This window comes from Lucilia sericata, unplaced genomic scaffold (assembly GCF_015586225.1).
Source record: "Lucilia sericata isolate MDLA Ls3-8-SP2 unplaced genomic scaffold, ASM1558622v1 Contig000824F_arrow, whole genome shotgun sequence".
Classification (NCBI taxonomy): Eukaryota; Metazoa; Arthropoda; class Insecta; order Diptera; family Calliphoridae; genus Lucilia; species Lucilia sericata.
Genome location: NW_023994816.1, coordinates 1 through 70,030, shown reverse-complemented (window position 1 = coordinate 70,030; position 70,030 = coordinate 1). Strand labels below are relative to the sequence as shown.

General features: G+C 31.3%; 1 protein-coding gene across 6 annotated transcripts; it reads right to left on the bottom strand.

Annotated features, from left to right (window-relative positions):
* Positions 1–25,687: 25,687 nt before the first annotated feature.
* On the bottom strand, positions 25,688–61,079 carry LOC119608374 (Ca(2+)/calmodulin-responsive adenylate cyclase). 6 transcript variants are annotated; one of them, XM_037962769.1, is made up of 24 exons: positions 60,685–60,885; positions 60,409–60,588; positions 57,675–57,686; positions 57,049–57,222; positions 54,057–54,325; positions 48,758–48,869; positions 48,550–48,677; positions 48,176–48,479; positions 47,877–48,107; positions 47,334–47,339; positions 43,596–43,730; positions 40,749–41,213; positions 40,514–40,689; positions 40,332–40,442; positions 39,958–40,198; positions 36,697–36,843; positions 36,538–36,622; positions 36,343–36,477; positions 36,104–36,278; positions 35,209–36,037; positions 34,543–35,010; positions 29,739–30,964; positions 28,868–29,673; positions 25,688–26,711 (listed from the first exon to the last, which is right to left on the bottom strand). In XM_037962769.1, exons 1-24 carry the CDS (start codon positions 60,883–60,885, stop codon positions 26,353–26,355), a joined length of 6,975 nt encoding a protein of 2,324 aa, XP_037818697.1. In that variant the 3' UTR covers positions 25,688–26,352. The 6 variants fall into 6 exon arrangements, with proteins under 6 accessions (XP_037818697.1, XP_037818698.1, XP_037818699.1 ...); XM_037962770.1 differs by having other exon boundaries at positions 43,668–43,730; XM_037962771.1 differs by lacking the exon at positions 43,596–43,730 and having other exon boundaries at positions 60,685–61,079.
* Positions 61,080–70,030: the final 8,951 nt, after the last annotated feature.

The window sequence follows — 70,030 nt, the reverse complement described above, 5'->3', positions numbered from 1 at the left end:
TTTAGAAATTAAGATCTAATTAATTTTATATTTAGATCTCTTTCAGCTGTTAAAATATTAACACACAACTTTATGTGATTTCTGTCATGAGATGTTCATACGAAACATTTTTCTCACTTATAGAAATTTGAAGAACTATTTAGAGTTCTAGTAAAAAAGTAGAGTTCTCTAGACACCACTACCACTGAAATCCTTGCCTTGATAATATTAAAAAATATTTGTATATTTCTGTAATTGGGAACATGGCGAAAAAACTTTTTCATCTACTTAATCCACTATTTGACACTAAAACATTAGATTTGAACAACCATAAATCTGAAATGATTCAAAGGATATCCATGGTGATTTGTATATATAAAAAATGTCTGAACGATCACAACTCGGAGAACATCCAACGAATTTCCATATTGATGGTACTCATCTGTCAGAATATGTCACATATTTTTGAAATTAAAAGGGAGTTTTTTAGGTTTTATGATTAAACTCTTTTGAATACAAGTTTTGAAATTTTATCCACAATAGAGAAAACTAGAATTCACAAGCTTTCTAACAACATCAATATCACTAAAATCGCTCCATATTCCATATCGTTTAGGCACTTAAGCTGCCAAATTTGAATGATCATAACTTTGAGAAGATTCGACGGATGTTCATAATGATGGTACTCATATGAAGCGTGTGGAACTCGCCTATCTGAAAAACAAGCTTTCATCGAAATAAGTTCTATAGTTTTATAACTACATGTGCCCACCATGGAGAAAAGTAGAATTCAAAAACATTCAATAGATATCAATATCACTGAAATCGCTTTAGTCGTTTAGGAGTTATAAGCGTTTCAATTTTCTTGTTGAACGATTTCAACCTACTACATGATTCTGTTTACATTTTATGATTAAACTTCTTTGAAGGTAAGTTCTTATAATTCATTCACATTGCGGAAAAGTAGAATTCACAAGCTTTCTATGGACACCAATATCACTAAAATCGCTTCAGCTTTAGTTTGGAAGTTTTTCAGCGTTTTAGTAATTGAACTGTCAACTTTGAACGATCAGATGGTACTGATAAAAAAGGTTTTATCGAAATATATCTCATAGTTTTTTAATTATAAGCATTTTTCTATATTTCAAGCTTAAACATCCTTTGGTGGCAAGCGTTGAAAAGTCTTCCACAATGAAGAAAAGCTGAGTACCCAAGCTTTCCATTGGCACCAATATCACTAAAATCGCTACAGACATTTAGAATTTATAAGCCATTTTTAAAAGTAGCTTGACCCACATTTTGAGCGTTTTGGCAGTTCGGTAAGTATTTGTTATCCAAATAATAGCTTAATTTCTAAGCTATTGGTTGGCGAAAATAGAGTTCAGTTATCGTCTTTAATTTTCGAGTTAAAGCATTCCAAAGAAAATTTCGACGTGAAATCAACCAACTTTTCGACTTTGTTTCCCTAGTACTTCATATACATACATATAGGGTAGAAGGGGGACCATACGCCACTTTTTTTTTTGAGGCGGCCTCAAATTAAAACCACAATACATATTCTTAATTTTTGTCTTGGTTCAGATACTTAGATATGTTGGCTTTAGTTTTATCCCTTTCAATCTTTCCTAAGTCATCCTCATGCACATATTTTTTTTAACTTTTCCGCACTGACCAAAAACGGCGATATCGCCCCATCCATGGGGTAAATACGCCAAGGGGATAGGGCAGATTTGTCATTAGTAAAATAAGCCAAAAAAATTAAAAAATAAAAACTTATTTTGCTGTTTTATATTTTAATTCACTAAACAAAGTATAATAAACTAGATATTTATTGTTTATTTCACATAAATTAACAAAAAAATTAAACAAATTATTACTGATTTTTTTTTTCTATATTTTAACCAAATTTTGTTCTACATCAAAAGCATTACCTATATTTGGCGAATGTGCCCCACGGGCAGTTCTGTGGTTTAGTTTCAATTTTTTTCGGGCTTCAAATTATATTATCGAAAATATTATTATGTCTTATTATTCACTATTATTGACGTTCTATCACTGACCAATATATTTTTTCTATCACAAAAACTAAAAAAGTTAGCACAAAAAATTCACACAGTGAAATATTTTCACAGCCCTTTGAAAAACAATTAATCACGTCTGCCTCCCATCATATGTAAAGTTAATCTTTCAAACTTTCAGGGATGATAGATAATCGATAAACGCAAACAAAATTTGATAATGCGATAAAATCGATTACTCGGTTTTCAAGTAATTCGCTTTGGCAGATGTGCCAAAGCGGGATGTATAGGGGCTAGGGCAAAAATTTTGCCGATCCTTATAAAATTTATTTGTGGGATTTATGTAAAAATTATTTGTACCGATTTTCATCGTGATACTAATGTTTATTAGTGAATTGTGGACATTCAAGTCATTTTCTGAAGGATTCTTTGTATGGAGGCTAGGGTGAAATAATGCCCGATCTTTACGAAAATCAGCAGTATTATTTAGACTTATATAAAACTAAGTGTTGGCATTTTTTTTTTTTGTAGAGATACTAGAGCATTTAATGGGCCGATTTCAAACATTTTCAATAACGTTTGTCCTTGGACCAAAAGAGGTGTCATGCCAAATAGCATCAAATTATGTTAAAAATTGCGACCCGTAGTGTGCGCTCAAGGTTTATATGGACACACAGAAGGGCAGACAGACACACATTTTTGGATGTTACAAACATCAGCACAAACCCATAATCCCCACTATAGTGGTGTGGGGTATATTTAGTTCATAATTTAGTTTCATAATTAAATTTATGTTTAAAAATGTAATGTTATTGTTAACATTAATTTCTAATGTACTAGTATTACGTTTAAATATTAAATAAAGAAAAATGATTTAATAATTTTATTAAATGTCAAAATGAAAAGAGCTTAATTCTTGGAAAATATAAACATTCAGAGGATAGTTGATAGGTATGTTTTCACAGGTTTCTAAGCTTTATTAGATACCAAAACCGCCACTTTCTAGACACTTTCGGTCACGAAATCCGAAATGTTGATTAAATTATAGGTCTTAGGTTTATTCTGAGTTATTCCTATACATTTAGGGGTTCTTGTCTTGACGTTTGAAAAAATCGTTAACCACGACAAAAACCTCACATATTAGAAACATCTTGTAATTTCGTGGGATATTTGGTTCAAAATATGTCTACTGAAATTGTTATGAAATATTGGACCTAACTCAATTCTGAAACCATTTTCGGCTGCAGCATACATCTTAGCCTTAAATTAATTGTTCAAAATAAAAAAATTTCGGAAATTTTGGTGAAACAATGAACCTAGGTCCATTCTGAGTCCATTTTCGGATTCAGCATGCGAATTTACCAGAAAGGTGAGTTTCCAGCCAGATTCGGCCAGTAGTTTTCGAAATTAAAGCAAACAAAAAATAAAATTGAAATTTTGTTGTAGTATGGGTCCTAGGTCCAACATTGATCAAAATTTCGGATTTTTTTTTTGCTTCAAACTCCGGAACTACTAGCCGAATCAGGCTGCAAACCCACCTGTCGGGTAAAATCCCATACTGAATCCAAAAATGGACTCAGAATGGACCTGGGACCAATATTTCATTAAAATTCCCGAAATTTTTTTATTTTAAGCAATTTGTGGTATTATATCGAGGTCTTCAGGCCTAGAGCTACAAAAATTTTACATTCAAGACTAGTACTGAAGCTGAATCCGAAAATGAACTCATAGTGGACTTGAAACCAATAATTCATCAAAATTTCCAAATAAAATTTCGGACCGATTTAACTACAAAATTGTATATTATCTCAAAATTTTCCAAAATTTCCTCTACATTTCTGGATTCTTGTCTTGACTATTGAAAAAGTCGCTAACCAAGTCAAGAACCTTACATTTTAGAAAAATCTTGATATTAAATAAAATAACGTGGGATATTTGGTTCAAAATATAGGTGCTGAATTTTTTATGAAATATTTTACCTAGCTCAATTCTGAAACCATTTTCGGATTCAGCATAGATTTTAGTCTTAAATGACAATGTTCAGATTCCCTCGGCCTTAAGATCCCGAAAAAATAGTACAAATTGTTCAAAATTAAAAAAAAAATTTATTTTAAGCTATTTGTGATATTATATCGAGGTCTTGAGGCCTAGAGCGGCAAAAATTTTACATTTAAGACTAGTACTTTAGCTGAATCCCAAAATGTACTCATAGTTGACCTGAGAGCAATATTTCATCAAAATTTCCAAACAAAATTTCAGACCGATTTTACTACAAAATTTTATATTATCTCAAAATTTTCGAAGATTCCTCTACATTTTTGGATTCTTGTCTTGACTTTTGAAAAATTTGTTAACCATGACAAGAACCTCACATTTTAGAAACATCGTGATGTGAAATGAAATTTCATGGGATATTTGCTACAAAATGTAGGTGCTGATTTTTTTATGAAATATTGGACCTAGCTCAATTCTGAAACCATTTTCGGATTCAGCATAGATTTTAGTCTTAAATGACAAAGTTCAGTTTCCCTAGGCCTTAACATCCCGAAAAAATAGTACAAATTGTTTAAAATAAAAAAAATCGGGAATTTTGGTGAAGCAATGGACCTAGTAGCTCCATTCTGAGTCCATTTTCGGATTCAGCATGCGAATTTACCAGAAAGGTGAGTTTCCAGCCAGATTCGGCCAGTAGTTTTCGAGATTAAAGCAAACAAAAAAATAAATTTGAAATTTTGTTGTATTATGGGTCCAAGGACCAACATTCATCAAAATTTCGGATTTTTTTATTTTTGCTTCAAACTCCGGAACTACTGGTGGAATCTGTCTGCAAACTCGCCTTTCTGGTAAAATCCCATGCTGAATCCAAAAATGGACTCAGAATGGACCTAGGATCAATATCTCATCAAAATTCCCGAAATTTTTTTGTTTTAAACAATTTGTGGTATTATATCGTGGTCTTGAGGGCTAGAGCTGCAAAAATTTTACATTTTTTCCAGTCAGATTCGGCCAGTAGTTTTCGAGATTAAAGCAAACAAAAAAATTAATTTGAAATTTTGTTGTAGTATGGGTCCAAGGTCCAAAATTCATCAAAATTTTGGATTTTTTTATTTTTGCTTCAAACTCCGGAACTACTGGTCGAATCTGTCTGAAAAATTTGCTATCCAAGACAAGAACCTCACATTTTAGAAAAATCTTGACATGAAATAAAATTTCGTAGGATATTTGGTTCAAAATATAGGTGCTGAATTTTTTATGAAATATTGGACCTAGGTCAATTCTGAAACCATTTTCGGATTCAGCATAAATTTTAGTCTTAAATGACAAAGTTCAGTTTCCCTCGGCCTTAAGATCCCGAAATAATAATACAAATTGTTCAAAATAAAAAAATTTCGGGAATTTTGGTGAAGCACTGGACCTAGGTCCATTCTGAGTCCATTTTCGGATTCAGCATGCGAATTTACCAGAAAGGTGAGTTTCTAGCCATATTCGGCCAGTAGTTTTCGAGATTAAAGCAAATAAAAAAATAAATTTGAAATTTTGTTGTAATATGGGTCCCAGGTCAAACATTCATCAAAATTTCGGATTTTTTTTTTTTTGCTTCAAACTCCGGAACTACAAGGCGAATCTGGCTGCAAACTCACTTTTCTGGTAAAATCCCATGATGAATCTAAAAATGGACTCAGAATGGACCTGGGATCAATATTTCATCAAAATTCCCGAAATTTTTTTTTTTAAGCAATTTGTGGTATTATATCGAGGTCTTGAGGCCTAGAGCGGCAAAAATTTTACATTTAAGACTAGTACTTAAGCTGAATCCGAAAATGTACTCATAGTGGACCTGAGACCAATATTTCATCAAAATTTCTGAACAAAATTTCAGACCAATTTTACTGCAAAATTGTATATTATCTCAAAATTGTCCGAAATTTCCTCTACATTTCTTGGTTCTTGTCTTGACTATTGAAAAATTTGCTATCCAAGACAAGAACCTCACATTTTAGAAAAATCTTGATATGAAATAAAATTTCGTGGGATATTTGGTTCAAAATGTAGATGATGAATTTTTTATGAAATATTGGACCTAGCTCAATTCTGAAACCATTTTCGGATTCAGCATAAATTTTAGTCTTAAATGACAAAGTTCAGTTTCCCTCGGCCTTAGGATCCCGAAATAATAATACAAATTGTTCAAAATAAAAAAATTTCGGGAATTTTGGTGAAGCAATGGACCTAGGTCCATTCTGAGTCCATTTTCGGATTCAGCATGCGAATTTATTAGAAAGGTGAGTTTCCAGCCAGATTCGGCCAGTAGTTTTCGAGATTAAAGCAAACAAAAAAATAAATTTGAAATTTTGTTAAGGTATTGGTCCCAGGTCCAACATCCATCAAAATTTCGGATTTTTTTTTTATTTTTGCTTCAAACTCCGGAACTACTAGGCGAATCTGGCTGCAAACTCACCTTCCTGGTAAAATCCCATGCTGAATCTAAAAATGGACTCAGAATGGACCTGGTATCAATATTTCATCAAAATTCGCGAAATTTGTTAATTTTAAGCTATTTTTGGTATTATATCGAGGTCTAGAGACCTAGAGCTACAAAAATTTTACATTCAGGACTAGTACTTAAGCTAAATCCGAAAATGTACTCATAGTGGACCTGAGACCAATATTTCATCAAAATTTCTGAACAAAATTTCAGACCAATTTTACTGCAAAATTGTATATTATCTCAAAATTGTCCGAAATTTCCTCTACATTTCTTGGTTCTTGTCTTGACTATTGAAAAATTTGCTATCCAAGACAAGAACCTCACATTTTAGAAAAATCTTGATATGAAATAAAATTTCGTGGGATATTTGGTTCAAAATGTAGATGCTGAATTTTTTATGAAATATTGGACCTAGGTCAATTCTGAAACCATTTTCGGATTCAGCATAAATTTTAGTCTTAAATGACAAAGTTCAGTTTCCCTCGGCCTTAAGATCCCGAAATAATAATACAAATTGTTCAAAATAAAAAAATTTCGGGAATTTTGGTGAAGCAATGGACCTAGGTCCATTCTGAGTCCATTTTCGGATTCAGCATGCGAATTTACCAGAAAGGTGAGTTTCCAGCCAGATTCGGCCAGTAGTTTTCGAGATTAAAGCAATCAAAAAAATAAATTTGAAATTTTGTTAAGGTATTGGTCCCAGGTCCAACATCCATCAAAATTTCGGATTTTTTTTATTTTTGCTTCAAACTCTGGAATTACTGGTCGAATCTGGCTGCAAACCCACCTTCCTGGTAAAATCTCATGCTGAATTGAAAAATGGACACAGAATGGACCTAGGATCAATATTTCGTCAAAATTCCCGAAATTTTTTTGTTTTAAGCAATTTGTGGTATTATATCGAGGTCTTGAGACCTAGAGCTACAAAATCTGGCTGCAAACCCACCTTCCTGGTAAAATCCCATGCTGAATTCAAAAATGGACTCAGAATGGTCCTGGGATCAATATTTCATCAAAATTCCCGAAATTTTTTTGTTTTAAACAATTTGTGGTATTATATCGAGGTCTTGAGACCTAGAGCTACAAAAATTTTACATTCAGGACTAGTACTTAAGCTGAATCCGAAAATGTACTCATAGTGGACCTGAGACCAATATTTCATCAAAATTTCTGAACAAAATTTCAGACCAATTTTATTGCAAAATTGTATATTATTCCAAAATTTCCTCTACATTTCTTGGTTCTGGTCTTGACTATTGAAAAATTTGCTATCCAAGACAAGAACCTCACATTTTAGAAAAATCTTGATATGAAATAAAATTTCGTGGGATATTTGGTTCAAAATGTAGGTGCTAAATTTTTTATGAAATATTGGACCTAGGTAAATTCTGAAACCATTTTCGGATTCAGCATAAATTTTAGTCTTAAATGACAAAGTTCAGTTTCCCTCGGCCTTAGGATCCCGAAATAATAATACAAATTGTTCAAAATAAAAAAATTTCGGGAATTTTGGTGAAGCAATGGACCTAGGTCCATTCTGAGTCCATTTTCGGATTCAGCATGCGAATTTACCAGAAAGGTGAGTTTCCAGCCAGATTCGGCCAGTAGTTTTCGAGATTAAAGCAAACAAAAAAATAAATTTGAAATTTTGTTGTAATATGGGTCCCAGGTCCAACATTCATCAAAATTTCGGATTTTTTTTTTATTTTTGCTTCAGACACTGGAATTACTGGTCGAATCTGGCTGCAAACCCACCTTCCTTTTAAAATCCCATGCTGAATTCAAAAATGGACACAGAATGGACCAAGGATCAATATTTCGTCAAAATTCCCGAAATTTTTTTGTTTTAAGCAATTTGTGGTATTATATCGAGGTCTTGAGACCTAGAGCTACAAAATCTGGCTGCAAACCCACCTTAATGGTAAAATCCCATGCTGAATTCAAAAATGGACTCAGAATGGACCTGGGATCAATATTTCATCAAAATTCCCGAAATTTTTTTGTTTTAAACAATTTGTGGTATTATATCGAAGTCTTGAGACCTAGAGCTACAAAAATTTTACATTCAGGACTAGTACTTAAGCTGAATCCGAAAATGTACTCATAGTGGACCTGAGACTAATATTTCATCAAAATTTCTGAACAAAATTTCAGACCAATTTCACTGCAAAATTGTATATTATTCCAAAATTTCCTCTACATTTCTTGGTTCTGGTCTTGACTATTGAAAAATTTGCTATCCAAGACAAGAACCTCACATTTTAGAAAAATCTTGATATGAAATAAAATTTCGTGGGATATTTGGTTCAAAATGTAGGTGCTAAATTTTTTATGAAATATTGGACCTAGGTAAATTCTGAAACCATTTTCGGATTCAGCATAAATTTTAGTCTTAAATGACAAAGTTCAGTTTCCCTCGGCCTTAAGACCCCGAAATAATAATACAAATTGTTCAAAATAAAAAAATTTCGAGAATTTTGGTGAAGCAATGGACCTAGGTCCATTCTGAGTCCATTTTCGGATTCAGCATGCGAATTTACCAGAAAGGTGAGTTTCCAGCCAGATTCGGCCAGTAGTTTTCGAGATTAAAGCAATCAAAAAAATAAATTTGAAATTTTGTTAAGGTATTGGTCCCAGGTCCAACATCCATCAAAATTTCGGATTTTTTTTATTTTTGCTTCAAACTCTGGAATTACTGGTCGAATCTGGCTGCAAACCCACCTTCCTGGTAAAATCCCATGCTGAATTGAAAAATGGACACAGAATGGTCCTGGGATCAATATTTCATCAAAATTCCCGAAATTTTTTTGTTTTAAACAATTTGTGGTTTTATATCGAGGTCTTGAGACCTAGAGCTACAAAAATTTTACATTCAGGACTAGTACTTAAGCTGAATCCGAAAATGTACTCATAGTGGACCTGAGACTAATATTTCATCAAAATTTCTGAACAAAATTTCAGACCAATTTCACTGCAAAATTGTATATTAATCCAAAATTTCCTCTACATTTCTTGGTTCTTGTCTTGACTATTGAAAAATTTGCTATCCAAGACAAGAACCTCACATTTTAGAAAAATCTTGAAATGAAATAAAATTTCGTGGGATATTTGGTTCAAAATGTAGGTGCTGAATTTTTTATGAAATATTGGACCTAGGTCAATTCTGAAACCATTTTCGGATTCAGCATAAATTTTAGTCTTAAATGACAAAGTTCAGTTTCCCTCGGCCTTAAGATCCCGAAATAATAATACAAATTGTTCAAAATAAAAAAATTTCGGGAATTTTGGTGAAGCACTGGACCTAGGTCCATTCTGAGTCCATTTTCGGATTCAGCATGCGAATTTACCAGAAAGGTGAGTTTCTAGCCATATTCGGCCAGTAGTTTTCGAGATTAAAGCAAATAAAAAAATAAATTTGAAATTTTGTTGTAATATGGGTCCCAGGTCAAACATTCATCAAAATTTCGGATTTTTTTTTTTTGCTTCAAACTCCGGAACTACAAGGCGAATCTGGCTGCAAACTCACCTTTCTGGTAAAATCCCATGATGAATCTAAAAATGGACTCAGAATGGACCTGGGATCAATATTTCATCAAAATTCCCGAAATTTTTTTTTTTAAGCAATTTGTGGTATTATATCGAGGTCTTGAGGCCTAGAGCGGCAAAAATTTTACATTTAAGACTAGTACTTAAGCTGAATCCGAAAATGTACTCATAGTGGACCTGAGACCAATATTTCATCAAAATTTCTGAACAAAATTTCAGACCAATTTTACTGCAAAATTGTATATTATCTCAAAATTGTCCGAAATTTCCTCTACATTTCTTGGTTCTTGTCTTGACTATTGAAAAATTTGCTATCCAAGACAAGAACCTCACATTTTAGAAAAATCTTGATATGAAATAAAATTTCGTGGGATATTTGGTTCAAAATGTAGATGATGAATTTTTTATGAAATATTGGACCTAGCTCAATTCTGAAACCATTTTCGGATTCAGCATAAATTTTAGTCTTAAATGACAAAGTTCAGTTTCCCTCGGCCTTAGGATCCCGAAATAATAATACAAATTGTTCAAAATAAAAAAATTTCGGGAATTTTGGTGAAGCAATGGACCTAGGTCCATTCTGAGTCCATTTTCGGATTCAGCATGCGAATTTATTAGAAAGGTGAGTTTCCAGCCAGATTCGGCCAGTAGTTTTCGAGATTAAAGCAAACAAAAAAATAAATTTGAAATTTTGTTAAGGTATTGGTCCCAGGTCCAACATCCATCAAAATTTCGGATTTTTTTTTTATTTTTGCTTCAAACTCCGGAACTACTAGGCGAATCTGGCTGCAAACTCACCTTCCTGGTAAAATCCCATGCTGAATCTAAAAATGGACTCAGAATGGACCTGGTATCAATATTTCATCAAAATTCGCGAAATTTGTTAATTTTAAGCTATTTTTGGTATTATATCGAGGTCTAGAGACCTAGAGCTACAAAAATTTTACATTCAGGACTAGTACTTAAGCTAAATCCGAAAATGTACTCATAGTGGACCTGAGACCAATATTTCATCAAAATTTCTGAACAAAATTTCAGACCAATTTTACTGCAAAATTGTATATTATCTCAAAATTGTCCGAAATTTCCTCTACATTTCTTGGTTCTTGTCTTGACTATTGAAAAATTTGCTATCCAAGACAAGAACCTCACATTTTAGAAAAATCTTGATATGAAATAAAATTTCGTGGGATATTTGGTTCAAAATGTAGATGCTGAATTTTTTATGAAATATTGGACCTAGGTCAATTCTGAAACCATTTTCGGATTCAGCATAAATTTTAGTCTTAAATGACAAAGTTCAGTTTCCCTCGGCCTTAAGATCCCGAAATAATAATACAAATTGTTCAAAATAAAAAAATTTCGGGAATTTTGGTGAAGCAATGGACCTAGGTCCATTCTGAGTCCATTTTCGGATTCAGCATGCGAATTTACCAGAAAGGTGAGTTTCCAGCCAGATTCGGCCAGTAGTTTTCGAGATTAAAGCAATCAAAAAAATAAATTTGAAATTTTGTTAAGGTATTGGTCCCAGGTCCAACATCCATCAAAATTTCGGATTTTTTTTATTTTTGCTTCAAACTCTGGAATTACTGGTCGAATCTGGCTGCAAACCCACCTTCCTGGTAAAATCCCATGCTGAATTCAAAAATGGACTCAGAATGGTCCTGGGATCAATATTTCATCAAAATTCCCGAAATTTTTTTGTTTTAAACAATTTGTGGTATTATATCGAGGTCTTGAGACCTAGAGCTACAAAAATTTTACATTCAGGACTAGTACTTAAGCTGAATCCGAAAATGTACTCATAGTGGACCTGAGACTAATATTTCATCAAAATTTCTGAACAAAATTTCAGACCAATTTCACTGCAAAATTGTATATTAATCCAAAATTTCCTCTACATTTCTTGGTTCTTGTCTTGACTATTGAAAAATTTGCTATCCAAGACAAGAACCTCACATTTTAGAAAAATCTTGATATGAAATAAAATTTCGTGGGATATTTGGTTCAAAATGTAGGTGCTGAATTTTTATGAAATATTGGACCTAGGTCAATTCTGAAACCATTTTCGGATTCAGCATAAATTTTAGTCTTAAATGACAAAGTTCAGTTTCCCTCGGCCTTAAGATCCCGAAATAATAATACAAATTGTTCAAAATAAAAAAATTTCGGGAATTTTTGTGAAGCACTGGACCTAGGTCCATTCTGAGTCCATTTTCGGATTCAGCATGCGAATTTACCAGAAAGGTGAGTTTCCAGCCAGATTCGGCCAGTAGTTTTCGAGATTAAAGCAAACAAAAAAATAAATTTGAAATTTTGTTGTAATATGGGTCCCAGGTCCAACATTCATCAAAATTTCGGATTTTTTTTTTATTTTTGCTTCAAACTCTGGAATTACTGGTCGAATCTGGCTGCAAACCCACCTTCCTGGTAAAATCCCATGCTGAATTCAAAAATGGACACAGAAAGGACCTACGATCAATATTTCGTCGAAATTCCCGAAATTTTTTTGTTTTAAGCAATTTGTGGTATTATATCGAGGTCTTGAGACCTAGAGCTACAAAATCTGGCTGCAAACCCACCTTCCTGGTAAAATCCCATGCTGAATTCAAAAATGGACTCAGAATGGACCTGGGATCAATATTTCATCAAAATTCGCGAAATTTTTTTGTTTTAAACAATTTGTGGTATTATATCGAGGTCTTGAGACCTAGAGCTACAAAAATTTTACATTCAGGACTAGTACTTAAGCTGAATCCGAAAATGTACTCATAGTGGATCTGAGACCAATATTTCATCAAAATTTCTGAACAAAATTTCAGACCAATTTTATTGCAAAATTGTATATTATTCCAAAATTTCCTCTACATTTCTTGGTTCTTGTCTTGACTATTGAAAAATTTGCTATCCAAGACAAGAACCTCATATTTTAGAAAAATCTTGATATGAAATAAAATTTCGTGGGATATTTGGTTCAAAATGTAGGTGCTGAATTTTTTATGAAATATTGGACCTAGGTCAATTCTGAAACCATTTTCGGATTCAGCATAAATTTTAGTCTTAAATGACAAAGTTCAGTTTCCCTCGGCCTTAAGATCCCGAAATAATAATACAAATTGTTCAAAATAAAAAAATTTCGGGAATTTTTGTGAAGCACTGGACCTAGGTCCATTCTGAGTCCATTTTCGGATTCAGCATGCGAATTTATCAGAAAGGTGAGTTTCCAGCCAGATTCGGCCAGTAGTTTTCGAGATTAAAGCAAACAAAAAAATAAATTTGAAATTTTGTTGTAATATGGGTCCCAGGTCCAACATTCATCAAAATTTCGGATTTTTTTTTATTTTTGCTTCAGACTCTGGAATTACTGGTCGAATCTGGCTGCAAACCCACCTTCCTGGTAAAATCCCATGCTGAATTCAAAAATGGACACAGAATGGACCAAGGATCAATATTTCGTCAAAATTCCCGAAATTTTTTTGTTTTAAGCAATTTGTGGTCTTATATCGAGGTCTTGAGACCTAGAGCTACAAAATCTGGCTGCAAACCCACCTTCCTGGTAAAATCCCATGCTGAATTCAAAAATGGACTCAGAATGGACCTGGGATCAATATTTCATCAAAATTCCCGAAATTTTTTTGTTTTAAACAATTTGTGGTATTATATCGAGGTCTTGAGACATAGAGCTACAAAAATTTTACATTCAGGACTAGTACTTAAGCTGAATCCGAAAATGTACTCATAGTGGACCTGAGACCAATATTTCATCAAAATTTCTGAACAAAATTTCAGACCAATTTTACTGCAAAATTGTATATTATTCCAAAATTTCCTCTACATTTCTTGGTTCTTGTCTTGACTATTGAAAAATTTGCTATCCAAGACAAGAACCTCACATTTTAGAAAAATCTTGATATGAAATAAAATTTCGTGGGATATTTGGTTCAAAATGTAGGTGCTGAATTTTTTATGAAATATTGGACCTAGGTCAATTCTGAAACCATTTTCGGATTCAGCATAAATTTTAGTCTTAAATGACAAAGTTCAGTTTCCCTCGGCCTTAAGATCCCGAAATAATAATACAAATTGTTCAAAATAAAAAAATTTCGGGAATTTTGGTGAAGCAATGGACCTAGGTCCATTCTGAGTCCATTTTCGGATTCAGCATGCGAATTTACCAGAAAGGTGAGTTTCCAGCCAGATTCGGCCAGTAGTTTTCGAGATTAAAGCAATCAAAAAAATAAATTTGAAATTTTGTTAAGGTATTGGTCCCAGGTCCAACATCCATCAAAATTTCGGATTTTTTTTATTTTTGCTTCAAACTCTGGAATTACTGGTCGAATCTGGCTGCAAACCCACCTTCCTGGTAAAATCCCATGCTGAATTGAAAAATGGACACAGAATGGACCTAGGATCAATATTTCGTCAAAATTCCCGAAATTTTTTTGTTTTAAGCAATTTGTGGTATTATATCGAGGTCTTGAGACCTAGAGCTACAAAAATTTTACATTCAGGACTAGTACTTAAGCTGAATCCGAAAATGTACTCATAGTGGACCTGAGACCAATATTTCATCAAAATTTCTGAACAAAATTTCAGACCAATTTTACTGCAAAATTGTATATTATTCCAAAATTTCCTCTACATTTCTTGGTTCTTGTCTTGACTATTGAAAAATTTGCTATCCAAGACAAGAACCTCACATTTTAGAAAAATCTTGATATGAAATAAAATTTCGTGGGATATTTGGTTCAAAATGTAGGTGCTGAATTTTTTATGAAATATTGGACCTAGGTCAATTCTAAAACCATTTTCGGATTCAGCATAAATTTTAGTCTTAAATGACAAAGTTCAGTTTCCCTCGGCCTTAAGGTCCCGAAATAATAATACAAATTGTTCAAAATAAAAAAATTTCGGGAATTTTGGTGAAGCAATGGACCTAGGTTCATTCTGAGTCCATTTTCGGATTCAGCATGCGAATTTACCAGAAAGGTGAGTTTCCAGCCAGATTCGGCCAGTAGTTTTCAAGATTAAAGCAAACAAAAAAATAAATTTGAAATTTTGTTGTAATATGCGTCCCAGGTCCAACATTCATCAAAATTTCGGATTTTTTTTTTTATTTTTGCTTCAAACTCTGGAATTACTGGTCGAATCTGGCTGCAAACCCACCTTCCTGGTAAAATCCCATGCTGAATTCAAAAAGGACACAGAATGGACCTAGGATCAATATTTCGTCAAAATTCCCGAAATTTTTTTGTTTTAAGCAATTTGTGGTATTATATCGAGGTCTTGAGACCTAGAGCTACAAAAATTTTACATTCAGGACTAGTACTTAAGCTGAATCCGAAAATGTACTCATAGTGGACCTGAGACCAATATTTCATCAAAATTTCAGACCAATTTTACTGCAAAATTGTATATTATCTCAAAATTGTCCAAAATTTCCTCTACATTTCTTAGTTCTTGTCTTGACTATTGAAAATTTTGCTATCCAAGACAAGAACCTCACATTTTAGAAAAATCTTGATATGAAATAAAATTTCGTGGGATATTTGGTTAAAAATGTAGGTGCTGAATTTTTTATGAAATATTGGACCTAGGTCAATTCTGAAACCATTTTCGGATTCAGCATAAATTTTAGTCTTAAATGACAAAGTTCAGTTTCCCTCGGCCTTAAGATCCCGAAATAATAATACAAATTGTTCAAAATAAAAAAATTTCGGGAATTTTGGTGAAGCAATGGACCTAGGTCCATTCTGAGTCCATTTTTGGATTCAGCATGCGAATTTACCAGAAAGGTGAGTTTCCAGCCAGATTCAGCCAGTAGTTTTCGAGATTAAAGCAAACAAAAAAATAAATTTGAAATTTTGTTAAGGTATTGGTCCCAGGTCCAACATCCATCAAAATTTCGGATTTTTTTTTATTTTTGCTTCAAACTCGGGAATTACTGGTCGAATCTGGCTGCAAACTCACCTTCCTGGTAAAATCCCATGCTGAATTCAAAAATGGACTCAGAATGGACCTGGGATCAATATTTCATCAAAATTCCCGAAATTTTTTGGTTTTAAACAATTTGTGGTATTATATCGAGGACTTGAGACCTAGAGCTACAAATCCCTACCTAGAGCCTAGACCTAGAGCTATAAAATCCCATGCTGAATTCAAAAATGTACTCATAGTGGACCTGAGACCAATATTTCATCAAAATTTCTGAACAAAATTTCAGACCAATTTTATTGCAAAATTGTATATTATTCCAAAATTTCCTCTACATTTCTTGGTTCTTGTCTTGACTATTGAAAAATTTGCTATCCAAGACAAGAACCTCACATTTTAGAAAAATCTTGATATGAAATAAAATTTCGTGGGATATTTGGTTCAAAATGTAGGTGCTGAATTTTTTATGAAATATTGGACCTTGGTCAATTCTGAAACCATTTTCGGATTCAGCATAAATTTTAGTCTTAAATGACAAAGTTCAGTTTCCCTCGGCCTTAAGATCCCGAAATAATAATACAAATTGTTCAAAATAAAAAAATTTTGAGAATTTTGGTGAAGCAATGGACCTAGGTCCATTCTGAGTCCATTTTCGAATTCAGCATGCGAATTTACCAGAAAGGTGAGTTTCCAGCCAGATTCGGCCAGTAGTTTTCGAGATTAAAGCAAACAAAAAAATAAATTAGAGATTTTGTTGTAGTATGGGTCTTAGGACCAACATTCATCAAAATTTCGAATTTTTTTTTTTGCTACTGGCCGAATCTGACTCGGAAATTTCCAAAAAAAATTCTGGACTACATATTTTCCTATGGCATTTGTTTTTATCTCATAAGTTTCTAAAATTTCCTCAAAATTTAAGGGTTCTTGTCTATAGTAAATTATTAGTACAGAACCATGACAGAACTATATCTGAACTAGAACTGAGGAGAATTGATCTAGAACTGAAGTGGACAGATCTTGAACTGAATAAAAGACTAAAAAGTTTCGTTTATTTGTATCTTTATTTCAGATTGTTATTATGATCTTAAGTATAGCTCTATTGATATTGGCTTTATAAAAAGTATGAAAAGGCTGTTAGTGATCCCACCATGATGATAGATGCTGCCTCACCATCATCAGCCACAACGATAAATAATCCAGGCTTTAAACAACCAAGAACTAAAAATGGTAAGAAAGAATGCAATTTTTCTTTAAAAAAAATAATTTTATATTATTTTACCTTTTCTCTTATAAAGGCATGGGCCGATGCCTCTGGCAAACCATATACTGGCAGACGCAATGGCTCGGGCAGGGTGGCCTCTATGGTCCCCAGTGTTTCTAATAGATCCACGGTAGAATCTGTTACACGCTCACCTTTAAAATCTATTTTAATAACTACCTCCAAAAAAGTGGTCCTGTGGACACCCTAATGGGTAGTATTTTATATTATACATATTTAAATTAGTTTATAACTTATTTTAATTTAATAGTTAAATTTATCTTTAATATAAAAACTTTCTTAAAATGTTATTAAAATTTACAAACGTATGTATGTAAGATTAGAATTTAATAATAAACCGAAATATTTTAACATTTTGCTGACAAAATTTGAATTTCTGAAAGAGGGGATAAACGGGGGGGCAAGGACAAAAATGGATCTTATAAGAGAATTTTGACCTTCAAGTCATTTTCTGAAGGGGACTTTATATTGGTGCAAGGGTGGTCAAATGAGGCCCGGTCATTACGAAAATAAACAACAATTTATGAAATAGCTTATAACCGCTAGAGATTTTAAGTTATATGAATGAAATTAGTCATGGATGTAGAAAAAGACACGACAAATCTGAACATATAAAAAATGTACAACGCTCCTCAATATGCTCTTTTTTAAGCGTTTAAACTTCAAAATGCTATAAAACGCAAAATGGGAGTGTCAGTTCTCAAAAATTGCATAACATATGAAAGTTAATTTTAAAATCCATGCTACGGCGAAGAAATTTCGGAAAAAGCTTCAATGGTTTAGAAGTTATTACATATTGAAAATACTACTAAGTTTCGGGAGCGTTTTAAAACGTAAATTTAATGTATTTCGGAGAAGGTGAATCTCCAGAATGAAATTTTTGTATGTATTGAAACTAGATTTCCAAATCTATCATATAAAGAAGAAATTGTTTAAAACGCTTCGATAGTTTCTGAGCTACAACGCTTGAAACTAATTAGTGATACAGCAATAAAAACAGCTTAATTGAGTTTAATCTAAAAATCACAGTTTTGTCCATAGTATGCCCAACATTGAAGCTATCACTTCCAAATTTGGCATGTTTATGTAACACGATATTGTCTACAATACTCTATCTTTAATTTTTAAAAACGCTTCTTCGTTATGTAATTATAAGCGTTTTCAAGTTAAACGCCTACTTTTTTCATAATGGGCGTTGCAGTTTAAAAAAAATTTGGGCTCCATGTAAAAGTCCAATTCCCAAGCATTTACATAAAAAAGAAATCTTGTGAATCGCGTTGGTAGTTTCCGAGCTATAACGTTTACAAAAGAAATACGATAAGGCCACAAAAAAGCTTTTTGTGGAAAAATCAAAAAATCACATGTTTGTTTAAAACTTAATCAATATTGGAGCTATGACCATAAAATTTAACATGTTTATACAAAAGAATATGGCCTAAAAGATGACATCATTATTTTTTCAAAACTCTTATAAATAACGTTTTTACAAGCGTTTTAAAGTAAAACGCCCACTTTTTTCATAATGGGCGTGGCATTTGGGAAAAAATTTTAGATCCAAATGATAGCACAATTCCTAAGCTATTAGATGTCAAAAACAAAGTTAATTTATCTTTCTTAGTTTCCGAGTTATAGCGTTTTTAAGAAAAATACGATGTGAAATCCACCTACTGTTCGATTATGTTTTCCTAGTACTTCACAAAAAAATAGGATTTTTGAAAAATCACATTTTGTGGAATAAACAAAATTCAGGAAATAGCTTATAACAGCTAGAGATTTTAAGCTATATGGATGAAATTTGGCATAGATGTAGAGAAAGATACGACAATTCAGAACATTTAAAAAAAAATTTACAACGCTCCTCAATCTTCTGTTTTATAAGCGTTTAAACTTTAAAATGCTATAAAAAGCAAAATGGGCGTGGCAATTCTCAAAACTTGCATAACATATGAAAATTGATTTAACAATCTATGTTACAGTGAAGAAATTTCGGAAAAAGCTTCACTGGTTTTGAAGTTATTACATGTTGAAAATACTACTAAGTTTCAGGAGCGTTTTGAAACGAAAATTTTAAATATTTCGGAGAATGTGAAACTGTAGGATGAAATTTTTGCATGTAACAAAACTAGATTTCCAAATCGATCATATAAAGAAGAAATTGTTTAAATCGCTTCTATAGTTTCTGAGGTACAACGCTAGAAACTAATTGATGATACAGCCATAAAAACAGATTGATTTGGTTGAATCTTTAAATCACAGTTCTGCCCATAGTATGCCTAATAATAAACCTATGACCTTGAAATTTGGCATGTTTATGAAAAAATATATTGTCTACAATATGCTATCATTAATTTTTTAAAACGCTTCTTCGTTATGTAATTATAAGCGTTTTAAAGTTAAACGCCCACTTTTTTCATAATGGGCGTGGCAGTTTAACAAAAGTTTGGGTTTCATGTAAAAGTCCATTTCCCAAGCTTTTACATAAAAAAGAAATCTTGTGAATCGCGTTGGTAGTTTCCGAGCTATAACGTTTACAAAAGAAATACGATAAGGCCACAAAACAGCTTTTTGTGGAAAAATCAAAAAATCACATGTTTGTTTAAAGCTTAATCAATATTCTAGCTATGACCATAAAATTTAACATGTTTATACAAAAGAATATGGCCTAAAAGATGTCATCATTATTTTTTTAAAACTCTTATAAATAACGTTTTTACAAGCGTTTTAAAGTAAAACGCCCACTTTTTTCATAATGGGCGTGGCATTTGGGAAAAAATTGTAGATTTAAATGATAGCTCAATTCCTAAGCTATTAGATGTCAAAAACAAAGTTCATTTATCTTTCTTAGTTTCCGAGTTATAGCGTTTCAAAGAAAAGTACGATGTGAAATCCACCTACTGTTCGATTATGTTTTCCTAGTACTTCACAAAAAAAAATGGATTTTTCAAAAATCACTTTTTGTGGAATAAACAAAAATTCAGGAAATAGCTTATAACAGCTAGAGATTTTAAGCTATATGGATGAAATTTGGCATGAATGTAGAGAAAGATACGACAATTCAGAACATTTAAGAAAAATTTACAACGCTCCTCAATCTCCTGTTTTATAAGCGTTTAAACTTAAAAATGCTATAAAAAGCAAAATGGGCGTGGCAATTCTCAAAACTTGCATAACATATGAAAGTTGATTTTACAAGCTATGCTACAGTGAAGAAATTTCGAAAAAAGCTTCACTGGTTTTGAAGTTATTACATATTGAAAATACTACTAAGTTTCGGGAGCGTTTTGAAACGAAAATTTAAAGCATTTCGGAGAATGTGAATCTGTAGGATGAAATTTATGCATGTAACAAAACTAGATTTCCAAATCTATCATTTAAGGAAGAAATTGTTTAAAACGCTCCAGTAGTTTCTGAGCTACAACGCTTGAAACTAATTGGTGACAAAGCCATAAAAACAGTTTGATTTCGTTGAATCTTAAAATCACAGTTTTGCCCATAGTATGCCCAATAATAAACCTATGACCTTGAAATTTGGCATGTTTATGAAAAAATATATTGTTTACAATATGCTATCATTAATTTTTTAAAACGCTTCTTCGTTATGTAATTATAAGCGTTTTAAAGTTAAACGCCCACTTTTTTCATAATGGGCGTGGCAGTTTTACAAAAATTTTGGTTTCATGTAAAAGTCCATTTCTCAAGCTTTTACATAAAAAGAAATTTTGTGAATCGCTTTGCTAGTTTCGGAGCTATAACGTTTACAAAAGAAATACGATAAGGCCACAAAACAGCTTTTTGTGGAAAAATCAAACAATCGCAGGTTTCTTCAAAGCGTAGCCAATATTAGAGCTATGACTGTAAAATTTAACATGTTTATACAAAAGAATATGGCCTAAAAGATGTCATCATTACTTTTTAAAAACTATTTCAAATGCCGTTTTTACAAGCGTTTTAAAGTAAAACGCCCACTTTTTTCATAATGGGCGTGGCATTTGGGAAAAAATTGTAGATCCAAATAATAGCTCAATTCCTAAGCTATTAGATGTCAAAAACAAAGTTCATTTATCTTTCTTAGTTTCCGAGTTATAGCGTTTCAAAGAAAAGTACGATGTGAAATCCACCTACTGTTCGATTATGTTTTCCTAGTACTTCACAAAAAAAATAGGATTTTTCAAAAATCACTTTTTATGGAATAAACAAAAATTCAGGAAATAGCTTATAACAGCTAGAGATTGTAAGCTATATGGATGAAATTTGGCATGGATGTAGAGAAAGATACGACAATTCAGAACATTTAAGAAAAATTTACAACGCTCCTCAATCTCCTGTTTTATAAGCGTTTAAACTTAAAAATGCTATAAAAAGCAAAATGGGCGTGGCAATTCTCAAAACTTGCATAACATATGAAAATTGATTTTACAATCTATGTTACAGTGAAGAAATTTCGGAAAAAGCTTCACTGGTTTTGAAGTTATTACATATTGAAAATACTACTAAGTTTCAGGAGCGTTTTGAAACGAAAATTTTAAATATTTCGGAGAATGTGAAACTGTAGGATGAAATTTTTGCATGTAACAAAACTAGATTTCCAAATCGATCATATAAAGAAGAAATTGTTTAAATCGCTTCTATAGTTTCTGAGCTACAAAGCTTGAAACTAATTGGTGACAAAGCCATAAAAACAGCTTGATTTCGTTGAATGTTAAAATCACAGTTTTGCCCATAGTATGCCCAATAATAAACCTATGACCTTGAAATTTGGCATGTTTATGAAAAAATATATTGTCTACAATATGCTATCATTATCTTTTTAAAACGTTTCTTCGTTATGTAATTATAAGCGTTTTAAAGTTAAACGCCCACTTTTTCATAATGGGCGTGGCAGTTTTAAAAAATGTTGGTTTCATGTAAAAGTCCATTTCTCAAGCTTTTACATAAAAAAGAAATTTTGTGAATCGCTTTGGTAGTTTCGGAGCTATAACGTTTACAAAAGAAATACGATAAGGCCACAAAACAGCTTTTTGTGGAAAAATCAAACAATCACAGTTTTCTTCAAAGCGTAGCCAATATTAGAGCTATGACTGTAAAATTTAACATGTTTATACAAAAGAATATGGCCTAAAAGATGTCATCATTACTTTTTAAAAACTCTTATAAACAACGTTTTTACAAGCGTTTTAAAGTAAAACGCCCACTTTTTTCATAATGGGCGTGGCATTTGGGAAAAAATTGTAGATTTAAATGATAGCTCAATTCCTAAGCTATTAGATGTCAAAAACAAAGTTCATTTATCTTCCTTAGTTTCCGAGTTATAGCGTTTTTAAGAAAAGTACGATGTGAAATCCACCTACTGTTCGATTATGTTTTCCTAGTACTTTACAAAAAAAATAGGATTTTTGAAAAATCACTTTTTGTGGAATAAACAAAAATTCAGAAAATAGCTTATAACAGCTAGAGATTTTAAGATGTATGGATGAAATTTGGCATGGATGTAGAGAAAGATACGACAATTCAGAACATTTAAGAAAAATTTACAACGCTCCTCAATCTCCTGTTTTATAAGCGTTTAAACTTCAAAATGCTGTAAAAAGCAAAAGAGGCGTGGCAGTTTTTAAAAATTGTATAACATATGAAAGTTCATTTAAAAATCTACGCTACAGTGAAGAAATTTCGAAAAAAGCTTCACTGGTTTAGAAGTTATTACATATTGAAAATACCACTAAGTTTCGGGAGCGTTTTAAAACGAAAATTTAAAGTATTTCGAAAAAGGTGAGTCTGTAGGATGAAATTTTAACATGCAACAAAACTAGATTTCCAAATCTATTATATAAAGAAGAAATTGTTTAAAACGCTCCAGTAGTTTCTGAGCTACAACGCTTGAAACTAATAGGTGATACAGCCATAAAAACAGCTTGATTTGGTTGAATCTTAAAATCAAAGTTTTGTCCATAGTATGCCCAACAATAAACCTATGACCTTGAAATTTGGCATGTTTATGAAAGAATATATTGTCTACAATATCCTATCATTAATTATTTAAAGCGCTTCTTCGTTATGTAATTATAAGCGTTTTAAAGTTAAACGCCCACTTTTTTCATAATGGGCGTGGCAGTTTTACAAAAATGTTGGTTTCGTGTAAAAGTCCATTTCTCAAGCTTTTACATAAAAAAGAAATTTTGTGAATCGCTTTGGTAGTTTCGGAGCTATAACGTTTACAAAAGAAATACGATAAAGAAACAAAACAGCTTTTTGTGGAAAAATCAAACAATCACAGGTTTGTTCAAAGCGTAGCCAATATTAGAGCTATGACTGTAAAATTTAACATGTTTATACAAAATAATATGGCCTAAAAGATGTCATCATTACTTTTTAAAAACTCTTTTAAATGCCGTTTTTACAAGCGTTTTAAAGTAAAACGCCCACTTTTTTCATAATGGGCGTGGCATTTGGGAAAAAATTGTAGATTTAAATGATAGCTCAATTCCTAAGCTATTAGATGTCAAAAGCAAAGTTCATTTATCTTCCTTAGTTTCCGAGTTATAGCGTTTTTAAGAAAAGTACGATGTGAAATCCACCTACTGTTCGATTATGTTTTCCTAGTACTTTACAAAAAAAATAGGATTTTTGAAAAATCACTTTTTGTGGAATAAACAAAAATTCAGAAAATAGCTTATAACAGCTAGAGATTTTAAGCTATATGGATGAAATTTGGCATGGATGTAGAGAAAGATACGACAATTCAGAACAATTAAAAAAAAAATTACAACGCTCCTCAATCTCCTGTTTTATAAGCGTTTAAACTTCAAAATGCTGTAAAAAGCAAAATGGGCGTGGCAGTTTTCAAAAATTGTATAACATATGAAAGCTTATTTAAAAATCTGCGCTACAGTAAAGAAATTTCGAAAAAAGCTTCACTGGTTTAGAAGTTATTACATATTGAAAATACCACTAAGTTTCGGGAGCGTTTTAAAACGAAAATTTAAAGTATTTCGAAGAAGGTGAGTCTGTAGTATGAAATTTTTACATGTAACAAAACTAGATTTCCAAATCTATCATATAAAGAAGAAATTGTTTAAAACGCTTCTATAGTTTCTGAGCTACAACGCTTGAAACTAATTGGTGACAAAGCCATAAAAACAGCTTAATTTGGTTGAATCTTAAAATCACAGTTTTGTCCATAGTATACCTATTATTGAAGCTATCACATCCAAATTTGGCATGTTTATGAAAAACGATATTGTCTACAAGACGCTATTATTAATTTTTAAAAACGCTTCTTCGTTATGTTATTATAAGCTTATTAAAGTAAAACTCCCACTTTTTTCATGATAAGCGTGGCATAAGAGAAAAAACAATCTTATCCAAATGATAAATCATTTCCTAAGCTAAAAGATGTCAGATACAGATATCGTTTATTTTCCTTAGTTTTCGAGTTATAGAGTTTAAAAGAAAAGTACCATGTTAAATCCACCTAATGTTCGATTATGTTTAGCTAGCTCAAAGCTAAAAGGGGTGTTGTAAAGAACATGTGTTAACTTTTGCTAAAATTGTGTGAAGTTTTAAACCTCTATAACTCAGAAAACTACTGAAACTACTAGAGTGAGAATTAATAACTATATCATTATGTTACTTACAGTTAATAAATGTATCTAAAACATAATAAAACATAAGACAAATTATTTTGTATATTTATAGGTTCTAATCATTTTCTCTTGATTTTTTTAATGTATTTATTATATTGGTAAATAACTTAAATTCATGATTATGAATTACATTATAGTTTACATTCTTTTTTTTTCCATATGAATAGTGTTTTACTTAATATTTCTTTATAATAATATGCTTTAATATAATTTTTAATATTCTGTTTGAATTTGTTTTTTTAATTATACAAACTATAATAATGACTTTAGAACTAAAAACAAACAAAAGAAATTAAAACACATATAAAGTAGTTTAATTAACTATATACAGCAATAATTAGTGATAACATTTTGTTAGATTAGTTGTGCATGAATAAGTATGTTATTTCTTGATATAGATCTTTGTTAAGGAGGAGTTTAAAGAATGCCATTTTGCTTAAAGATTTTTTGTTTTTTCTTAATATTTGGGAGAAAATATAAAAATATTCATAATAATTGGAAGCATTATGAGCAAATAATAAATGTTAATGTAAAATAAACAAAAAAACAAACGCTTGGCGTTTTTTTTTACTTTTTAATAGATAATTTTACAAGAAATTATTTTGTAATTTAAACCTAATTTAAGTATGTTATTGTAAAAAAAATTAAAAAATAATTATAAAAATGTATTAATTATAATATTATAATTAAGTAAAGCAATTGAGAGGTTTGTTTTATTTAAAATTGAATTTTATGTTTTTTTTTAACAAAAACTTAATTTTGTCATGAAGCGCCACATTTTGTTTACTGTAATTGTATTTTCTTGGAAATATTTTTGTAATTTTTTTTTAAACGCAATTTTCAATTATGGGGTTCTCTTGTTTTATATTTTATCGTTTGTTTTTTTTTTTTTTTTTTAATTTTTGAAAACTTAGTTTAATTAAGCATTGTTTATAAAGCATTAGATATTTAGATACATGTATACAGCAGCAATATTGTTGCCTTTTAGTAGTTACTTTAACAATTCAAAATTTCTAATTAACTTAAATATTTCTTTGACTTGACTTGCTAACTTAAAGTTTATGTACCTTTTATGAAGATTTACTTTATAATCTTTTTGATAAATTGTGTATTTTTTTTTTTTTTTTTGGTTAAATCTAAATATACTGCTATCAAAAAATACTTTATTTATTTTTACTTTTTTCTTTAAATATATATTTAACACATACACATCTAATTAAGTAGTATTAAGTTGTTAATAGACACCATTTTTAAATAAATTTTAGGTTTTCTTTATATCATCTTGGTTTTGAATATATGCACACATACATCTAAAGGAAAATTGATTTTGAAAAAAATTTTTTAATTTTTCTGTCTTAATTTCTAATTTAAGGAGAGCATGTTGTTTATGGGTGAGTTGCTCACTTTCTCTTTTCTCTTGCTTATCAAATATACTAGCATTTATTAAAGTAATCGTTAAAGGTTTAATTAACTTTGTTGTTGCTGCTGTTGGTGTTGTTGATGTTGTGATTGCTGGTGTTGTTGTTGTTGTTGTTGCTGCTGTTGTGGTGTTCCAAATTTACTGGTTATTTTATGTGATACATTTACAATGGCCATTTCATGTTTTGAATCCATATCACAATCATATAAACCACTTAATGAATCTAAACTTAATAGTCTGGAACTGGCACGACTGGACACAGATGTATCATCTACATCTGGGGCATTATATAAAGAATTGACATCGGATAAAGCACCTTCGGCATCGGTTAAACCTGCCTCATTTAATAGAGATATATTTTCCAAACCCGGTTCATCGGTGATATAGCCAGTGGATTCAGCACCACCTAAGAATTGAAATAACATTGATGGAAATTTAAATTTTAATGCGTATACTTAATATTTTATCTGTCATAATATCTATAACACTCATACGTAATAGACGATTGAATGGATTTCTTTATAAAGATTTTCAATCGAATAAATTTCTTTAGAAACTTTTAACTCGAATAGATTTCTTTAGAAAACTTTTCTATCGAATAGATTTCTTTAGAAAACTTTTCGATCGAGTTGATTTCTTTAGAAAACTTTTCGATCGAATTGATTTCTTTAGAAAACTTTTCGATCGAATAGATTTTTTTAGAAAACTTTTCGATCGAATAGATTTTTTTAGAAAACTCTTCGATCGAATAGATTTCTTTAAAAAAACTTTTCGATTGAATAGATTTCTTTAGAAAACTTTTCGATTGAATAGATTTCTTTAGGAAACTTTTCTATTGAATAGACTTCTTTAGAAAACTGTTCGATCGAATAGATTTCTTTAGAAAACTTTTCTATCGAATAGATTTCTTTAGAAAACTTTTCGATTGAATAGATTTCTTTAGAAAACTTTTTGATCGAATAGATTTCCTTAGAAAACTTTTCGATTGAATAGATTTCCTTAGAAAACTTTTCGATCGAATAGATTTCTTTAGAAAACTTTTCGATTGAATAGATTTCTTCAGAAAACTTTTCGATCGAATAGACTTCTTTAGAAAACTTTTCGATCGAATAGATTTCTTTAGAAAACTTTTCGATAGAATAGATTTCTTTAGAAAACTTTTCGATCAAATAGATTTCTTTAGAAAACTTTTCGGTCGAATAGATTTCTTTAGAAAACTTTTCGATTGAATAGATTTCTTTAGAAAACTTTTCTATCGAATAGATTTCTTTGGAAAACTTTTCGATCGAATAGATTTCTTTAGAAAACTTTTCGATCGAATAGATTTCTTAAGAAAACTTTTCGATCGAATAGATTTCTTTAGAAAACTTTTCGATCGAATAGATTTCTTAAAAAAACATTTCGATCGAATAGATTTCTTTAGAAAACTTTTCGATTGAATAGATTTCTTTAGAAAACTTTTTGATTGAATAGATTTCTTTAGAAAACTTTTCGATCGAACAGATTTCATTAGAAAACTTTTCGATCGAATAGATTTTTTTAGAAAACTTTTCGATCGAATAGATTTCTTTAGAAAACTCTTCGATCGAATAGATTTCTTTAGAAAACTTTTCGATTGAATAGATTTCTTTAGAAAACTTTTCAATCGAGTTGATTTCTTTAGAAAACTTTTCGATCGAGTTGATTTCTTTAGAAAACTTTTCGATCGAATTGATTTCTTTAGAAAACTTTTCGATCGAATTGATTTCTTTAGAAAACTTTTCGATCGAATTGATTTCTTTAGAAAACTTTTGGATCGAATAGATTTTTTTAGAAAACTTTTCGATCGAATAGATTTCTTTAGAAAACTTTTCGATCGAATAGATTTCTTTAGAAAACGTTTCGATCGAATAGACTTCTTTAGAAAACTTTTCGATCGAATAGATTTCTTTAGAAAACTTTTCGATCGAATAGATTTCATTAGAAAACTTTTCGATTGAATAGATTTCTTTAGAAAACTTCTCGATCGAATAGATTTCTTTAGAAAACTTTTCGATCGAATAGATTTCTTTAGGAAACTTTTCGATCGAATAGATTTCTTTAGAAAACTTTTCGATCGAATTGATTTCTTTAGAAAACTTTTCGATCGAATAGATTTTTTTAGAAAACTTTTCGATCGAATAGATTTTTTTAGAAAACTTTTCGATAGAATAGAGTTCTTTAGAAAACTTTTCGATCGAATAGATTTCTTTGGAAACTTTTCGATTGAATAGATTTCTTTAGAAAACTTTTCGATCGAATAGATTTCTTTAGAAAACTTTTCGATTGAATAGATTTCTTTAGAAAACTTTTCGATCGAATAGATTTCTTTAGAAAACATTTCGATCGAATAGATTTCTTTAGAAAACTTTTCGATCGAATAGATTTCTTTAGAAAACTTTTCGATCGAATAGATTTCTTTAGAAAACTTTTCGATCAATTAATTTTATTTCAAAAACTTTTAGACTAAAAGATTTTTTAATTTTTTTTTGCTCCATCAATATAAAATTTCATTTAATTACAAATATCTCATACAACACTTACCTGTAGCTTCTTCCCTACAATCATCATCCGACCACTCGGATTGACTTTCCAAATGATTCGAGTCCATCGATTGATGATTATGATGTCCGGCACCATATTTGAGCTCATCATTTATCACATTCGCTTCCATTAAATCGTTGCGATGATCGTTCAAACCATTCGATAAAGCTCCGACCAAAGCCTGCTCAGGACCGCATTCATGATCCTCCTCATCGTCTAAATCATCTTCACTATGATATGGTCCATGTTGATGATGATTTTGTTGCTGCTGCTGCTGCTGTTGATGATGGTGATTATTGACCATGTCGGGCTGCGCTAAACGTTTCTTACGTACATCACGTCCCACTTCATCATCTTCAAATTCTTCATCGGCCAAATTATCTTCGGTATCGTCACGTTCATCTTCATCGTGATTATTGACAAGATGCTGATGATTGTTCCGTTGTCGCTGATGATTGTGACCATGATGATTTGTATGATGATGATGGTGGTGGTGATGATGATGACGATTATAGCGCGAATTTTTATTATCCGCCGGATCGTCTAATTGATCAAGACTTTCGTGACTTTGATCGAAATCTTTGGAACGTGGTCGCATACGATGACGATGATTATGTTCTTTGGTTGCAATTGGTTGCTGTTGTTGTGTCTGTTGCTGCTGTTGATTTTGTATATGCTGAGGATAATTGTTGTAGTTTGTACCATTAGTAGAGGTCGAAGATTTATTGGTCATATCCATCATGGCCAAATTTAATTGATTACGTGTTTCATGTAATATTTCACATGATTCGGTGTCGGATGTTTGCCTGTTAGTAAATGGGAAGTATTTATTTGAAAATTTAAAAAAATTTGCTGAAGTTTTGAAACTTACATTTGACTGGATTCTGAAGGATTTTTATTTCTAGTTATCTCCTTTATAGCCTCTAGCCCCACCGGATGTTTGGCTATCATAAAGCTTGTACTCACAGGTATCTTCGATCCCAGTTGTCTTCCCGTTGTGGGTGAATTTAATTCATCCAATATAGTGGCTGCCATGGCTGTGGTAACATTCTTCAAATTATTGTTGCCACTGAGAGGAGTACTGCCGCTCAAGTTACCATTACTGCCCAGACTACCACTTCCTCCAATGCCAGCGGCCACATTCAGACCATTTGAACTTAATTTACTATTACTGCCAGAGTAGCTGATGTCTATGTTGTTGCGACTGCTGCTGTTGCTGGTGGTGTTGCCACCTTCTGCATTGCCCCCCGATACGGATGTTATATTGCCACCCGTCGACGAGGACGCTGTGGCTGCTGTTGAATTGTGTGTTGTTGTAGCTAAACCTCTAGCTCTAGAGGATTCATTTAAAAGTCTTTGCAATTCCCTCTCAAATGGTGATTTGGTGGCATTTTGATTGCCACTAACCGATGTCTGACCATTAGCATTACCCTGTTTGCCTTGGGCCAATACTAAACGATCTTGATATTCAAAACTATTACAAGAGTCTCCCTTATTTTGCGTTGTGGTAGTATACTGACCCTGACTTTCTGTTGTGGAGCTCACTTCGAAATCTTTTAGATTGGACATATCGATGACAGGTGAGGTGGGATCCACTTGTATGTCACAGGGATAAAGCCATTGTAAGGGATTGCCACCATTACGGGTGACAAGATTATTAGTTGCTGTTATGCGAGGTGAGTCTTCTTCACCCTCTCCCTCGGTGGTTTTGGAATAGCTTTCGTCGGACGAACTCATTGAGGGCGAATGAGGTCGTGAACTTAAATCATCTGTGGAAGACATTTCGCGACTCTCTTCCAGTTCAGTTGGTAGCTTCGGTAGAGGCTTCATGTATGATCGTAGAAGAGGTGTATTCTGTTTTAGACTCGTTGTTAAGGTGGCAGGTTTGGGTGGTAGGGCTGGTAGAGGAGGTTGTGGTTGTTGGGAGTAGAGAGGATATTGTTGTTGCTGCTGTTGTTGGTAGTGCTGGTAATTCTGTTGGAGTTGTTGTTGTTGTTGCTGTTGTTGTATAAACAAATTATTGGGACACATATAACGTGGTGGTTCATATTTATTGGGAATATGATGCATTTGCTGATGATGTTGCATGGGCATTATCTTTATGACATTTTGTTTTTTTTTTTTTTTGTTTTTATTGTTTGGACAAGGAATTTAGCACGAGGATTTTTAAGCATCATTATTATGGTTACATATATATAAACACAGATAATTACAAATATACATAAGACACATAAAGATAATGATGATATTCAGTTTTAGATGTTCCACCATGCATTTAGGCGCAACACACACAATTAATAGTTTGATTTAAGGGATTAGAAAAAATATAGAAAAATACATAAAACAAATTATTTACAAATGAAATATAGAAAACCATTAACCACTTAGTAAATAATATATAACACACACATATGTATATAGTAAAAAATGAGATCATTGTTAGGAGACTTTGGGAATATTCACAGCGAAGATTTTGTAATCGAGGATTATTGACAGAGGTCGATGAGTTGGGTGGGTAAGTCTTGTCTTTAGTTTGTGCTTTGTCGAAATTAGGGTGATCGACTCGATTTTTCAACCGGTTTTAAAACCGGTTTTTTCTGCTTTACCAGTGTCGGTTTTTTCTAAATGTTGATTTTTCTAATATCGAATAACCCGGTTTTTTCACTTTTTAAAAACCAGTTTCGAATACTTTTATTTGCTTTGTATTCAAAGATTATTTAAATGAAATTTTTAAGTAAATAATAATACAGCCCGTCTAAATTTTAAAATCATTCGAGTCGAGGAACTAGAGTATATTTTTCTACAGCTCTTTTGGTTAAACTTTTTTGATTTTCCTAATTAATTAAAAATTATTTGTAAAATGGATAACTGTTTGATAAAATTTAGCAATCTTAAGATTATATTCCAATTACAATAATTAATTTACGTCTGAAATTTTATGGAAGTGTTGGAATGCCTATTCAAATTTCCTAAACAGGGCTTTTAAAATAAGCTAGGATTACATGTTTAACAGAAGTGTCTCACTTTTTTCCTAATTTTTTTATATTAAAGAAATAATGTAAATCAGACGACTAGATCTAAAGTTATAATCTTTTAAACTGTTAAAAATCATTTCGGGCCATGTTTTATTAATCAAATTTAAACATAAACATTAAGTTTTTCAAATTAAAATATATTTTTTTAATGAAAAACCGGTTAACCGGTTTTTTCTGAATTTGAAAAATATCAACCGGTTTTTTTGAAATGTCAACTGTTCGAACTATTCGAAAACCGGTTTTTGGAAAATGTCGAATAATCGATCACCCTAGTCGAAATTAATGTTTGAATTGTATTTGAATTTATTACCTTAAACTCAACTTTAAGCTTAGCTAAATTTAAAGGATCGAAGGTTCTGATTAATTATGTTTTGTTTATTATATATTATGAAACATATTTCCGTCTCTTGCTAATTCATATCTAACGACTTGTAAACATTAACGAGGATTCTCAAAGAATCGATCTGTTTTTGTAAGAAAACTTTTCGATCAATCAATTTTTTTTAAAGATTTCGATTGATATATTTCCCTTAGAAACATTTTCGATAGAATAGATTTATAAATAAATGTTTTTTAGAATAGATTTCTTTAGAATACTTTTCGATCAAACAGATTTCTTAAGAAAACTTCTCGATCGAATAGATTTCATTAAAAAACTTTTCTATCAAATAGATTATTTCTAGGAAAATTTTCGATCAATAAAATTTCATTAGAAAACTTTTCGATCGAATGGAGTTCTTTAGAAAGCTTTCGACAGAACAAATTTTTAAAAGAAACTTTTGCAACAATTTGTATTCCTTGGAAAAATTTTAGTGCGATGACTTTTTTAGTAAAAATTTTTTTACGATTAGCGTTCTTAAGAAGATTTTTTAATTGAAAATATTCCCCACTTTCTCTTTCTCAAATGTATTTTAACAAAATGTACAATAACAAGTAAGAGTGTTATATTCGGCTATGCCGAATCTTATATACCCACCATCAAACCACGTTTATGTCGAATTTCATCTATATACTCGTATATTTAAGCCAGTTATAAGCGTTAAAGTAATTTTCTGAAGGGGACCTTATGTAGGGGGTAGGGTCAATTATGGGTCGATCCTCATAAAATTTGGTAGACAGAATTTGGTTAGTATTAAATTTATTTGTGTCTAATTTCATCGCTACACTCGTATTTTTAAACCATTAATGAGCGTTGCAGTCGTTTTCTGAAGGGGACCTTATATGGGGGGTAGGGTCAATCATGGACCGATCCTCATAAAACTTTTTAGATAGATTTTGACTCGTATGAAACTTACTTATGTCGAATTTCATCTATATACTAGTATTTTTAAGCCAGTAATGAGCGTTAAAGTCATTTTCTGAAGGGGATCTTATATGGGGGGTAGGGTCAATTATGGACCGATCCTCATAAAATTTTGCATAGTGATTTTGGATCATAAAAAACTTACTTATGTCGAATTTCATCGCTATATTCGTATTTTTAAACAAGTTATGGCTGTTACAGCTGCTTTTCGAGGGGCCACTTGTATGGGGGCTATCCGAAAACGTGGACCGATATTGCCCATTTTCAATACCAAACAAACCTTACCTATAAGAAATATTTATGTGAAATTTCAACCCTCTAGCTCTTTCCATTCGGACTCTATCGTGCTTTCAACAGACAGACAGACGGACGGACGGACAGACGGACAGACATGGCTAGATCGTCTTAGAATTTAATGAGGACCCAGAATATATATACTTTTGTGGGTCTATGACCAATATTTCGATGTGTTACAAACGGAATGACAAAATCAATATACCCCCCATCTTTTTTGATGGTGGGTATAAAAATAAGAATAATCATTCATTATTTTCTAAAAATGTTTTCAAATAATCTTCAAATAGAATACGAAAGCAGACTCTGAACTTCTGTTTAGATTTGAGAAACATTAAGAATTAGTTTTAAAACCAAACATTATGCCTAATGAAGAAAATACAGCTAATACAAAGAAAGAAATCATTACAGGTTGGGATCAGAAGAAAGTATGTATATCGAATGGAAAATATGAAAATGAATGATAATTTTGAATTTAAAAATTTTTTTATAAAATTTTTCAATAATTATATAGAACTCACGATCTCTTGACAGCTAATTTATATTTGAAATAGCAATACAACTTATCACAATGTTAGATAAAGTTGAAGATGTTAACATTAAAGATCTTAACTCCATTTTAGTTTAGATTTTAGACCGTAGTTCTGGAAGTTGGTGGAAGAACAGAAAATGTTAAATATTTATACAAAAATATGTATAAAAAATAAAATAACATTATATATACAAAAACAGGTAAACTACGGGTAATTTTCTACAGATTTTGTTTCTCTTTTGCTACCACCCACAATAAGGAAACCAACACCAATATAAACAAAATGTTTTTATATAAAAATTTGCACAATTTGTAAAACTACTGCTACTAATTTGAAATCGAAATTGTGCATTCAAGAGAGAAAGAGAGTGTGAGAGAAAAACTACTATGATTACATTCAACTACTTGTGATGTGAAGTGATCATAAGAGGTATTCTTCGTTACCACCCAAAAATGCATCTTCTTCATTATCATTATCATCACAACTACTATCATCGTCTATGTAACTCACCTTGGCCACTTGTGTGGCAAGCAACAACGGTTCACTTTCGCGACAATTGTGATAATTGTTGAAATGATTATTCGAATTGTTGTGAGTCAAAATGGGCGAAGAGGACAACGATGATGTTTGCTGTTGTGTCGGTTGTTGCTGATAGTTTTTATTATTATGTTGTTGGTGTTGTTGTTGATGATGATAATTATTAAGATGTGATAGATGATTATTAAGATTATGATGATGCTGTTGCATTGCCGGATGATGCTGATACAAATAATGATGATAATTATTTAATGCAGTAGTAGTAGAAGTAGTAGAAGTTGGTGTAGTAGTACAAGTAGTAGTTAGATTTGTTGTAGTTGTTGTATGGATGGAGGATGCATGCATTTGTTCACGTTTACCATTACCACCGTTAGCGGCACCATATAACAAATTATTGAAATTTTCCAGCGGAGCGTAAGGATCATGCATTTGTAGTTGTTGCTGTTGTTGTAATTGCAATTGATCGTGTTGAATTTGTTTATTTTGATGTAATTGTTGTTGTAGTTGATTGTGTTGTTGTTGGTGATGATGCATTAAATGTTGTGAAAGAGGAGTAGGAGGATTATTATAATTATTAAGAATATTATAACGACTATTGCTAGGATTTTCAATAATATTAAATTGTTCACGGAACATTACCGATGATGATGTCAGGGATGATGCTGGTTGTTGATTTTGGAGTTGATGATGTTGTTGTAGGGCGGGTGGTACATTGGACATTGCTGATGTAGATGATGTTAGAGGAGGTGGTGGTAGTGGTAAAGGTGGTTGAGGTAAAGGTTGTTGTTGCTGTTGTTGTGTTATGGAATTAGGATTTAAACCCATACTGCTCATAGAACTAGAAGAATGTTGACGCTGATGCTGAGCAGCTGTCGGTTGCTGCTGCTGCTGCTGTTGTTGTTGCTGTGAGAAACCATTGCCACCGCCTCCTCCGCCTCCACCTGGATAATTGTTGTAACCATTAGTGAAACCATTATGCTCATTACCATTATGTTCACCATTATGACCATTCTCATGTATATTCGGCAATCCACCATTGGCAAGAAACGGTTGCTTCTGCAGTTTACTATTCATTCTTTGCTGTTGCTGCTGCTGCAAGTGATGTTGATGATGTTGTGGCTGCATATGTTGCAGCAATAACTGTTGTTCTTCATTCATAGAGTTGGCCTTAATCAAGACATTATTACCCTCATGTTCCATATTATTGAAACCGAAATCTTTTTTAACATTATAAGTTTCGGAATTCATATTAACATGATAGTTGTTGTCTTGATATTGTGACTGCTTCTGATAATACTCGGTAGTTTGTAATTGGCTGGCCAGTTGGGTTTGTGGCAGCTGACCAAAGGATGGCCGATTACCAATCATGGCATTACGTACTTCACCATTGAGGCCACTGCTGGAGTTGTCATTAAGGAAATAGGTGATCATATCACCTTTACCTTTAACCTTAATAGTGCCGCGACATCTGTGGGAGAGAGAAAATTTTTAACATTCATCTAAGAGAATATTTCATTCCAAAATTAAAACTTACTTAAACTCAAAATGTGAGCCCTGCAGACTGTCTACGACTTCTTGGGTAACTTGTGTATAACCGGGTATGCCAGTCGAGTCCATACGACTGGCCACATTAACTGTATTGCCCCAAATATCGTACTGAGGCTTACGGGCTCCTATGACGCCAGCCACCACAGGCCCAATATTAATGCCTTTAAAGAAATTATAATAAAGATATAGTTTTTTGTATTAAGAAGGTGTTCAAAAAATACTTACCAACTCTTAACATAAAATTATTATAGGAATGACTATTTATTTCCTGCAAAGACATGCGCATAGCCTTGACATATTCCACCAAAGCGGTCATATGACGTCTTACCGAATTTTGATCCACCGGATTGATTTTGTATTCTGTAAAAGGATTTATTTTAATTAAAAATTATTCGATTCAAAATTTGTTCTATACAATACCTGGTATTAAACCTACAACAGCCATATAAGTACTACCCACAGTTTTGATTTTATCAATACCATGAAAACGTTCTTCTTTTAGTAACTGGTTTTAAAAATGAAACAAAATTTTAGAAATTTTACATTTATAACAATTTATACGAAACTTATTCAACTTACCTCATCAAAATCTGCTATAATTTCATTAAGCAGACGTAAACATTCTAGACCCTGATCGGAACCATCCATTTCCGTATAAAATTCATGAAAATTTGGCACACTGGCAAATATTACACCCACCTTGGCGTAACTTTGATGATAAAGTTCCTAAATTGGGGGAATAAATAATTATAAAATTAAAACTTGAATTGAAAATTTAAAAACATTATGAAAAAAATTATTTTTTTCAAATATTATTAAACTACTAGCTATACCCAGTGTGCTTTGCTACCCTAAAAGCAAAAAAACCCACTTACACATGGGAGATGCCACACAAATTATTGCAAGTTCGCCAATTTTTCCGAATTTAATTCATATGGGAGGGGCCAACCCCCATTGAAAGTCCGCCAATTTTTCTCTAAATATTCACATGAATGTCAAAGTTCTTCATGTAAAATTTGAAGATTCTAGCTTCTCAGATATACAAATTTTTCTATATAATTCATATGGGGGTTCCAAGCCACCCCCTGATGAAAGTCTGCTTTTTTCCCCCAAAATGTTCAGATGAATGTGAAAGTCCTTTTTGCAAAATTTTAGGAATTTAGTTCTATTAGTTTCTTAGATAAAATATTTTGTTGTATTTAATTCATATGGGAGGTGCCGCTCCGCCCATTGGTAGTCCGCCAATTTATTACCCAAAATATTTACATGGATGCTAAAGTTCTACGTGCAAAATTTGAAGCTTTTAACTCTAATAGTTTCCAAGATAAACGAATTTGTGTATTTAATTAAGGAGGTGCCACGCCCCTGCTGCTAGTCCGCCCACTTTTTATGCTAACTAATCACATTGAGACTTATGTGGCTCCGACCAAATTTGAGGGCTCTAACTGTTACATTTTCCGAGATATACTGATTTAATATTTTCTTAATATGGAAGGTGCCACGCCCACTATAGTCATTCCGCCCATTTTGTCAAAAAACATTATTATGGATGTCAAAGTTGTCCGTGCAAACTTTGAGAACTCTAATTGTACCAGTTTCCAAGATATATGATTTTTAATAGCTATTAAATAAGTAGGCGTGGCAACTCGCCTACTTGAAATTTTAAAATAAAAAGTAGCCTATAGTTCCTTCCAGATATACAGGAAGATACGGTTAAAATTTCAAGAAAATCGGTCCAGCCTTTTAGCCGTCTATAGGCTTCAAACAAACAAACCCACAAATAAACACACATTCATTTTTATATATGTATATAGATTCCCTAATTATAAGAAGATAAAATAAAAATGTTCTTGTCAAGTAGATTTTAAAGCAAGTGAGAATGTTAAATTCGGCTGTGCCGAATCTCATATACCCACCATCAAACCATATGCCGTAAAAGAAATGCCTCTCTATAAACATCAGGGTAATATTACTCATCAAATTAACTGAATAGGACCTTATATGAGAGATAGGGTTAATTATTAACCGTTTTTCATAAACATTTTCATAAATTTTTTAGACCGATTTTGGTTCATATAAATCTTTACATCGAATATCACTTTCCACATGAAATTCGGTAGGAAGATTTGCTTTGAATGATCGTAAAAGTAATTTTCTTATAGATCGATCCTTAATAAATTTGGTATAAAACATATGTGTGTCGAATTTCACCACTTTTCTCGTATTTTTAAGCCAATAATGAGCGTTAAAGTCATTTTCTGAAGGGGACCTTATATGGGGGCTAGAGTCAATTATGCACCGATCCACATAAAATTTGGTAGGGAGGTTTTTTGTTCATAAGAGACTTACTTATGCCAAATTTCATTGCTACACTTGTATTTTTAAGCCAGTAATTAGAGTTAAAGTCATTTTTTTAAGGAGACCATATATGGGGACTAGGGTTAACTATATACCGATCCATATAAAATTTTTTTGTAGTGACATTTTGGCTTGCATGATACTTATGTGTGTCGAATTTCATCGCTATATTCGTATTTTTAAGCGAGTAATAAGCGTTATAGTCACTTTATGATGGGGACCTTATATGGGGGTGGGGTCAATTATGAACCGATCCTCATAAAGATTGGTAGGGAGATTTCGGATCATATGAAACTTATTTATGTCGAATTTTATGGCTGTACTTTTAAAACAGATATGCCCGTTAAAGCTGTTTTTCGGGGGTCCACTTGTATGGGGGCTATCCGAAAATATGGACTGATATTGCCCATTTTCAATACGAAACAAACCTTACCTATAGAGACTATTTGCGAATCATCTAGCTCATTCCGGACAGACATGGCTAGATCGTCTTAGAATTTAATAAGGACCCAAGAATATATTTTTGTGGGTCTTTGAGCAATATTGCCCATTTTCAATACGAAACAAACCTTACCTATAGAGACTATTTGCGAATCATCTAGCTCATTCCGGACAGACATGGCTAGATCGTCTTAGAATTTAATAAGGACCCAAGAATATATTTTTGTGGGTCTTTGAGCAATATTTCGATGTGTTACAAACAGAATGACAAAATTGGGGACATTGGGGACTTACGTATATTCCCCGGATTTCGTCATTAGATTCAAAATAAAATATTAAACTTGACAAAACTTCATTTTTAGTCACATGAAATATTATTAAAACCAAACTATTAATTCAGATATCGGATTGGGCTTTTAGAATTTCAGATTTATTTCCAACAACTTCTGTCCCACTGTGCAACGGTGTTATCTGGTTAATGGCATGTGACATTTATAAAATATGTACATATGTTGTGTAAAACAACTTCTTCGTTACAAAGTTTAATGAAAATCACTCAAAAAGATTTAAAACACTGAGTAAGATATAAGGGGGACTTTACGCCATAGGGGCATACTTGCCAAAATCAATTAAATGTTAAAATAAAGTAATAAATTTAATATCTAACTATTTACAATAAGAAAATCTTTAAGAATATAATAGGTAGTTTTCATCAGAGAGAGAGAGAGAGAGAGATTGAAAAGAAAGTGTGGCTTGTGACCCCCAAATCTTTCGCATGAACTTTTCTCTCTTAAAGTAAATTTTCAATTTACTTAAAACCATCAATAACTTCTTTCACAAAGTATCCATTAAGCACATCAAACAAATAATTAAATTCTTTAATACATTTTATCTGTTAATTGAAAGAAAATATATACAACTTTATATGGCAATAAACTTGACCTTCAAACGAAATTCAAAGATATAAAGCAGCAGCAGTAATCACATAAAATAAAATACAAAATAATAAAGAACCAGAGTAAGCACTCTTTGTATACTCACCATATTACTGCGAAATTGATTATCAAGAAAATGTGCAGCCACATGGGCTGGCAGCAAATTGTGCAATATTCTTTTATTCGACTCCTGCAAAACATCCATTTCCTTTTTCTCTTGAGATGCCTGCAATTGCCACAGAAAATCTAACCTTGCTGTCCACTCAACTAAACGACCATGTACAAGGATGGCAATCATAAAAATTAAAATACGAGCCAATGAGATTAAATGAAGTGGAATCGAGGCGCTACAGAATTGTGTGAAATATATTTAAAAATAGAGAATGGGGGGGCAGTGAAAGAGGGAATGAGGAAAAAAAGACAATACATTAGTTTAACATTTATTTTTGTGTATAAATATTAAGAGATTTAAACACTTACTTGACACGACTGTCATAACAATCAAAAATATTTGTGTGAGATAGTTCAATAAATAAACTATAAATGACACCCATCATTATGACCAGCAAAGATTTAAATATAATGGGTAACCTAGAAATTAAAAATATATTATTGATTAATAAATTTTACTAAAAAGGTTATTTGATTATAAGATAAATTACCTTAAGAATACCGAAACCGATAGTAAAGCAAATGTGGCTGATAGTGAAACATATTGGGGTAGAGAACATTTACGATGAGCCTCACTTTGATGGGCCATCATTAGCAAATCTTCCTCCAAAGTAGGAGCCGCTGTAGTAATATTACTCGAGCAGGGATGATCCGAAACACAGGTAAACTGAAAACATAATAATTACTGACAACTTTAAATAAAAGTTTTAGTTATTAAAAACTTACCACATTCACTTGACCCACTGAGTAAATCAAAATCACTGTAAATATTGTTATGGCCATACGCAAAGTAAAACTTTGTGATAAATCCCAATTGATCCATTTCAAACGTACCGCCAGCAAAAGCATTAATACAGCACTAACCCATACAAATGCCGTTAAAAATAATAACAATAAAATCAATGTCCTGGGCAAAGCGGTAACTTGTAAAGCTGCTCCCAATATCAACAGTAAAAGAGAACAGCCCATAGCTGTTGTAAAACCTAAATCGAAATCTTTACGATACTCCCGTTCCTTATCACTCTCACGAAATTTTAATGTTATACGATCCACATGTTCAGATTTATCACAATCCACCGAACGGGCATTTATAGCTTGCGAAAGAAAACGATTTACACGATTCGTCGGCTGATGATGAACCGAAGAGTGACGCTTGCGAAAGGGTCTCTTAAATTTATCGGTTACTTTGGACTATTTTTTGAATGTGTATTGTTTTTTTTTTTTTTTTTGGGGGGGGAGGGTTAAAATGAAATTTGAAAAAATTTTGTAAAGAAAAGAAACAAATTAGTTTTAATTATTAAGAAAATCATGTTAAAATTTAAATGTTATATAGTAATAATAATAAACAAAATATTTATGGTTTTTGCAAATAAATCTTACACCCAAAGATAAAATGTTAGTATATAAAACTTCTACATGCAATAATGGTACTGATAAGTTGGTTGTTTCATATATGGTCAAAAGCTAATTCATGCTTTTTTTTTAGAATGAATATAATTTTTTTTAACTTCTGTTTGTATTTTACAAAATTTACAAAAAATCATACAATGGAAAAATAATAAAATGTTTAAGATTTTGTTGTCAAAAAGAAAATGTTGTTTAATGGTTTTCATAGAACTCAGATACATGCAAATTGCAAATTAATCAAGACAAAACTTTTGAACTCGAAAACAACTTCTGGGATGAATAAATTTCAAATGTTTTTTTTAGATCGAATTTATCATTTATTGAAATGTTTGGATTTTTTTTTTTGGAAAAGAGTAGTAGATCTTTAGGAAATTCTTTAGCAACATGTAATTTTTTGGAAAAAGCTTTTTCAATTAAAAATTTATGAAAAATATTAAAAAGGAGAATTTTATTTATAAATTTATTAAAAACAATTTTTTCATATTTCTTTCACTGAATAAAGTTTTTTTTACAAAGCTTTTATTTCGGAAAAAATTACTAAAAAAGCTTTCTCAGGAAAAAGTTTTCTTTCAAAAAAGGACTTTTTCCATATAAGATAAATATATAAATAAATAACACTTTTCCAATAATAACCTCAAAAATCTGTTTTTAAAAAGATTTTTAAAAGCTTTTTCGATAGAAATTCTTTTCAAAAGTGAAAAAACTTAAACAAAAACAATTTTTTTCCAAAAAAAAAAATATTTTTCTTAAAAAAGCTTTTTCGGCAACATAAAAATGTTAAAAAATTAAAACTTTTTCATGAAAAAACCTTTAACAAAACAAGCTTTTCCAAAAAAAAAAAAAGATTTTTCATTAAAAAGCTTCTTAGTCAACATAAAAGCATATTATGTAAAATGTTATAAAAATTTTAACTTTTTTACTAAAAAGCTTTTTCTAATGAAAAAAGCTTTAGACAAAAAGAATATAAAAAAGCTTTTTTTAACGCAAAAAATTTCCAAAAAAAAAGAAAAATATTTTTCTTAAAAAAGCTTTTTTTGGCAACATAAAAGTATGTAAAATGTTAAAAAATTTAAACTTTTTCTAATGAAAATACATATCGTTTTTAAACTTTTTCATGAAAAAAGTTTAACAAAACAAGCTTTTCCAAATTCCACATTTTCCAGATTTTTCATAAAAAAGCTTTTTCGTCAACATAAACATAAAAAGCTTTTTTTAACAAAAAAATAAACTTTCAAAAACTAAATACTTTTAACTTTTTCACTAAAAAAAGTTGTTGTCTCACAAAAAATAGTGAAAAAAGCTTTTACAACTAAGAACTTTTCTAAAAGATCAGTTTTTTCAAAGCTTTTTATTGAATGTTTTTAAAAATTTTTTCCAAAAAAGCTTTTTTTTATTAAAACAAAAAAATTATATTTTTTTCGAAAAGCTTTATCATCAAAAAGTTATAAAAAAATCTTTTAAAAACATGGTTTTGACTGCTGAATGCTTATTTCACAAAAAATAATTTTTCGGGAAAAAAAATTGTTTTACTCCTTTCAGAAAAGCTTTATTACCAAAAAAATTCATTGACAAAGGTTATTTCCGTTAAAATAATATAAGCAAAGCTTTTTTAAACTAAATTTTTTGAAATTATGTTTTCTTTTTTAAAAAAAAATTACAAATTTGATGTTAAAATAATCCAAACATTTCTTTAAAAAACATATAATTGGAAAAAATCTTATTAAGGAATCAACATCATAAAAACGCAACTAAAGTATTAAAATAATTAACTGACCATTTTCGTAAATAATCGAATTTATAACATCTTAATTAAAAATTTGTACAAAATATTTTTTTTTACAAATATTCAAAAAAGACATTAATTCGATTCACAAAAACTCGACAGTAAATATTAATAGTTAAAAAAATGAAAACTTCATGAATCAAGAAAAAAACTGCAACCGAAATCAAAGTGAAATTTGGAATAAAAACTTTAACTCAAAAAAGAACAATAATTTGTTTTCTCAAAACCAGCAAATGAATGGAGGGGTGGTAAAAACAAAAACAAATAACAATTGGTAAATTTTTTTCAAAAAAAATATTTTTTTGATTCAAAAATAATGGATTTATATGTTTTGTTTAGTTTTTTGTCGATTTTGTTTTTTTCTTGCAAACAACAAATCTCACTTTATTTTTGTGATTATTATGTCTATGAATGCGACTAATCGTATTCGAAGTTGAATTAGAAGTTGTTCCTACTTGAATGGTAACACCGCCACCTGGTGGTGTTGGAGCATGTAAGATTTTTTGTAGACGTATTACCTAGAGAAAAAAACACAAATGAAACACAAAAACAAATGTAGAATAATAATAATAAAACAGAAATAAATTAAATTAACAATAATTAAACACAAAAAACATAAAGATATTTATAATAATAAAACAAAAATTTAATAAAAGATATTGGTTCAGATGAAGAGATAGAGAGATAGAAATTTTAATAGAGTTAACAAAAGAAAATGAAAAATTTATGATTTAAAACAAAGATAAAAGAAGAAAATAAATGTTTTATAGAAATAGAGAAAGAAAATATAATAGAAAAGAAAATAGAAGAGTTTAGACTTTATAGAAGTAGTAGAGAAAGTTTATTTATTTAACAGAAAACTAAAAAAGGTTTTTTAAATTTTTCGTATTGAAAATGCAAGTATTTAATTATGGAAATTTCTAAGAAATGTTGTTTTAACCAAAAATTAGTTCCAATGAAGATTATGTTAGATTTTTTAATTTTGTTGATAAGATGATTTGCTTTCCGTTCGTTTTTAATTTATAGGAATTGATTGGAAAATAAAAATTTTAAATTTATAACAAAAAGAGTACTTTTATAGGTTTTAAAGTACTAAACTATTCTATAAACTATAATATAGACTATACTCTGGATTGGACTATGGACTATATTGCAGACAAGATTAGCCTATATTACGTAAATACTAGACCATAGATTGGACTGAAGTCTATACTATACACTGGACTATACAGTATAGACTTGACTATATATAGACTATTCTATGGACTAGACTATAGACTAGACTATAGACTAGACTATAGACTAGACTAGACTAGACTATAGACTAGAACTATAGACTAGACTATAGACTAGACTATAGACTAGACTATTGACTAGACTATAGACTAGACTATAGACTAGACTAGATAGACTAGACTATAGACTAGACTATAGAACTAGACGATGAACTAGACTATAGACTAGACTATAGACTAGACTATAGACTAGACTATAGACTAGACTATAGACTAGACTATAGACTAGACTATAGACTAGACTATAGACTAGACTATAGACTAGACTATAGACTAGACTATAGACTAGACTATAGACTAGACTATAGACTAGACATAGACTAGCTATAGACTAGACTATAGACTAGACTATAGACTAGACTATAGACTAGACTATAGACTAGACTATAGACTAGACTATAGACTAGACTATAGACTAGACTATAGACTAGACTATAGACTAGACTATAGACTAGACTAAGACTAGACTATAGACTAGACTATAGACTAGACTATAGACTAGACTATAGACTAGACTATAGACTAGACTATAGACTAGACTATAGACTAGACTATAGACTAGACTATAGACTAGACTATAGACTAGACTATAGACTAGACTATAGACTAGACTATAGACTAGACTATAGACTAGACTATAGACTAGACTATAGACTAGACTATAGACTAGACTATAGACAGACTATAGACTAGACTATAGACTAGACTATAGACTAGACTATAGACTAGACTATAGACTGGACTATAGACTAGACTATAGACTAGACTATAGACTAGACTATAGACTAGACTATAGACTAGACTATAGACTAGACTATAGACTAGACTACTAGACTACTATAGACTAGACTATAGACTAGACTATAGACTAGACTATAGACTAGACTATAGACTAGACTATAGACTAGACTATAGACTAGACTATAGACTAGACTATAGACTAGACTATAGACTAGACTATAGACTAGACTATAGACTAGACTATAGACTAAACTATAGAGACTAAACTATAGACTATAGACTAGACTATAGACTAGACTATAGACTAGACTATAGACTAGACTATAGACTAGACTATAGACTAGACTATAGACTAGACTATAGACTAGACTATAGACTAGACTATAGACTAGACTATAGACTAGACTATAGACTAGACTATAGACTAGACTATAGACTAGACTATAGACTAGACTATAGACTAGACTATAGACTAGACTATAGACTAGACTATAGACTAGACTATAGACTAGACTATAGACTAGACTATAGACTAGACTATAGACTAGACTATAGACTAGACTATAGACTAGACTATAGACTAGACTATAGACTAGACCACAGACTATACTACATACTAGACCACAGACTATACTACATACTAAACCACAGTCTAGACTATAGACTAGACTATAGACTAGACTATAGACTAGACTATAGACTAGACTATAGACTAGACTATAGACTAGACTATAGACTAGACTATAGACTAGACTATAGACTAGACTATAGACTAGACTATAGACTAGACTATAGACTAGACTAGACTAGACTATAGACTAGACTATAGACTAGACTATAGACTAGACTAGACTAGACTATAGACTAGACTATAGACTAGACTATAGACTAGACTATAGACTAGACTATAGACTAGACTATAGACTAGACTATAGACTAGACTAGACTAGACTATAGACTAGACCACAGTCTATACTACATACTAGACCACAGACTATACTACATACTAAACCACAGTCTAGACTATAGACTATACTATAGACTAGACTATGGACTAATGGTCTATTGACTATTATGTGGACTATTTATCAACAGTTTGTACTAATTTCGAAAAAGTGCCTGATCTGTATTCCGGCAGTCAGTTATATGGGACTGTACGAACACGTAGACCAATATGGCCCATTTTAAATGGAGAATATGGGTAAAATTTCAACCCTCTAGCTTCTCTCGTTTAAGCACTAACGTGTTTACAACAGACAGACGGACGGATATATCAAAGTTGTCTTAGATAAGGACCCAGAATATATAAACTTTTGTTGGTCTTCGACCAATTTTTCTAGACTTGTGGACCGAAAAAAAGTTTATAAAATCGAAATTGAAAATCAGGTTACAAACTAAGAATTTCAATCCTTTACAAATTTTTACATATCTATGGTAGTCTACTATGGGTAAACCTATGAAATTTTATTAAAATCGAATCATTCGTTGAGGTCTTAAATTTTATCATTCCATTCGTTGGGGTCTTAAATCCTATCATTCGAGGCGAACTTTTAAGCAAATCATCTTGATGTGAACAATTTAGAATTTCGTTTTTTTTTTTTAAGAAAGATAATTTCAACTATTTGTAATAATTAAATACTACTTTTAATTTACATAAATATTTATATAAGTATTTTTTTAACTAATTTTATTATAATAATATTTTTTTTTATTTACACACAACAAATTATAAACAAATTTCCGACATTTACAAAAGTTAAACACAAAATTGACTAGATAAATAAAAATCTAGTTTTAAGTTTAAAAAATTGTTTTAAATATTTATATAATATTTAATATTTATAAATTTTATTTAACAAACAACACTACAAATTTTACACCGGAAATTGTTAGTTACGTTTTACAAATACACAAACGTGTTCATTTAGACATGTTGTAAAAATATGTTTTTTTTTTTTTCAAAAATGTTTTATACAAAAATATTTCTCACTTTTGATATTCTCATATAAAAACCATAACGAAGAGTTGAAAAAACTTAAAATTGTTTAGATAGAAAACAATAATTAAAATAAAAATTAAACTTACCGCATCCTGGAATAAAAATGAAAGAAAATAAAATTAAGATTAAAAAAAGAAAATTAAATAAATTATTAAAGAAGAGGTTTTGGGTAAAAAATAAAAGGAAATAAATAAATTTAATTAGAATTTTTATAAAAGGAAAGTTTAAAAGTGTTTAAAGCAAAGCGTGAAATTTGGTAGAAGAATTTAAAAAAAAAATAATATTAAATAAAGAGCCCAGCCAATAAGGTGTTTAAGAATAAAAAGAAAAGATAAAAACAAAAAATAAAAAAAATTAATTTAAAAGCTTTTTTTAAAAAATCTTCATTATATTTTCAATTTATTAAATAACTCTTTAAAAGGTTAGTAATTTCTTTTTTATATATTTTTTTTTGTAATAACTTTTTTATTAAAAATAACATGCAAATTATATGTTTTTTTTTTTCTCTTTTTAAGCAAAACTACTTTTTTTAGGCAAATATTTTCATTTAAAGCAAATAAAATTTACTACTAAACTACTAACAAAATATTGCCAAACTAGTAATAAAATTTATGTGGAAACAAACTTACCTTTCTAGTGCTTTTTTCCAATTGATTTTCACCGCCTGCTGTACTGCCCCTACCACCGCCACTGCCAGCCGAGGAGGGAAAAGAACCAGTGGCTATATTTGAGAAAGGCACTGGTTCGGAAAATTTAATGGTATGCAACAATTGCATGACCACATTCGAAACATTACGGAATGATAATTTACGACGAGAACCAATAGCTGAACGGACACCTAAAGTATTTAACATTAAAGGCTAAAAAACACAAATAAAATAAATCATTATTATTTCAATAAAACTCTTATTTGTATTAATAAACCCACCTTACGCCTGTGGGGTGGTGGTACTATAAAATAAGTATCAACACCATGATCTCTTAAATATGATGATCTTTGATCACCATGTCCCGCCTCTACCTCATATTCACCGGATAAAGCATCTAAAGTGGAACGTGTTACATGCACTCTACCCGGTTCACCACCCGATTCCATGTGATTGGCCAATGTTACATCATTGGACCAGACATCAAATTGCCATTTACGTAAACCTAAAACTCCACATAAAACACGACCCGTATGAATGCCGACACGCATGTTTAACATGACATCGGTAGCCTCGACAACCGAACTGTAGAAAAATACAAACAATTATATTAAAATTAAAAAATTATATCATTCTAAAGATTTTCTTGACTTACGCTATAGCATCAATCATATCGAGACCCATTTCAACTGTACATTTGGCATGATCTTTACGTGGTTCGGGTAGACCCGATACACAATAATAACAATCTCCTAAGATTTTAATACGTAAACAATGGTTGTCCTAAAGATTTGTTAATAAAGAGTTGTTTATATATTTTCTTTTTAATTCACATGATCAAAGTTAGTTAAAATAACACTTACATGAGCCAATTGATCAAATCTACCAAAAAGTTCATTCAACAGTCTTACTAATTCCTGTGCACTACACTGTGAGGACAATACAGTAAAGCCAACAATATCCGCAAATAAAATGCTGTAATTGAAAAATGTTAAATTTTGTTAGACATGATTAAAAAATACAAAATTTAAAAATTATATAAAATTTAAATATACATAACCCGACAAATTTGCAGGTTTTATTTATAACAAGTTGGATTGTTACATTCGATTGGTCACTTTGTCTATCATTATTAGGGAACTCTATAAATTTGATTTTATGATTTTAGTCTCAATATTACACACAATTAAAAATTTTTTTATGGAAAAAATCAGGATAATGCTTGTTTCATTTTCAACCAGAAATTCCTGGCATACAGATTTTTATACAACCAGGAAGCTGCGTGACCAATTTTATGCTTTTAGCTCAATATTATAGAAAATTGTGTTTAATTTTATGTTTATATATTCATCATTTAGAAAACTCAAAAAGTATCAGTTGAAGTACGAAAAAGTACCAAAAGACCTCTATTATTTAATTTCATGTTCCTAAGTTCAATATTATAGAAAATTCAAAAAGTACCAGTTAAAGAACGAAAAAGTGTCAGAAAATACTCTAGATTAAATTTTCATTCATTCAAGTCTCTGATTGCTTAGTTTTATGTTATAATAGAAAACTCAAAAAGTACCAGTTGAAGAACAAAAATTACCAAAGGGTTGGTTCTCTTGCTTAATTTCATGCTTCTAGGATCAATATTAAAAAAAAAACACAAAAAGTACCTTTTGAAGAACGAAAAAGTACCAGAATGTCCTCATTTACATGTACTCACTTACTTCGGGCCCTACATGCTAAATTTCATGCTTCTAGGTTCAATATTATACAAAAAATTAAAAAGTACCTTTTGAAGAACGTAAACGTACCAAAAATGTCCCCTTTTATAGGTTCTCACTTAATATGGGCTCTACATGCTTAATTTCATGATTCTAGGTTAAATTTTATAGAAAATTATAAAAGTACCTTTAGAAGAAAGAAAAAGTACCAAAAAGTCCCCTCATATATATTCTCACTTACTCCGGGCTCTATATGCTTAATTTCAAGTTTCTAGGTTTAATATTATAGAAAATTCAAAAAGTAGTTTTTGAAGAACGAAAAAGTGCCAAAAAGTTCCCATTTATAGGTTCTCCCTAAATCCGGGCTCTATATGCTTAATTTCACCTTTCTAGGTTCAATATCATACAAAAATTTAAAAATAAACTTTTGAAGAAAGTAAAAGTACTAAAAAGTCCCCTTTTATAGGTTCTCACTTAATATGTGCTCTACATGCTTAATTTCATGATTCTAGGTTCAATTTTATAGAAAATTATAAAAGTACATTTTAAAGAAAGAAAAAGTACCAAAAAGTCCCCTTATATATGTTCTCACTTACTCCGGGCCCTACATGCTTAATTTCATGTTTCTAGGTTTAATATAGAAAATTCAAAAAGTACTTTTTGAAAAACGAAAAAGTAACAAAAAGTCACTTTTTATAGTTTATCACTTAATCCGGGCTGTACATGCTTAATTTCATGTTCTTGGTACAATATTAGAAAAAAAATTCAAAAAGTACCAGTCGAAGAATGAAAAAATACTAAAAAATCTCCTTTTATAGATTCTTATTTACTCCATACCCTACATGTGCAATTTCATGTTTCTATGTCCAATTTTATAGAAAACTCAAAACGTCCCCTTTTATAGATTCTCATTTACTCTCGGCTCTACATGCTAATTCAAAAAAATTCAAAAATACCTTTTGAAGAACGTAAAAGTACTAAAAAGTCACCTTTTATAGGTTCTCACTTAATACGGGCTGTACATGCTTAATTTTATGATTGTAGGTTCAATTTTATAGAAAATTATAAAAGTGCCTTTTGAAGAAAGAAAAAGTACTAAAAAGTCTCCTTATACATGTTCTCACTTACTCTTGGTTTTATATGCTTAATTTCAAGTTTCTAGGTTCAATTTTATAGAAAATTCCAAAAATAGCTTTTGAGGAACGAAAAAGTACCAAAAATTTCCTTTTTATATGTTCGCAATTACTCCCGGTACTACATGCTTAATTTCATATTTCTATGTTCGACATTATGGAAAATTCAAAAAGTATCTTTTGATCTCATTTACACCTGAACAAACATGTTTAATTTTATGTTTTTAGGCTGAATATTATAGAAAATTCCAAAAGTACGTTTTGAAGAAAGAAAAAATCCAAAAGTTCCCTTTTATAGGTTTTTATTTACTCCTTCGGGCTTTACATAATTTACTAATTTTATGTTTCAAGCCAATAACAACACGCAGCTTCATCCGTAACGTGTTGCTCTGGCTTTGCTTTGTTTTTTATAAACAAGCAAGTACAAGAACAAAATTTAGCGTATTATGCTGTGTGTTGTTGTTTATTATTATTTTTTGTCTGAGCATGCAAAATAAATCTCAATTTTTGATGAACATTTTAGAGTTTGTCTCGGTTTTTTGCTCTCTCTGTTTTTATGGATCGAATTTGTTAATTTCAAATAGCGTTCTTCTCGAACGTATGTCTGATAAAATTCAGATCTCGCAGATATGTGGGGTCTTCTGAATACTGATTTCAACATACACACAGACAGACGGACATGGCAAAATCGACCCCGTTATCTATAAGTACTATAAGTACTCAAAATATATATATTTTATAGGGCTGGAAAATTATATTACATAAATTACAAACGGAATGACAGTCTTATATATACCCTTCTCACGAAGGTGGAGGGCACCAAGATATCTTTTCATATAGATTCTTATTCACTGACAACTGTGAAAGTTTAATGTTTCCATGTGAACAAAAAAAGGTACCAAAGCCGCCTCTTATAGATGTTCATTCATTATTTCTGCTGTTTGTTAGGTTCTATCTGTCGAAACTAACAAATGATTTCAAATGAAACTAACAAATGATTTCTAGATTTTATTTATTTTTTAAAATAAAAGAAAAACATTTTTGTAAAATTTCTTAAGAAATCTTTAACAATGTCTGAGGTCATCAGGGCGTATGATATTTATGTAATATTTGTACTACCTTAAATAATAATCATACGCAATGTGGTGCTAGAAAAGCTTATACAATTACATATTTACCACTTTACTAACTAAAAAGGTTGAATTAGAAAAATTAAACTGTTCCTGGACAAGTTTTTAAAAGTCGGAGTCTATAACCTCTTAGTTCAAATGAAGTCGATGAAGTAACTCGTTTAAATTTGAAGCCACTGGCCAACTAACAAAATTCTTTGGAATCTAAAAAACAATATTTCTTAAATATTTTGAATTAATTTTAAAATTCTAATTTATACGGCTTTAATGATTTCTAGATTTATTTTAATTTTTTAAATAAAAGAAAAACATTTTTCTAAAATTTCTTAAGAAATCTTTAACAATGTCTGTGGTCATCAGGGCGTATGATTTTTTTGCAATATTTGTTCTTCATTAAATAATAATCATACGCAATCTGGTGCTAGAAAAGCTGCTTATAATAGTTAAAAAAAAGTTATTGACTTAATTTTTTAAGTACATATTTACAAAGATCTTAATTTAAAATAACATTCCTATAGAGTAACATGAAATAATGTTAACAGAGAAATTATCTCAATCTAAGAGTATTAGACATAAATGGATTTACTTTTGATTAAATTATCAAATAATTCTCAGATGCAGTAAAAAAAACTTTGTATGTGACTTTAAAGAGTGTGATTTCATACATTTTTTTTTTAAATTATGTTTATGTTTATTAAAATAAAAATACCAAATAAATTTTTATCGCAAACAAAAAACCATTAATTAATAGAATTGAATATTCCAACAAATTTTATTAACGCGGAAGAATGAAAAATATACAAACGTTAAAGAATTTACATTAAATTTAAATGCACAAAATAAATTAAATAAATAAAAATGCTTCTTGTAAAAGTAAGAAAATTTATACAAATCCAAACACATTCAAAGTACAGACAGAGATATACAGGACAACAACCGACCAACAAATGTAAATCCACAAAAACATTCCAACCGCCCAACCACACTTACACACATTTACTATATTGATTCAGGCGGTGACGTCAATACGTTAGAAAGAACAACTAAAATTAAGGTTTATCTTCTTTTTGGGCAAATTGCATGTGATGCTTATATGCAACAAATTTTTGTACTGAGAGAATTTATTGTACATTCATACCAACTACATGTTGTACTAGATTGTGTGGTGCGGTATGAATGAATATAAATTAAATGAAATATACAACATTTTTATTTAATTTATTTTGCATTTCTGGTTTGTTATATACAATTTACATTTTTTTCTTGTTTTTTTTTCGGTTATTATTTTTTGGCAAAAAATATTACTTTTAAATTAAAACTGAATTATTTATGACATTAAAACAAACATTTCATTTAAATCAAACAAATTCATCAATCATCACAATTTCAAATGTATTTATGTTTTGAGTGTGTACGTAGAAATGTTTTGTGAATTGAAAAGAAAAATATATCAAACATATGTCAGATTAAGGTCTGTGAGAAAAATAATTATAAATGAATTTAATTAGGGGTAAGTTAAGAAGGTATTAAGTGACATATTTGATACTTTAGTTTTAGTAAAGTTTTAAAAGAATGTTCATAAAATGCCTCTCTAACAAGAAAAGTAGTATTAATATCACTTAGAGAACTATCAATTCTTGTTTTATGACGTTTAGAGGTACTTTTTTAAAGAACGAAAAGGTACCAAAAAGTACCTTCACAAAAATTCTCATTTTATTAGTTTAGTTTCACATTCCTATGTTCAATATTATAAAAAAAAACCAAAAAGTACTATTTAGAAGACCAAAAAGTACCAAAAATACTTTCATAGATTCATATTTTTCTTTGAAATTTTTCTTTTATGCTCTTATTCCTTATATAAATATTTTGCCCCATAAGACCTTTTTCACTTTACATCTTAAAAATACATAATATTTACTTCTTGAATTCAGGCCAATGAAAATGATTAAATGTAAAACAAAACAAAAGAAAAAAAAATTGTACAATTTGTAAATAAAAATATTTTAATTGTATAAAAAATAATTATTCTATTTAAAAAAACAGATGGCTTTTTTATGCAATTTTCTTTTCAAACAGAAAAAAGCAATTAATGGTTATTAATAATGGATCTATTAAAAGCTTTTCAAAAATAATTTAAAAAGGAAAGAAGTATATATTTCCTGCTATTAATATAATCATTTTGCCACTTACCTAACATTTTCATGCTTTTGTATGTAAATCCGATGAAATTGTCCAGCCACCGGTGAGAGTATATCATTTTTCATTTGCATTGCTACATGCTGAGGTAGTACCGACAATAGTAGTCTTTCCAATTTCTCATTTTCATCCTGTATCTCTAGACGAGCGGCAATACAATTGCGTGTATCTAGAAATGCCCGCCTTTGGGCACGTTCCATCATAATGTTGACCACAAGACCGGCCACATTAACACCAATAAACATAACAATGTTGGCAATAAGCTGGAAAATATTTAAAGTGAATTAATGTTTACTGATTGAGAATTTAATCAAAGAATTGTATACGATTAATTTAAACAAATATTTTTATATAAAATTAATGATTACTGATACAATCAGGAAACTGCGTGTCAATTTTATGTTTTTAGATTCAAAAAGTACTATTAAAAGAACTAAAATCTACCAGAAAGCCTCTTTTTATAAATTTACTTTCAATCACGACACTACGTGCTTCATTTTATGTTTATATGTATAAGCACCAGTTGAAGAACGAAAACTACCAAAAGACATCTTTCTTTTAATTTCATGTTTTTAAGTTCAATATTATAAAAACTCAAAAAGTACCAAAAAGTTCCTTTTTATGGGTTCTCATTTACTCCGGTCTCTACATGCTTAATTTCATGTTTCTAGGATCAATAATATAGAAAATTAAAAAAGTATCTTTTGAAGAACGAAAGAGTACCAAAAAGTCCCCTTTTATACGATCTTACTTAATTTCATGTTTATAGGTTCAATATTATGGAAAATTCAAAAAGTACCTTTTGAAGAACGAAAAAGTACCAACAGGTCCTCTTTTATAGGTTCCCATTTACTTCGAGCCCTACATGCTTAATTTCATGTTTCTTGATTCAATATTATGTAAAACTCAAAAAGTACCTTTTGAAGAACGAAAAAGTACCAACAGGTCCTCTTTTATAGGTACTCATTTACTTCGAGACCTACATGCTTAGTTTCATGTTTCTTGGTTCAATATTATAGAAAACTCAAAAAGTACCTTTTGAAGAACGAAAAAGTAGCAAAAAGTCCGATTTAATAGATTCTCATTTACTATGTGCTCTACATTCTTCTAGGTTCAATATTATATAAAATTCAAAAATTACCTTTTGAAGGGCGAAAAAGTACCAAAAACTCCCCTTTTTGTAGATTCTCATTAACTCCGGGCTCCAAATGCATAATATCATGTTTCTAGGATCATATTATGAAAAACACAAAAAGTACCAGTTAAAAAACGAAAAAGTACAAAAAAATAGTCCTTTGTGCCGGAGTTCCAAGTAAAACCCCATTGGTATAAATCTATCAATTTCTTCAATTTTGTTGTGCCAGTGAGTTTGTAGAAAATCAAATTTCCCGTTTTTCCCCCTGTTGGTACTTTTTTCTCCCTATTGATGCAATAAACATTTTATTATAAAAAGCATTCACACGTTAATACAAAAAGCAATACATAGGAATCAATGTTTTAAGCAAAAAGTACCAAAAATGGGAACAATTTTCACCCCTTATCGTCCGAATATCCAAAAAACACTAAATTCGTATTTTTATGTTTTCGTTAGGTGATGAAGGTGTCAAACATATTTGTCGTATGTTCATTGGTTTAAAAGATGCATGGTGTGCAAAAAAAGTACCAAAGCACAGTTTTTACCCGTTTATTCCCTAAAGAGGCCGTATTTGAAAAATGTACCAGGCACCTGTCCGCAAAAACAGTACCAAAATACAGTTTTTAACCGTTTATTCCCTAAAGGGCCCGAATTTGAAAAATGTACCAGACACCTGTCCGCTTATTTTTTAAATTAACGACAATAAGCTTTAAACTATTTTTCTATCTTTTTCTATTTTACGAGATATGAGGTTACCGAAATTACCCGTTTTTAAACTTTTACATTCAAATTTCCAAAAATCCGGTCTTAGTGGATCTTTTTGGTGGGAGACCAATCTTCTGTCCAAATTTTTAGCTTCAACCGTTTAGGCTGTGCAATGATGAATCAGTCAGTCAGTCAGTAACATTATTCCGTTCTATCTATTTTATATTTTAAAAATTTTTATTCAATTTTAAAATTTGCCTTCAAAATGCATTAAGAATTCATATCAATTTTTTTACAAAATTTCTTCCTCACTGATTCTAAATTCAATTTATTGAAATAAATGAAAAATGTTTTAAAATTTTCAAACAAGGACGTAATAATGCATTTAAAACAACTTGTGCTACTTTTATAGTAGCTTTTTTGCTTTTAGGCACAAAAAAGTAGAAAAACAGCAAACTAAAATCACTTAAAATTGCTATGACCTACAAAACCCCATTAAATCTAACACACTTAACATCAATTGTTATCCAAATAACTAAATTAAAGCATTTAATTATAAAAAGTAACCACCTCTATAGTATTGAAATGATAATTAACCCGAAACACCCTTTAAATAAACATAAAATGAAACGAATGAACTGTATGAACTAAATTTTGACTGCTTTTGCTTTACATTCACAACACAGATGATGCGTATGAGTAATATTTAATTTTCTCATATGAATTAAATATTGCTCATACGTAAGTAGTTTAAATAAACAAATGAGTGTTGGTGGGGTGGTTGTTTTTATTAGTCCATACATATGAGAGTAAAGTATATTTTAGCACTTAAACATTTGACCTTTTGAGTTTAACCGCATAACAAAAAGAGCAAAATTAAACAACTAACCACAACGGAAAATGAAGGAAAGAATTAACAGTACACTGTATATCCTTTTGTAGAAAACTTTTTAAACCTCTGCTGAGTTGTTAATTTAATAGAATAATACACTTTTGTTATATTAAATTACAGTTTATAAATATGATTTTTTATAAAGCTGTGCTAATATGTATACATAAATCAATGTTTTATGGAGTTTTTTTGTTTTTAACCTTATTAAGTATATTGTAGTTTAATTGATTTTTTTTTATAATAATAACATTTACCTGATTATATTCCAAATAACGAAATGAATCCGTAAATATTTTATATACAGTTAAACTAATATGCACCAATGGTAGGATTATGCCAAAACAAACAGCTTCCCAGATTTGTAATGGCATCATGGCATACGCCAAAAAGACCACAAATACTATTTGCCAAACACCTTCGGCCATGACCTGTATAATTTTTATAAAAGGAGAAAAACAAATGGTATAAAATCAAATTAGTAAAATGTAAAAATATGTAAAGTACATTATGTAGGTACATAGTAATATAGATTTATAGTAAACTACAATAGTGTGTGTATATTTGAGGTTGTGTGTGTCCAGGGTAGTTTATATTAAAATATTAAAACTACATTTGTTGTTTGTCTGACATGAGATATATGATCAATCTTATAAATACTGATGGTGAGAAAAAAATTGTAGATCTATTTTAAGCATGACCTTCATTTTTATAAAACTTAATTATAATTAATGTTTGAAAAAATGTTTGGTTTGTTAAAACCATAAATTAATTATAGAAATGAGTAGTTTATAGCTGATGAAAGAATTTAGCATTTAAATAATGTTGTGTTTTCTCTAAACCATCTATGTTTAACAATTTGTTTAATTTTGATCATCATTACCTCTGATTCTTCCTTTATAAATAAAAAAATAATAATAAAATTAAAAAAACATAATAATATTAATATAATTAATACTTATTTAATGTTATAAGAAGTACACTGTAAAAAATGGAATAAGAGAAGTATGAAATAATTTTAGTCCAAATTTATGACGAGTATCAATGTATTGGACCCACAATAGTATATCCATGAGATTGTAAATTCACCAATACAAAGTGGGGTCTTTTTACTTCCTTTTTAAAAGAAAAGTAGTTATCTCAATGTAAACATGTATGGAAAATAGACCGAAATATGACCAAATATACTATTCATGAAATCGTATACCGATATTGCCCATTTTCATACAAACAATCCATGACAATAGAGAATGAGAATATTTATGGAAGATTTAAGCACTAAATCTCCTCCCGTTTGGATCTCATCGAGCATTCATAAGATATGCAAACAGACAGACAGACAATGTGGGTCTACGACCAATATTGTTGAACAATCTATTGACATTATATTTAATTTTTGTGGAATATTTGTGAAAATTTTCAGCACTATAGCTGATCCCCTTCAGATCTTACCAGACTTTCAACAGACAGACGAATGTCGAATGCTTAACGTGAACACCTGTCATGACGGCCATATTTCAAGGTGGTCTTTTTCATCCACTGGGTAGACTAGAGACGGTCTACCACGTGCCCCTGAATCCTTCTATGAAGAACTCAGGTGACAATTTTTGTACATGGCTCAGCCGGTCCATGTTGAAGAACTCGAGCTATCTAATCTCTTGCCATATTAGCCCCGTTGCGGATGGGATTAATCCCAATGCAAACCCCGACAAGAAAAAAGCAATCACTGGCCTAAAGTTAATAGAAGGGGCGACAAACCCCAAACATCAACTGAAATAAAACCCTTATGATGTCATGCAAGATTGCATTATTTAAAATGCAATCTCCATCAACTAATGACCCATTCCATTGTATTCCTAAACCTCTTAAAGCCCGCGCAACCACACTACTGAGATGGCTCTGTTGATTCGGCAACAGCACCTAGAGACATATTTGGTAGTCCGGTATATCCAGCGAATAAATCAGGATCCCTCCAAAGTCAATTCGAACCAAATAATTGCCCCCGACAAGTTGAGCGGTGGACCTCAACCATAAGTCGCGTTGCATGAAACAATATGAATCCTGTTGAGATGGCAACAGCACCGAGAACTTCTCTGAAGTAAAAGGTCTACTAAATCAGTACTAGTCTCCTGTCGGGCAGAGGAGTCTTTCCCGATCGTTCACCAATCACATCAGTTCCATTCTTAGACCATAAAGAACGATCTACGGAATGACAGGTAACTACCAAGTGGCAACCTAAAAATTCCCCAACCTATACTGGCGCCTTACTACGCGAAGAGTAAGAGATGCTCAACGGGATCAGGAATCTAGCATAAGTTACTCTGTCACATTACCCAGTGACATCTGTTGAGATGGCAACAGCACCGGAAAGAGAATACAGACATATATGGCATTTGGATATATCAGTCCCTAAACCAACATTCTATCTATGGATATAAACCACAGCCACTACGTGGATCCCGAATGAACCTCAACCAACTGACCAGCCAGGACAAGTCCTGCGAGCAATTGGCCACCTGTAGTGCCAAATTATACGGTACTCTGGTTAGACCCCATGTCAAATCATTCCAAGGAAAGGCCGAGGATACATTTGATTATCACCAGTTTATAGTCTCGGTAAACTAAAGGTATTTGTAGCACCTCCTTCCTCCAGGATATTGCAAAAACACAAGGTGGAAATTTCACCAATGCCCCCGGGGGGAAGACAGACAGACAGACAGACAGACCGACTGAGGAACATGTATATTTTAGTGAATTTACGACCAATATTTCCATATGATAACAGACCCTATCGTGCTTTCAGCGGACAGACCGATGGACGGACATGTGGGAAGTTTTGCTTTATTTATTAAAAAAAAGGACGCTGGCTCTATCGGTTCAAATGTGCGAGAAATGTGCAGATCGCCCAGACCAGCCAAAAACGTTAGAATACCAAAAAATTTTTGAGGACATTACTCCATGAAGACTATTATCAATCTCAACAAGAGCTTGCACAATCATTGGTGATTACATTACATTATTGGGCAGCTATTTTAAAACGTTTTCAAGCAGCTGGATTCACCAAAAGCTGGAAAATTTAATACCATACGATTTAAAGTTAGAGACTTTGAAAGAAATGCCCAAAATGCTGCTACATCGCACAGTGCAGTGAAAATGGATACATTACGATAATCTGAATGGCCAAAGCTAGTTTTTAAAGCCCGGACAATCAGACAAATCGACACCAAAGCTAAACGTACAAGACAGTAAGGTAATGGAACCATAGCAGTCATATATGTATATACAATAAACTGCTTAAATCTGGACAGAATATGGCAAATAACAGGAAACCTGTACCGAATGCAACTGATATGTTTGAAGCGAGTATTGGCAACGAACATGTTGCAATATCTGTTCGTTACCTCGTTCGTTCTCTCGGTGATACGCTTGACTTCAGAACAAGATATCCGAAATTCATATGATTTGTTATTGGACTCAAAAGATAATCAGTTCTTTTTTTTTAAACCCATTATATTAATTTGTTATATGTAAGATATATTTGTTTATAATAAATCCCTTGTTATCTAATCCACTGTCCTCAATTTTCACATTTAAAACAAAAAAAAAGTTCAACTTACCTCTTTGGTATCCACCGGAAACACGGAACCTAATGTTGGCATCGATACAATACAAATGGCAGCAGTAAACAATAAAATACCATAACACAGACAGGGTAAATGATGATCTTTGATCACGCGACATTGTAACAATATTAAAATTATGGCAAATAACAGGCACACAAATGAATTGAAGACATTCTGTTGGAAGATAAAAAAAATCACAAAAAAAAACAAATATATCAATTACAAAAATAAAAACAAACACAAATTATTTGCTCTTATTAATATACTTACATGAAATGTAGGAGCATTATTATAAGCTAAAGATAAAGCTGCCATAACACCACATAGCACCACAACCAAAGCCACTACACCCAGCACCGAGAAACGTTGCAATTTCAACGTATAACGTTGATACAAACACTCTAATTCATCATTTTCAAAACGCAGTGTATTCCAGGGACGACCACGTGTAGCTTTAACCGCATGATCCATGATAAAATCAATTTTGGCTTAATTTATAGTTTACTTAAGTTATGTATAAAAATTAAAAATATAAAATAGTGGGTGAAGTAAAAAAGTTTGAAAAGAAATTTTGTGTAAAAATGCCCAACCAACCACCACCGCCTTGGGTGAGGCGGTTTTTTAAAATGACGAAGCCAAAATTAGAAGAGTTTTTAGAGATGTTGAGAAGCGGGGGCGGCGAAGGGCAGGGGAACGGAAAAGAGAAAAGAGAAGAGCAAGGAAGGACAGAGAAAGAAGCGGGAGAGGAAAAGCAAAGAGGGGAAGCGAGCGAGCGAGCGAGCGAGCGAGCGAGAGGAGCGAGCGAGCGAGCGAGCGAGCGAGAGAGCGAGCGAGCGAGCGAGCGAGCGAGCGAGCGAGCAGCGAGCGAGCAGCGAGCGAGCGAGAGAGCGAGCGAGAGCTAGCAGCGAGCGAGAGCGAGCGAGCGAGCGAGCGAGCGAGCGAGCGAGCGAGCGAGCGACGAGCGAGCGAGCGAGAGAGCGATCGAGCGAGCGAGCGAGCGAGCTATCTATCTATCTATCTAGCGATCGATCTAGCGATCTAGCTAGCGATATCGATCTATCTATATCTAGCATATATCTAGCTATCTATCTATCTAGCTATCTATCTATCGATCTATCTATCTATCTACTATCTATCTATCTATATCTATCTATCTATCTATCTATCTATCTATATCTATCTATCTATCTATCTATCTATCTATCTATCTATCTATCTATCTATCTATCTAAAAGAGTAATGATTGTTATATATATTTTCTGGTTTATAGGCTTGCCTATCTTTTCTATTGGCTAGGGACTAGTCTATTGACTATACTATTGAATAAATAGTCTATAAACTTTGCTTATTTTTTTAACTTAGTTACAGACTGGTTAACGAAGTCCCCGAACTGGTATACTGAACAAGTCGGTGTTTGTAGGAAGGCCATAGGAACATGCTGGGGCATAAATCCAAAGAATGTTCACTGGCTCTTTGAGGCAGTTATTAAACCTATTATGCTATATGGGATTGTTGTATGGTGGCAGGCGCTTGAAAAGGCTTCACTCAGACAACAACTGGAAAAAGTAATGAGATCAACTGCGCTTCTTATCACAGGCGCTCTCAGAACAACACCTTCGAAGGCGCTGTTCAATATGCTCAACTGGCTCTCGGTCGATCTCCTTGCAAGGAAATTGGCTATGTCAACTGCGGCCAGATTGAGTGTAACTGGCAAATGGAAACAATGCTCCATAGGCCATGCTAGGATCATAGATCTTATACCGGAAAATCAGTACATTGTTGATTATTGTATTCCAGTACCGTCTCTAGTGAGAAAGTTCCAATATCATATATCTTCGGAGTATGGGGAATCTCTCCTTCCGCCGAATAATTGCTTCCGAGTGTGTACAGACGGATCCAAGACGACGAAAGGAGTTGGTGGTGGCATTTTCATTGAGGAATTTGGAACGAAAATCTCCTTCCGACTTAATGATGAATGTAGTATCCTTCAGGCTGAAATATCGGCGATAAGGAGGGCGGTAAATTGGCTAAGGTACTATCGGATATCTAATAGGGATATCAGAATTTATACTGATAGTCAAGCTGCTATTAAATCCCTAACTGGTGTGTTCTCCACATCCAAAATTGTCCATGAATGCCGGACGTCTCTCAATGAGATGGCGAGACATTCGAACATCACCCTAATTTGGGTAAAGGGACATGGGAATTCGTATGGCAACGGTATTGCTGACACATTGGCAAGAGCTGGCACTATGCTTAGCAGAATGGATATTGATCAGTTCTGCGGTATACCACTACTTGCAGTTAAGAGGCAAATCAGTGAAAAATGCCTCTGCATCGCTCGCATGTAGACATGTAGAGCACTGTGGCCACAAATGGATCCTCAAAGGTCTAAATATCTTCTTGGTCTCCAAAGACCGCAGTTAAGTAGGCTGATATCGATAATCACTGGCCACTGTAAATTTGGGAACCATGCTAGACGCATTGGTCTCCCGTTCAACGACTACTGTAGGAGTTGTCAAAACGAGGATGAAGAAGAGACTATTACTCATCTTCTCTGCGATTGTCCTGCTTTGGCGGAGGCCCGTTTTCAGACGCTTGGATCGACCTATTTTGGTGATCTAACCGAATTGTCAAACATTCAATTAGAACGTCTTCTAGAGTTCATTAATTTGTCAAAATGGGTGTGAATCCTATTACTCACACTACTCATCCACGGCAGCTGCCCTGGCTTTCTCATTTCTCATCATCTCCTTCTCTTTGCAACTGTCTCTGTTCTTTCACTCTCCTCTATCTCTCCCTCTCTTCTCTTTTCTTCATCTTACAGGTATTTTTACAAAGGGATCAACATGGACCCAAGTAAAGCCGAATACCTGTGTAAACCTAACCTAACCTATGGACTACTTATTGTATAGTTTGACTTATTGCACTATATTTCGATATCAAAAATACTGAAACATGTACAAGAGTTCTGAATTTTCAACGTCTGTTAAGAATTCTTCTTAAATTAGCAGAAAATCTAAAATTTAAGAGAATCTAAAGGGTCACTTCAATTAAAACTGAAACGAATTTTAGCATTTATTAATTTCAAACAGAAACTTATCCTATTAGGTTAAGTGTTGCTATTTCCTATTGATTTTTCTACCTACAAATATTTATGGATGAATTTTTTAATTTCTTTATATTTTTAAATTATCATTTGAAAAATCTACACCTTGTAAATAATCTAAAATACTTGTATATTTTCACTTTCTCTGTGATTTGTTTACATTACATACACAGTTACTACCCAGCAGTTTTATAAGCTATCAAGGTATCCTCTTTTTGGGGAGTATTCTTTCAAATGTCTAACTACTTAGTTGTCTCGATTTTATATATTTTTGAGTAATTTTACAAGTTTAAACCTTTTTGTAATATGAAGATCTCTAATTACTTTAGCGTCCTTAAGTAGTCTAGAAAGTAGTCAGTTTAACTTTTCTGTACTGTTCCTTGGAAAACAATGTCTTAACTTTCTAAAAGCAATATACATATTGCAAAGTTAATTTTTCATTTCTTTGTACTGTAGAGAAGAAATTACTAATCACTTTAATATCCCTAAGTAATCTAGAAAGTATACAGTGTAACTATTCTGTATAGTACCTTACAAAGTAATCTAAATTAAGATACATAACTATCTGAGTTTCCCTAATTTCATATCCACTTCCCCTAACTGCAGGGCTAGTGCATGTGTGTAAATTTGTAAGTAAAAAGCATATCAATGTATTTGTTGCATGCTACCAACACTTTAGCAAATTTGTTTTAGTTCATAACACAGAAGCAGAAGAAAAAAAAACACAAAAATAACAACAGCTATAATAACCTTACCACAAAAAAGTGTGGGAAAATGACTTTTTGTAGTTGTAATGAAACGATATACAAACATATTTAGATACATATGTATGTATGTTTGTACATGTGTGGCATGATGGTGTTAGATGGAAATAGAGGAGAAAGAAAAATTCTATAAACTAAACTGAACACGAATGATTTTATGCTTCGTTAACTGTAAAAATTCTATAATTATTTACAACAACACAAGAGATTTTTTTTCTTTTCACCAGATCTACTACTACTATCTACCGTAAACGTCAAGGTGTTATATATGAGATAAATATGAAATATTGAAATTTAAATAGGAGAATTTAAAAATTTTAAATGTATTCGTTAATATGTAAAATGTGAAATTATGATTGATTTATTTTGAAAATTTTATATGCATTGATTGATATTTATGTATAATAAGATGTACAAATGATTTGAACAAAAATGCATTAGAAAAAAATTTTGGGAAATATGGAAGGTGCTTAAATATGATCTTGTAGAATGTGGTTGTCTTTGAATTAATGGTTTTGTGAATGTTATGTTAAAAGTCATTTTTTAATTAATTAGGTATGTACTCAATACTCAACAAGTTTTTCAACTAGAACTATTATGGAAATTTTTGTGGATATGAATAAGATATTCTAAATGACTATTCCGACAATCACAAGGAACTGTATCGAAAGCAACGGGTTCGTTTGAAGCGATCATTGTTAAAAACGCCCATATTATGCTACCATACGTGATGAACTTTTATCCAACATGACAACGCTGAGCCATGTGTTTAGAAGGTCGCGGTTGGAAAGATTTGCCTCACCCGCCTTATATACCAGACCCGTCCTACTATTAATAATTAATTTCATAAAACAATTATATAGAAAACAAGTAAGAGTTCTATGTTCGGCTGTGACGAATCTTATATACCCTTCACCATGATGTCTTAAAAAAAAAAAAACAATCAGTACGAATTTTATTATAAAAAATCTAAAAATACCACTTGTAAAACGAAAAGTACCAGATATGGATTTTCATTTAATCAGGGAGCTGTGTGTGCATAGCACCAGGTATCCCTTGAAGAAGGAAAAATCCCCTTTTATATGTTCTTACTTACCAGGCTTTACATGCTTAATTTTATTGTTCTAGGTTTGATATAATAGAAAAATCAAAAAGGCCTTTTTGAAGATCGAAAAAGTACCAAAAAATCCCCTTTTATATGTTCTCACTTACTCCAGGCTCTACATGCTTAATTTCTTTGTTCTAGATCTAATATTATAGAAAAATCATAATGGCCTTTTTGAAGATAGAAAAAGTACCAAAAAATTCCCTTTTATATGTTCTCACTTACTCCAGGCTCTACATGATTAATTTTATTGTTCTAGGTTTAATATTATAGATAATTCAAAAAAAAAGTCATTTTCGAAGAACGAAAAAGTACCAAAAATCCCCTTTTATATGTTCACACTTACTTTAGGCTCTACATGATTAATTTTATATTATAGAAAATTCAAAAATGTACCTCTTGAAGAACGAAAAAGTACTAAAGTACCCTTTTATTTGTTCTCACTTACTCCGGGCTCTACATACTTATTTTCATGCTTCTAAATTCAATATTATAGAGAATTCAAAAAGTACCTTTTGAAGAACGAAAATGTACCAAAAAGTACACTTTTATAGATTCTCACTTACTTCAGCCTCTACATGCTTAATTTCATCTTTCTAGGTTCAATATTATAGAAAATTCAAAAATGTACCTTTTGAAGAACAAAAAAGTACCAAAAAGTGCCATTTTATAGATTCTCATTTACTCCGGCCTCTACATACTTATTTTCATGTTTCTAAATTCAATATTATCAAGAATTCAAAAAGTACCATTTGAAAAATGAAAACGTACCAAAAAGTACACTTTTATAGGTTCTCACTTATTCCAGCCTCTACATGCTTAATTTCTTGTTTCTAGGTTCAATATTATAGAAAATTCAAAAATGTACCTTTTGAAGAACAAAAAAAAGTACCAAAAAGTCCCATTTTATACATTCTTTTACTCCGGGCTCTACGTGCTTAATTTCATGCTTCTAAATTCAATATTATCAAGAATTCAAAAAGTACCTTTTGAAAAATGAAAACGTACCAAAAAGTCCACTTAATTTCATGTTTTTAGGTTCAATATTATAGAAAATTCAAAAATGTACCTTTTGAAGAACAAAAAAGTACCAAAAAGTACCATTTTATAGATTTTCATTTATCAAAATGTGAGCTATTATAAATCAAATCAGTAACACTCTAATTTTCAAACAACAACTAAATTAAAAATACTTCAAACAACAAACCCAACCAAAAAAAAACTCGATTGACATAACCAAAAGTCAATTAAAACTTATAGTCAAAAAATCACTGCTGTAACTATTACAAAAAATTCACCTCTTTGCAAAAACACTCATAGAACTTTGACAAGTAGTTGGTTTAGTATTTGTTTTCTGTTGCACACCACTAATTTGGTGGCACAATCAAACAAAACATTCAAGGTCAAAATAAATTGAACAATAGACAAGAAAGTGAAAGAACAAAAACTTTCGTTATTTAAACAATCAATTTTGTTGAAATATTTTCAACTTTTACTTAATGATTTAAAGTTGTTGGAAAAAGAACTTTTTAATTTTCTTTTTTTTTTTTTTAACAAATATGCATACAATTACTTAAATTACCATAACTTAGTCATATGGTTTCTTTTTTCTCTGTATTTTTATAAATATTTTATATCAACATCATAAATTATTTAGTGGCAGGAAATGAAAATTAAACATAAATGTATACAAACATACACTCAGACTCATACTCATAGAAAAATATGAATTATTCACTACCGAATTAAGCTTCCACTGAGTTTTCAATTTTTTCCCATTTTCCATTTTATTTACATGTTTCTTTTTCCTAACACCAACAACTGGGATTTAACTAGTATATGTGTAGTGGAGACAATTTTCCTTAATGCTCGTAAAAGTTAAAGGAAACTTGTGTTGTCTACTTGTGCTCTGAAAAGTTTTTAGAACAACACTTTGCTTATTGCAGCAACCAAATCAAATGCTCGCAGGAGTAGTGGGAGGTTTATGATAAATGTTGCTTATTTTCTTAACGGGATTTTGTGGCATGTTCAAACCAAGACAACAAAGCTATAAAGTATAAGTTACAGCCATAACAACAACAACTACTACAACTAAAATGAAAAAAGAAGTACAACAATATTAATACAAGTACTGACACAATAAACACAAGTATCACTTTAAAATATTACTCTCAACACTTTCATACACATGCTCAACTTCCGTTTCCGTGTTATGTTTTATTTTTATTTTTAATTTGTTGTATTGAATTCATTTTCGTTTTTTTTTCTTCTTCTTGTACACATTCTTGTCAAATACATAAAGTTTAAAACTAAATTTTATATAAATTTTTAAAAAATAAAGATTTATCATTTGTTTCTTATAGTTTTCCTAAAAAAATGTTGTATAAAGATTTTGACACGTTGTCAGTTGTTGAACACACTTGAGGGGAAAAGAGGAGGGAAAAGGGGAAAAACAAAATGCAAACGGAAAAGAAAGGAGGGGGGAGAGAAGAGATAGGAAGGGGAACGGGGGCGGAAGAAGGAAAAAGAAGGACGCAGAGGAAAGACAGAGGAGGAACGGGGCGGGGGAGGAACCACGGCGAGGGAAGCAGAGCAGGGCGGGGGACGCAGAGCACGAACGAACGAACGAACGAACGAACGAACGAACGAACGAACGAAAACGAACGAACGAAACGAACGAACGAACGAACGAACGAACGAACGAACGAAAGAAGGAACGAAACGAACGAACGAAACGAACGAACGAACAACGAAAAAACGAACGAACGAACAACGAACAACGAACGAACTAACGAACGAACTAACGAACGAACGAACTAACTAACAACGAACGAACGAAACTAACGAACGAACTAACTAACTAACGAACGAAACGAACTAACTAAAAGAACGAACGAACAACTAACGAACGAACGAAAAAACTAACGAACGAACGAACTACTAACGAACGAACTAACGAACGAACGAACGAACGAACTAACTAACGAACGAACGAACTAACTAACTAACTAACTAACTAACAACTAACTAACTAACTAACTAACTAACTAACTAACTAACTAACTAACAACTAACTAACTAACTAACTAACTACAACTAACACTAACTAACTAACTAACTAACTAACTAACTAACAACTAACTAACTAACTAACTAACTAACTAACAACTAACTAACTAACTAACTAACTAACTAACTACCTAACTAACTAACTGACTAACTAACTAACTAACTAACTAACTAATCTAAATTTTTGTTTAAATTTTCAGAGGTTATCTCAGATTTTTGCTCATATATCCGTTATTTATGGACGATTTTACTGATTTTAAATAGAGTTCTTTCCGAACGTATGTCTGATAGAATTACTGAAGATTCGGATCTCGCAGATATCTGGGGTCTTCTGAAAACTGATATAAACATACACACGGACTGACAGACAGAAAACAAATTTATCTAAAAAGTGGGTTGCGTAAACGGACAGACGGACATCGACTTCTATAGCCATGTATAAGGAGTTACAACATGTATTTGTACCTTATGAGGTCAAAAAATTAAAATTTTTTTTTAGAAGATGAAGGGTACAAATATACCCTTCTCGCAGAGGTGAAGTGCATATAAAGTACCAAAATGTCCCCTTTTATATGTTATCACGGCTCTACATGCTTAAAAAGTACCATGAAGAACGAAAACGTGCCAAATATACCCTTTTATGAGTACTTACTAACTAGGTTCCCGAAGGCATGTCTAATAGAATTATTAAAGTTTCAAATCTCGCAGATATCTGAGATCTTCTGAAAACTGATTTCAACAGGCAGACATTCCGACAGACGGACATGGCTAAATCGACTCTGCTATCGACATATAAAAACTCGGTAAATTATATTATAGAAATTACAAACGGAATGACAAACTTACTCACAAAGGTGAAGGGTATAAAAACGGAAATGAGGTTTAAAAAAGCAGCAGAAGTAAATAAAATTATTCTGACCAAATTATTTATTAATTTTTGTTCAAATTTCTCATTTTTGTAATTTATTACAATTACCTATTCTTAAACAATTTGAATAAAATTTGATTGATTTAAAACCAATTGCTTAGTTGATCAATGGATTTTAATTAATATTAAAATATTATTTTAGTTGCTAAACAACAATTTATTAAATATTTAAAAAATATATTTAAATATCGAATATAATATAGAATAGACCTCAATACTTGCACACTTATTGTTGTGTGTTCAAGTGTTTTTATTTAAATTTTTTCTCTTCCATAAATATTTACCAGATACAAATACTTCATAATTGTGTTGAATACTCAATGTATCCAATATAACGTCAACTTGTGTTTCTTTGTTGATGTTATTCTTCAAATTGAAATGTTTTATTTTTGGCAAGTGGAGAAAAAAAAGTAGCAAAAATAGCTAAGAAAAGAATTTATAAACATTATTAAGAACTCGCCAACAAAATATGAACAGAATCACATTTAAATTTGTTTTTATGTTCTTTTGTATTTAATTTATGTTCTTCAAACAGTATTTTAAATATTAATGGATTGGTTAGTTGATTTGAAATGTGGATATCATTAGTTTATTAATAAGTTTGAAACATGGGGTTTGGGATCAGAAATCTTTAAGAACTA

Coding starts and splice junctions, on each gene's coding strand:
- LOC119608374 (XM_037962769.1), bottom strand. CDS start 60,885: ATGGATCATGCGGTTAAAGCTACACGTGGTCGTCCCTGGAATACACTG. Junction 48,480..48,549: donor GATATGATTGATGCTATAGC/GTAAGTCAAGAA, acceptor ATTTTTCTACAG/TTCGGTTGTCGAGGCTACCG. Junction 40,443..40,513: donor TCGGTTTCGGTATTCTTAAG/GTAATTTATCTT, acceptor TTTAATTTCTAG/GTTACCCATTATATTTAAAT.